The sequence below is a fragment of the Pinus tabuliformis genome, chromosome 9 (genome assembly GCF_031772625.1).
Source record: "Pinus tabuliformis cultivar Carrire ecotype Pingquan chromosome 9, CPIR1, whole genome shotgun sequence".
Lineage (NCBI taxonomy): Eukaryota > Viridiplantae > Streptophyta > Pinopsida > Pinales > Pinaceae > Pinus > Pinus tabuliformis.
The window spans coordinates 1,826,418,514-1,826,490,602 of NC_142307.1; the positions used below are offsets into that span (position 1 = coordinate 1,826,418,514).

Here is a 72,089-nt window from a genome sequence, read left to right on the forward strand (position 1 = left end):
CTCCGCAGACTGATGCCGAAAGGGCCAATAGGTGTAGGGATTTGTTTGGCTAAATAAATCTGAACCTCTGTCAGGTGCCCATAAGAAAACACTAAGATGAATGGCGTGGAACCTAAGATGAATGTTGTGGAAGCTAAGATGGATGGTATAGAAGAAAAGCTTAAAGGAAAAATGGAAGATTTGAAGATAGATTTGACGAATTTGATACAAGAAATGCTTACTAATGGTGAAAGGGTAGTAAAGGAAACTCATGATGAGAACAAAATAAATATTAGTCTTGATTTCATAGAATCTAACGTTGGATTCAAGACCTGCCATGTTCCAAAGATAGATATGAGCAATTTTGATGGCAAGGATCCCATAACATGGATACTATAGATGGAGCAATATTTTAATCTCCATAATGTGCAAAACACACAAAAGGTATGCATTGCAACTTTATATTTGGAACCAAATATGTTTGTATGGTATCGATAGCTTTTCCCTAGTAAAAAAATTGTCACTTGGGTAATTTTTATAGAATAAATGATAGCACATTATGAGGATAAAAAAAAAATTGCTTTTTTTAGCCAATTGATAAATCTCAAACAAAAGCATTCAATGATGGAGCACATTGAAGACTTCCAAAAATTGAATATAAGGGTAAAATATATTCCAGAGGAGCATATGATTCATGTGGTCATGGGGACTTTAAAGGATAACATCCAACATGAGGTTCACCATTGGGAACCTGACTCATTGGAGAAGGCATTCAGGTTGGCAAGAAAAATGGAAAGAAAAATTATGCCAACAAGGAAGCTTACCACTCACAACTATAAAGATGGAAGTTTTTTTGCCCCTAGCCATCCATATCCTACAAGGTTGACACCATAAGAATTGGAAGAAAAAATAGAAAAAGGGCTTTGTTGCAGTTGTGATAGAAAATACACTAAGGGTCATAAGTCTACTGAGAAGAAATTATTTTACATAGGTTGTGAAGAGGAGGGAAAAAAGGAACAAGAAATGTTTAAAAAAGAGGATATACACCAAGAACAAACCCTAGAGAAAGAAGAAATGAATTCGACCATATCTTGTAATGCATTGATGGGAATTACTACTCCTCAAACTATCAAGATGGAATGACATATCGAGAAGAAAATGGTGATAATGTTGATTGGCTCGGTCAAAACCCATAATTTTATGCATTGTAAGATAGCAAAGGAATTGAATTGCTTCCTATATCCAGCAGTAGAGTGTTAGGTGATGGTTGCAAGTGGAGGAACAATATTTTTTTCTAGAAAGTGCCATAATATCAAGCTATCCATGGGAGAATATGTATTGAATAGCCCAATGCTTTCCATTCCAATGGGTGGTGCTGATGTTGTACTAGGAGTTCAATGGATACAATATTTGTGTATGGTAGCTTTTAATTTTCAAGAACTTTTCATCAAATATTTTTTGGAAGGAAAGGAATTTGAATTAATGGGTATCGTAAGGAAACTGGGAAAGATAACTAGGTTTAACGGAATGACAAAGCTTCTAAATAAATAACAACGAGGTGTAATTTCACAATTATGTTTGCTAGATGTTCCCACATCAAAATCATCTATTTCTCTGGATCTGCAAAAAGTCTTGGACAATCATTCCAAGGTATTTGAGACTCCCAAAGGCCTCCCACCTACTCATGATCATGACCATGCTATTCATTTGATTCCATTAAGTTTTCCTCCAAACATCAGACCTTACAGATATCCCTATGCCCGAAAGAGTGAAATTGAACGTATGGTTGTAGAAACGCTAGAGGCTGGCATAATTCAACCTAGTCAAAGTTATTTCTCTGATCTAATAGTATTGGTGCACAAGAAGGATGGATCATGGTTCATGTGCCCAGATTATAGGGAGCTCAACAAGCTCACTGTTAAAGATAAATTTCCCATTCCTGTCATTGATGAATTATTGGATCAATTGCATGGATCAATTTACTTCAACAAGTTGGTTATTCGTTCAGGATATCATGAAATCAGAATGAAGAATGAAGACATTCCAAAAAACAACATGTAGAACTCATGAGGGTCATTATGAATTCTTGGTCATGCCTTTTGGCCTTGCCAATGCACCTTCTACATTTCAAGGTTTGATGAATTCCATTTTCAAACCCTTCCTTAGAAAATTAGTGTTAGTATTTTCTGATGATATACTAATCAAAAAGTATTGGAAGGATCATGTTCAACATGTTGACAGGGTCCTCAAACTATTGGAGGAGAAATAATTGTATGCAAAAAGCTTTAAATGTTTCTTTGGATTAAAAGAGTTGCAATATCTGGGTCATATTGTATCTCATGAAGGTGTTAAGGTAGACCCTAGCAAAATTAAAGCCATTAACGAATGAAAAATCCCTACATCCATAAGGCATATACGAGGATTTATCAAGTTGACAGGGTATTATGCTAAGTTTGTTACGAATTATGGTAGAATAGCAACACCTCTAACAACATTATTGAAGAAAGAAGAAACAAAGACCTTTGAACATCTTAAAGAGGCAATGTGCCAATCACTGGTCTTAGCTATGCAAAACTTCACAAAAACCTTTGTTGTGGAATGTGATGCCTTAGGAAATGGAATTGGTGTTTTTTTAATGCAAGAAGAAAAATCCATTGCTTTCAAAAGTCGTCCAAGAAAAGGAAAGTACTTACCCAAAGCTATTTATGAGAAAGAAATGTTGGCAATACTACATGAACTTAATAAATTTAAACCCTACCTAACTGCAAGACACTTCAAGGTAACAACAGATCATGATTGTCTTAAATAATTTTTAGAACAAAAATTATCTTCAGAAGAGAAGAAAAAATGGGTCACAAAGATGTTGGGTTATGACTTTGAAATCATCTACCAAAAGCGGAAGAAAAATGTTGTGGGAGATGCACTCTCAATAAAGGATGAGGATGTGGAAGCATTGTTTTGTGCCATTTCTATTATCCAACCATATTGGATAAACAAAGAAAGGGATTAATAGAAGAATGCTGAATAAGTGTGGGCACTCATTAAAAAGTTACAACAAAATCCAATACAACAGATACATTTAACTGGAAAAATGATTCGTTATGGTACAAAGATTTCTTATACCTATGTAAGAATTCCCAAATCAGATGAAATATTCTTATGGAATTTCACACCTCTCCCTTAGGAGGGCACCAAAGAGTTTTAAAAACATACCACGGGGTTAAGAAGGAATTTTTTTGGGATGGTCTTAAATCTGATATTCAAAAGTTTGTGGCAGAATTTTGGTTTCCCAACAAAATAATGTTGAAAAAATTAAGACCCCAGGTCTATTACAACCTTAGTACATTCCAATTCAACATTGGGAGGAGGTTTTAATGGATTTTATCACAAGTTTACCCAATTCTGAAGGAAAGAGTGTCATCATGGTGGTAGTTGAAAAAGTTACCTAGTATACACACTTTTGTGCATTATCTCATCCATTTAAAGCCGGTACAATTTGTATTGCATTTATGGAAACAATTCAAAATCTACATGGAAACCCAACGATTATTGTAAGCGATAGAGATCCCATTTTCACTCAAAAATTTTGGACAAAATTATTTTCTTATCTCAGTACTTAGTTAGCTCATAACACATCTTATCATCATCAAACTGATGGGAAAACTGAGATAGTAAACAAATTTTTGGAAGGATATCTTCATTTCTTGGTATATGATAAACAAACACAATGGGTCAAATGGTTGCCTCTAGCTAAGTGGTGGTATAACACTTCCTTCCATACTGTACTAAAAATGACCCCATTTATGGAACTTTACGAATATCATCCATTTTCCATCACATCATATTTAAGAGAAAATTCTAAGGTTGAAGCAGTGGAAGATCACATCAAGCATCAATAAACAAGTTCTCCAACTCTTAAAGGATAACCTCACTTTTGCGCAGAATAGAATGAAACAACAAGCATATCAACATCCCAACGAAATAATTTTTATGTAAGTGACTAGGTATTTCTACGACTATAACCATATAAACAAATGTCCCTCAAGCAAGCCAAGATGGATAATAAATTATCACCAAAGTATTATGGTCCATATAAGGTGTTGCAAAAGATTGGTACTGTGGCATACAAATTCGAGCTTCTTGCAACTTCCCGAGTGCACCCAATTTTCCTTATTTCATGCTTAAAGAAGGTTATAGGTGACAAGCTCCTAGTTCATACAATATTTCCAGAACTTGACGAGGAAGGAAAAATCGTATTCAAACCTCAAGCAGTCACAGAAAGAACAATTGGACAACTACGAAATTGATCAATTTCGAAGTATCTCATCAAGTGGAAGAACTTACCTATGAAAGATTCCACATGGGAGTATGAATTTTATACAGAAGAATCTAGAACTACTCAAGCATTGAAGACAACACTTTTATGAAGAAGAGGGTGATGTTAGGTCCCTATAATACTAGTGATTCCCCCACTACTATTGTCATTGTAGCCCTTATTGTTATTTTTGTGTCCCATAGAAGCCCATTATGGTTATTGTTGTGCCCATATATTACTATTGTTATGTCATCTTTGATTATAATATGACCCCTTACACTCAAATATATATATATATATATATCTATATATATATATATATATATATATATATATATATATATATATATATATATAAAGGAGGTTTTTTCATTTGTATCATCCAAGAATTGTTCATTTGTGTAATGTAAAGGAGGTTTCTCCCTCAAAGAGGTCGATTTTGAAGTCGTTGATCTATCTTTTCTTCTATTTTGTGAGATGGTTGCATAAAAATGGGGTTCTTCCTCTTGATGATGATCCAGTTATGGATGTGTACAATCTTTCATTTGACGATTTTAGAAGAAGATTGTACAAGAGAGTAGGAAATAGTTTCTAGATGATCACATGTCACCTACATTCATGAAGGAAAGGGTGATAGTGCCAGATGTCAGCAAGAATCTTGCTGCCATTATCAATGCCACATTGTACTATGTAGAAGAAACGAGATGAAAAGTTAAGTTCCTGTTGGCCAAGAATGAACAAATAGCAAAGAACTTGCAGGCAATCAGGCAAGAGGCACAACAACTTAGAGAGCAGAGCATAGTTTCCACAATGGAAGGGTTGAGGAAAGTGATACTTGATGAAGTATCAACACTTGAGACTAGAATGCAGAAGCTTTATGAAAGATTCATCACCATACATAACACATTTGTCCATGTGCATGGCTTACAAAAGTCGAGAAAAAGGTTTGTTTAAACTATCAGGAACATGCATGCTAAAAGAGTGGAAAATGCGGTACAAACGGGCCTCACTTCAAATTCCAAAGATGATGAAACCTTAGGCAGAGCTAGAGAAAACAAAGGTCTTAATGTTGATCTAGAACTATGATCATCTTGCCCCATTCATGACCAGAATAGAAGCCTCACATGCAGGTTGTACAAGAGTTTGGATGTCATGGTGAGAATGCATAGGATCTCTTCAATCTTTTCCTTCACTGAGGCTAAAAAAAGAATCAATTATGGCTATAGATTGATAGGCACATAGAGAAACTAAGGGGATAGGACACCAGCGATGACTTGGAGCTCAGTGCACATAACATGCAGAATTACATTGGTCATCCCTTCATGGTCAACACCATGTTGCATATGCTTCAGGATGAGTTGGATACCTCTTCCAAAACCATATACCAAGATGTTATAGAAGCAAGGGTCCACTATCAGAAAGAAACCATCAAGAAAATTGGGGACATCATCGCATAGTACCAAGCTTGACATGAGTATGTAACCGAGAAGCATGAAGTGGAGGTTTCTAAGTTTTTCTTTCCCCAAACTTCAGAGTCATAGTGTTTTGTCTTGTTAGTTTGTCTCTAGCCTATTTTGTCTCACATGGGTACATGTGGAAAATGTAATATTATTTGTAAACATGTTGTAAGTGAACTTCCAAGTTTCATTAGTGGAATATGAAAGGTCATAATATTATGTAATGAGTTATTTGTAAAGAATTTGAAGAATCATGAGGCCCGAGGGTATTCAAAGAGTTACAAAGGGGAATATTAAGGGTCGCCCCACCCCTTATTATAAATAGAACCTCATAACTCATAGAAGTGGATTTTGGGAGCCAAGCTTTTGGCTAGGCTTAGGCTTAGAAAAGGCTTGCGAGTACTGTGATGAGCCTTGGATTATCCATAATGTAGATCAAGTATACTTCTTTGGAGGAGTAGGCATTCTAAACTATAATGTTCCACTATTGGGGCTAGTGGTTGTCGATGGTGTATGCGTGGATGGAAATTTCACTTATAATAATAATAACAAAGCCAACACGCTTACATGCATATGTTGTTATTGTAGTCGGACTATTGTGGTTGCTTTAGCAATGTATGTTGTTTAACTTACACATTTTCTTATGAACTACTTTGTATGTAATTGTATGAATCTTGTTGAATGCCTGTTGTTGGATTAACCAGTCACTTTAATTTGTGGAAAATTCTTCATTTTAGCTTGTGATGTCATTTTTCTCACGTCTTCCTTTCAAGCTACGTACTATTATAGGCTTCTAAGGGGCACTCTTCCCTTTCCCCTCAGTGTGCTAGAACCCCCCATGCATCACACTTGATTCACCACAAGGTCACACAACTACTTTAGCCCAAAGTTATCATACTTATCTCTACACGCTACAGCGGTCGAGGAATTACATTACCACCCATTACTGGTAATCCTACTCCAAACGGGTTGAGGTCTAGTTGGTACTTCTTACCAGGGAGATCCCCTAAATGTTAGCAAGTCTAGCACCATCAACAACATATTAAAATATAAAAAAATAAAATAGGTTTTGGAGAATCAAAACTGATAGTTTTTGTGAAACTAAAGAATTAATTCTAAATTGTTGTATGTTCAATTGAATTTCAGCAGGAAAGTAGGTATCTACTCCTCATCCTCAGAGTCTTCGTAATTGATATCAAGTAGCAGGTCAAGTGCATGTACTTCAATATAATTTGCCCATTGTAAATATAAGTCGTACATTGTAGAGAAACAAATTGGAGGAAACTGATTGATGTTGATCTGAAAGATGGAAATTAATCCTTGTGCCTCTTTCTTCTTCCTCCAATATTTGACCTCAAAGTTGGATATAAGTTTGATTTTCTCAAAAGGAAGTTGCAAAAAAATTTTGAAACTTTGTTTTGTCCAAACTGTAATGTTTTTTATTTCTACCTGGTCCTTGGCAACAAGATCTCATGTTTATTGTTTCAATTCTCCTAGAACTTCTTCCTTTAATGGATTTCTACCCAATAGGTCAAATTATTATATAGAGTATGTTCCTTTTTCCCAAATTGATAAACATTTCTCATAGGCCATTGTATGCATGCTTTAATTTCTTTTTTCTCTCTCCCCCTCCAACTTAGCGAAGAAAACATCAATATTTTGTCTCTCTTATATTTTATTGGAATTTTAGTACATTGAAATTTGTTTTCCCAATCAACTATGTATAGAAACTTTCTTTTAATAGATTTGTCTTCTTCTAGCAATGAATCAATTCTTTCACTTAAATCTTTAATTTCTTGATAAACCATTAAGATTTTATCCATTTTTTAATAGAAATTTGATTGGTTCTTCCTTAAAATTAAATAAATTTGTAAAGCTTGATCTTTAAAAATGTGGAGACTCTGTGTTGCCTCTTGATTCTTGTTCACTTTATATTTAAGAGATTCAATTTCCAGTGGCAAAGTTGTGACAATAATGGAAAAAAAAAATTATGCTTCTTTCTTCGAGATACTAGTTTGATCTTCATGTAATCTTCTCAATCCCTGAATCTCTTGTCCATGTTTTTAATTCACTTGTTCCAACTTTTTTTTTTAAATCTTTCTCCAATTTTTCTTATTCTAAAGTAATCCTTGAATTAAATTAGCAGAATGCTAATTTTTCAACAATTTTTCCTCTAAAACTTTAATTTTCTGTAAACTATTGTCATATGAAGTTGTGAGCTCATTCAAATGATACTAATTGTAAGTAAAAACAACTCCTAAATCTTAGGAATATTCTTGAGATTTTTGCTTTACATCATATTGAGCCTTCTAGCTGAATTCAAATATAGTTTCTAGAGTATCATGTTTTCTTTTCTTTGGTATTTGGAAAATTGATTTTGTTTGACTATTAAAATAAGAATGATTCCCAAGGAATTTTAGTAGAAGCCAGCATTATCGATGTTTGAGGAGATACAGTGGATATAATATCCAGGTTTTTATATGATTCCATTTTTGCTCATTTTCCTTGGTACTAGTTTCGGTAGATACCTATTTTTCTCTCTCCTTAGGTACTTCCATTTCTTTGACTGCTGCACTTTCTTGTTTCTCTTCATCTATTTTCTCAGGAGAATTAATGAGAATAATCTCATGTTCATTTGTTTCTTCTTTTTCTAGAGTCTTTGCTCTTCCTATAGGTTCTTGTTCCCCTTTCAGATTTTGTATTGATGTGGATTCAACTTCCTCACCTATGACAACAAAACATTCTATTTTTTCACTTTATATTGCTTTTCCCTTCTGACAAACAAAAAAAGCCTCTGAAGTGAGTTCATTGAAATTAAATTGCAAAAATTCAGTAGACTTTTACTCTTGGAATGAAATTTTGGGATGTAGAACCTTTTCCTTTAGAAAATTTTCATACATATCCTCCCTATATTATTGCAATTGTCGTATTGATTCAGTATGTAGGACATTGCTCCTTTGGACAACTTACTGAAAATAATCAATGCATATAAAAACCTCATCGAAAGGTGGTTCCTGATGAATCAATTTTTTAATATAAATAATCGTTATATAATTATTTCCAATGAAACCTTAAGAAATGTGGTAGAGTAAATAACCAAATTTCCTCAATCTCTTTGGCTTCTATTTTTTCGTGCCCTTTGTGTCAGATATTAATGTCACATAACTTTATTAGGAAATTAGGCCAGAGCTTCTTTTGTAGCTTACTCAACTTTTTGGCTTGTCCAAACAAAAAAACTTGATAAGACACTTCTCTCAAAGCTAGTCTTTCCAGAATATATCAGGGCATAAGATGGGGACCAACTTCGTTACGAAAAACTGTGACGTAGGAAAATAATTCTTCAAGAAAATGATGACTTATTAATTCTAATCCTTATTTCAGATTATCCATTATTCTGGGAGGTATTGTTCCAAACACGACTTGATGTAAAGGAATCAAAACATAGTGGAAAATATCATATAATTGGTATTTAAAATTAGATTCCCATAAAATAGGAGAATAATTTTAAAATGGTAGTTGTTGGTGAGACAGGTAATTCCATTTCATGACCGAAAAAGGGACCAAGGAAAAATAAACATCTAACAAATATGTAGATATACAAAAAACATAATTGAACCTAAGATGAGATGACACTGACAATTTCACTATATCTGTGATATTGTGTGACAACAGGTCAGCCCGTTTAGGAGTTTCCCCTCATTAAAAATGTTATGGATTATTGGGATCCATTTTATTTTACAATGCTCATGATCTTGTTCTCCATATAATTTTCTTATCATTTTAATAAGAAATATATATCTCTTCTCAAAAATAGCTATTGGATGGTCCTTTTTTCCTTTCAGCTTGAAACCTTTTGCTTATTTTCTCAACCATCTTCTAATTACTATATCATAATTATCTTGAAATTTCTTCAAGATAATACTTCAAAACTTTTGAAGGAACTCAAAATTGAGTGGGATCTGTGGGGGTTGATCTTATATATGGCTAATAACACTTCATATTTCTAGGACACTATCACAATTTCTTGATGATCAGATATTGTTTGGGTTTTAATATTAGTGCGAGAGAGAATCCATGAAAACATGTCATAATAGGGAAACATTCTCCCCCCAGTTTCTAATTTATGTAACTTTGTTGCTCTGATTTCTTCAAACCGTTCATTCTTTTTTTTAGTAGCTCTTGGGATTTTTAACCATTCTCTTTGCTCAAAGAATTCTAATATCTCCTGCTAGGTCATCGTACCTACTTTTTGTGTCTTATGGCTTGAATTTGACATGAGTAATGTGCCAAAGTTCACTTGTTCTATTGGTCCAATATCCATTCTCTTAATTGTTTTATTTAATTTTCTCTATTTGTTGCTTTGTCACTACAGATTTTCCTTTTTTCCCGTTATATAACTTGTAAATAGTAACAGAGGATATATAACTTTTGCTTATTTCAAATTTGAAATTGAATTTAAGAATTTTTAAAAGAAATAATGTTATGCTTACTGAGAATTCTTTGAAAGTGGCTTTGTGTTTCCTTAATACAGCGATTCTTGCGACATGACTTAATAAATGAGCATGCAACTAGAACACCCTAAAATTGTAAATTTGCAGTTGGATATTTTACGTGTTTTGGCATTTTAAGAGCTGTAAAAGTTAAGCAAGCTTATATATTTTTTTACTATTCAAAATTTAGAATTGAATTCAACAATTTGTAAAAAAAATAACATTATACTTACACATAATTTTTTGAAACTCATATCGTGTTGCCTCAATTCAATACTTCTTTGAATAAGAGCTAATTGAACAAAATTTAGGCAAAAGACCTTAAAATATTAAATTTGTGGCTAGATTAAAAAAAATTGGCATTTAATGACTTGTAAATGCCAATATAGTATACATAAGTTTTGCAAATTTAAAATTTGAAATTGCACAGAGGAATTTGTAAGACAAACAAGGTTATGCTTACAAAGAGTTTTTTGGAACTGGAACTCACTTTACTTAATTCAAATTTTCTCTGAGCAATATTTCAGAAGAGAGCATGTAGGCATAATACCCTAAAATCCTAAAATCATGTCTAGAAGAACGCAAAAAACACAAATGAACATGTGCATAAATTCCATGTAAACATGAAAACTGTTTTTGTTTCTAGGAATAAAGAAAGCATTATAACAATTATTATTGATTTAACAAATAAATAATTTAATGTGAAACATGAAATTTCAAAATATATATTAAAAATGTACTCTACACAAATCCACAAAAATAATATTTTATTCACATGATCAGATGGAATAGAGGTGAGGAGGTTGGGCAGTCAGACGTTTTATTATTTTATGATCAATTTGTTATCTCTGGATTCCAACCATACTATAGTCAAAAAATTTCTTTATGTCAACGTTCATACAGTTGGGAAGTCAGATAGTCAACTGTTTTTTCATTTTGTGATTCACCTATTATATCCCTACCTCGACTATAACATAGTTGAGTGGTTTCATTGGTCTAGATAGTTTGGAGGTTGGGCAGTGTTGGGGTGTGGAGGTCACTCAGATTATTTATAATAAAATTACTAGTCATCCCAACTTTCTAGTCGCATGGTTGGAAGTTCGGGTAGTCCAGAGGTTAATTATTTTTACAAAATATTTTTCGATCGATTCCGTGACTTAAGTCTTCAAAAAAAATTGCTTAATTCTTTTGTTTTAGTTTTTTATTTTTTTGTGATGGACAAGAGAAAAAAAGGTTTCTAGTAAACCTGATAATAGGAATGCAAATGATTTCCCAAATTTATAAATTATATCTTGTGTATCAAAAAATTCAAAACATGTGTCATGGAACGAGTGAGCATTGTTTTTTATTTCGAATCACAAAGAACATAAAAGTAATACATAAGGTTTTTATTCTTCTTGAGTTCAATTAATTTATACTCATGTGTTAACTACAATTGAGAATGAAAAATCGCTAACATTTGCAATTATACCTTTAGTTATTATGTGCTATTTACTTAATATTAGCAATAAAGACTCAACTAGTAAATGTCTAAATAAATTTTTGGATTCTAGTTACTTGAAACTAGAGATCAAGGATAGATTTAGTAATTTCTAAATAATTGTTTACATGTGTCATGGTTAAAGTTACTAATGTATACTGTGTTTGGTAACTACGAAGAAAACTATTCAAGCAGTCGAAAGACTTTTACATACTTGTTATACATAGAACTATTCCTTAAACTAAAATATAAGGAAATTTTGATTTTTTCCCCAAAGCATTCAAAATTATTGTTGCAACAAAATGCTTTGGAGACACTTGTATCATGTGTAGTGATATTGCAGTGAAAGAAATGAACAAGAACAATATCAAAATAACAAGGACAAATGAGTAACGAAGTTTTTAGATTCTGAATGTCTAAACAAAGGAAAGTGTATATAATATCACAACTTATATCATAGCTATCATGTTTTTTATTAGTTTCCTCCCCGCTAGCACAAATTTGTGGTTATCTTGCACAATACATAAGTACAAAATCAACAAGAAAAAATATATGAACATGGTTAGGGACATGAAAGCTAATATCACTGATAATATTTTTCTTTATTTTAATCAAAATTGTGGAAAAGGAGCAGGAAAACGGAATATTGCTCAATGATGGGAAGGTATACATTGTGTCCTTCGTTAACAAAAATCTATTAATTAGCACTTTGATTAGGGTTACAAAGAGATACTTTGTATGTCCAAGGATCCTTATATTGACTTAATGCTAATCAATGTTTTTTTTTTAATTCATAGCTCATTTATGAAATACCATTTCTATACCTCTAGTTAAATTCGATGAGAAAATACAAAGAGAGGTATGAAAAAAAAGGAAAACTTGCAAATTTTGCTATGCTAACAATGAGGACAATATAAGAGTATCTAGAACACATCGTGGTTCTAATGTTCAAGAACCATGAAATTTCCTACAAGATTCACAATGGAGACAACATAAGAACAAATCAAACATAACCATGTATTGATTGGTTAATATTTGACAAAGAGCAATCTTTCCTTTGTACATGAAAGCATGTTTTTTCTTTTTTTAAATACAATAACGATAGTTAGATTTCACTAGATATCAATATCAGGCGAAGCACATAGGGAGACCTTCTAGAGGCCTAATTCAAAAATCAATATATCATAATTTGTCTTGTGAAATAAAGACCTTAGTATCAATATAAAGTAAAAAAGTTCAAAATTGAAAAGAGTAAAACTTGGTAATTATGACTTCCTCATTTACCTAGAAATTAGTTTCACATTATTGTTGTTTTTCTATTTTATAGATTCAGAGAACTAGTGTAACAACTTATACCATCTTGCAAGCAAAAGAACAATATAATACAGAATCCATAAGAAAGGCATCACGATGAATTATGTTCGAAAGCACATGATAAAACAAATACTAAGATGGAAAAGCACAAAACTATAGGGAAAATTATGCATTGTGAAATTAATTATAATATTACTATTAAAATATTAAATGTGTAATACATGCAGATTAGTTTCAATTCGAGAAATGAGTGCATTATTAATTATATCATCATTATGTGAATGCATAATACTACTATGCTAAGTACATCAAATGGCAGATTAGTGTACTCAAAGAGTATTTCATAAAACTTTCCAACAATATTAAACAATAATAAGTGCCTGCATATATATATATATATATATATATATATTCTTGATCCGTATGGATATGATTCAACCTATGCAATTTATTCAATTGTGGTTTTGTGTTGTAACATTATGCAACATTTTACATCTCCTCATTCATAAATACTCTTGTTTGTTATCACAAAATATGTAATTCAAACATTATTTCCAATAGTACACATGTTTTCGAAACACTCTATAAGATTGTTGTCCATGTTCACTATGATAGTCAGTTAGTCGTGGCTATCAAGCAAATCAATGTGGAGCAGCCACACCTTTGTAGGAGAGTTAGTACTTTTAGTTTGTCCTAGCCCATAAATAACCAATATATCGCCTTCAAAAGTTTTTTCATATGCTCCTGAGCATATTTCAATGTTTATGAGGATGTTCGTTCCATTTTTTTTGCTATTCTTATATGTAGAGTAAAAAAAAAACAAAATTCTTCAAAAAACAATTACTTTGATTTAATGCAGACATGTCATTTAACTATATAAACATTCAATGCAGTACAAACCTAACCTTTATGGATTCTCATTTTCCACCATTTGTTCTTCCAATATATGTTTCCTAGATCTAGATGTTTCATGATATTTTTCCAAATGACTGGACTAATCTTTTTTAGAAAATGAAAATGCAAGTCGTCAAATAAGAGACAAGTGTATAAAGAACATTTAAACAAAGTATACTTCATAATGATAAATTATATATACATGAATTTTTTTTTTATGGTACCATTATCCATTTTTGGTGGGTATGTAGTAATTGTGCATAAGTTACATTAAATAAAATGTTTTATAGATTTAATTGAAAAATATACATATAGTTCACTTTTGGAAGTGTGCCATTAAGAATTATGATGGGCACCTCTCTCTTTTTTTTTTAATAAAAAACAGTTGTACAAGAAATAATGAAATATGAACTACGAGCTAGAGCAGATAATATTATTTAGTACATGGAGAAAAATGAAACAAAGTTAGAATGAAAATGTGTAAATTGCATACCAAGCATCACATCAAAATTTATAGTTACACAATACAAATACAACAAATCTATGTTCATGGTTCAAAGACTTACCAAAATTTTATATTTGTGTATTTTTGTTGATTTCCTGTTTTTTGTTGTGCAAAATTTCTTTGTTTTTGAATATTTTCAAATCAACGCATATCACAAAGGTGCACATTTGAAAATGTGACAAATATTGTGACAAACCAACAATGTACTTGTATAATATGAACATTATAAAAATGACTCAAGGTGAAAACAAAGATATGGCAAGACAAATTGTATGGTGATTTGTCCAATAAGCATCAAAGACATGGAAAGAGACTATACTAGTTGAAAGATCTGTCCAAAAGTGACCTAGCTTTGAGCTATAGTCAGTTGTTGGTTTTTTTGAATGGAAAATGAAAGCCATTATTTTGCATAAATGAAAGTAGTTTTTTTTGTTAATGGCTAGTTTTCAAAATGTCCAAATTGAAATCACCAACAAGCACAATTGGGTAGCTGTTACATGTGTGCTCTAAAATGAATTTGATGAAATTAATTATTTCTTCAATGTTTCCATTTGGTGCAACATATACATTTGAAACTATAATGGTTTTTTATCAACATGGAATTTTGCAATAGTTGATTCAATTTGGTCATTTGTATAACTGAAATGATTCTCATCCACAATATTTTTTCTATAGTATCTGACAATTCCATGTAAATGGTATAAATGTATGTAGTCATATTTGCTAGAAAATAATGGATTTGATGGAGACAATATTTCTTTTGTTTCTTGGAAACAAAGAATATCAACAGTCATTAGATCATAGTCAATAGCGATATCTTTGAAATACAAGGACAAACTACGAGTGTTCAATGAACATATTGTCAAATCATCAATTGTATTATTTTGAGATATTTTATATTCAAGCTCATAGGAGGCATTTTGTCTAAGTCTATTTAGTTCAATAGCAACTTTGTTATTGAGAGAAAAGTTACTACGTTCCATTTTTTTTAATAAATACAAGGACTTAATATCTTTGACACGAGAAAGTGTAGCGTAAACAAGTCCATGTTGCCTAACCCCTTTTGGGTAAAAAGCCAATTTGTCCATTGTTAATCCTTGTGATCAATATATAGTTTGTGCACATGTCAGTTGAGCAGGAAATTGTTCTCTTGTAAAACTAATTATGTTGTGTGATTCATTATTCCTAAAAACTCTAATAACAGGTGTCTACATAGAGATTATTCCTTATTTGTACAAATGAACCATTTTTTCATGTTGAATAGTGGAAACAACTACATCAACAAATTCGATCCAAAGCACAATTTTCAAATGTTGTTGATGCTCTAAAATTTCCTTCAGCACTGTTCACCAAGCTATCCTGAATATTGTAATTTCCACCAATTAGTTAAACAAGCATATTTTCTTTCAACACAATAGAAGATCACAACTGCAATTTGATCTCTTTATTGGTACTTATATTTGTTGAGTAAATTGTTCTATCATATGAATTTAATATAATTTCTTCTTTGTCAATGAGAGACAACATTCTTACATTATGTTCACGTACATTCCTGCTTAAATAAAACACATATGGAAAAGTTGGATCATTTGGTGCCGCTCTATAACAATGCTTGTTCAAGGATGAAAGATCGTCATCAGAATGTTAACATGTCCTAATTCTATTTAAGATGGATATAGATTGTTTATTGTCCTGTCGCATTACCTATTTTAGTTCATAAGTTTTCACATTTTCTTTCGAAAAATTATAAGGAGCATAGTTCCTTTAAGATGCAGTTGTTCAAATATCCAAAAATCACATACATGATTTGTTTGACATAGGTCACCACCGAATATTATGTCAATATTCCCAAATGGGGAAGCTGGAGTATGCATAATTTCGCGGAGTCGATTGTCAGTATTATAAAGCAATCGAGACCCAATTAATGAAGCCTCATTTATCAAGATAAATTTAATTTTTTTGTATTCTTTTATCAAGAAAATGCAAAGTTGAATGGCCTGTAACACCATGTGCAATATATGCAGCTTTTCCAATAAATGCAAGTATTATACCTTTTTTTTCAAAGGGTCACTTTGTAAATATTTGCTATAAATCCATACAAGTGCATGGTAAAGAACTTGTGCATTGAATGTTTTTCATGTGCCTACACCCGCAGTGATAAAAAAATATAAATTATTAACAAGATTATTCTTTTTCCATGGAACTATTTGCTTTATTATTAATTGTTTCTCTTGATTTAATTGTCTCATAACTTCAACGTATGCTAATGTGTCCAAAACAAAGGGATGCTTAATCAATTTAATGTTTTTTGTATGCTTAGTTTGAGTGTTTTTGAATTGCATTTTCTCTTGCAATTCTTGTTGAATATCATATTTTTCGTTAGAAAAAGCCCATTGTCAGTTTCTAATGGAAAGTGAAGCATAAATATCTCGTCACATTGGGATGCATTTGTAGTGGAAGCAATTTCAATATCACTGCATGGTGCAACTAAATGAGAGAATTATTTTTCTATGAAATAAAAAATATATATTAAGATAAAAATATAAAAATATATATTAAGATAAAAATACAAAAGATTCTTTGAAAATAAGACAGTAGGCAGTGGGCTTCATATGACAACTAATGAAATGAAAAGCATCAAATAGATCTCACACACAACTGTCTGTTGATCGTTGAAAATTAAAACTAATAATGATCTTCATGGAAGGTTACACACATTGGCATCCTTAGAGTGGGATTTGTTCTGTAACAAGGAATATCTCAATTTTTTTTTTTATTAATTGTAATGTAGAAAAAATTGTGATTCACAATGACAACAATCACAAAAAAGGGGGTGTGTAAAGCACACCAATAGTTCGCAGTTCGAGCAAATTTGGGGAATAGTTAAATTTTTTTTTTCAATTGATTTATATTATAAAATTCAATCAAATCTAAAAGAAAATCATTAACAATCAAAACAGATTTAAGAAATAAATCATTCAGTAAATTATTCTTCTAAATCATATCCATATTCAACATCAATTAACCCATCTCATTATATATTTTTATCCATAGTGGGTCATATCAACAACCAGATGGAATAGAAGTTTGGTTGGTTAATTAGTCGAAGCACAACATATTTGAAAGCCATAATCTTTCATGTGATACTTTTTTTGCTTTCTATATCTCTATTCAATGCTTCTACATATGTATATATCAATGTTAGTAAGCCTATAAAATTTACTTCCAATCAAGTTTTCTATGTTCTTTCCCTAGAGCATGATTTTGGCAAACATTGATTACAAACCTCCTATGGAAGTACCCTACAACCCACTTCCAAATTTCTCTAGTAACTAGGACAAAGTGCTCCTCCATTAGGAGGCTACCTACAGCTATTACCAAAATGAAAAAATTACATGTGTTTGTAGAACAGTGTTGAGATCCTCAGAACAAGCACAATTCAGTTTGAAACTTCTTCTATTATATGGGACGTCAGCAATGATGTAACTAGGTATTCTACATTACTAAATAAGTCCCAAAATTTGGTGGTAATGTTGGGAAATTCACTTACGATTCACAAGGGTGTTTTCCATGTCAATATCTCTTTCCATTTTCTTCAAAACCATGATGCCCATATTCCCAAATATTATGGAGCAACAGATCTTATCCTCCTAATTTCAAAACATTCAGCTACCAATGGTGGGCATTGGTTTTTGGTGTAGAATACATATGATATTCAGTTATAGAAATTTCATGTACCATCAAATTTCTATAGGGTTGTTGTTGAAATTTATGTGTCAACCCATACATATGATGAATATTGGTGGTCAAACCTCCCATATGATTACGTAAAGGCTAGCAACCTGACCAATGAAATAGGAAATGGAGCTTTTAGGGAAATACTTTCATTTGTAGATGGGTATGTTGCAAGTGCTATGTGGTATTTTCCAATTTTATATGGAGGGATCCTCCAGTATATGTTATGCCAACCTGTTAAGGGTGTTTGGGATTTGAATCTAACTATATATGACCTTGAGGTAACCCCGTTTCTTTGATAGTTTATGGATGGAAAACATCGTACTTTTTCCCTCGTTGTAGTGGACACTCTTCCCAGTTGGCTTGTGGATGCAAATATGCACCTCTGGTTGGATGAAAATAGTGTTTAGGCAATAGGAAAATCGGGGGATTATTAATTACCTAGTTTTAACCCTTCTCTAGATTCAAGGTTTAAGGGTCCTGATGGTACATTTCATACATGGGGTGAGAGAATGAATTCATATTCTAGGTAGTTTAATTCAACACAATGGAACCTTACAACTCATGTTCTACATAACTTAAATTAATCACTTTATCACAATGTATGATGCAACCCCATCAACGATGTAATGGTTATTTCCATCAATCATCAATCATGACTGTATCAAGGACTTTATCATTCATGGATGTTCACAGTGTCAATTTTGTCATTATCCTTCCATTGATTCCTTTATCAACATATCCATGCACTTTATATAAAGTGGACAGGGCACAATAATGTAAAAAATTAAAAGTTTTAATCTTAAATTTTTTAAAATTATTGTCTATTACAAGAATTCTACTTGCATGTTAGAGATGGTGTGGTGATTGTTGGAAAAAAGTATTGCATTGATGCCATTTTAAATACTCTAGGACACTTCATAGATGGTGTGGTCATTTTTTGAAGAAATTTCCATTTTAGAGACTGTGTGATGGTTGAGGAAAAAATTGTTACATTTTTGTCAAGTTATAGATGATATAATGATCAATATCATCTATTTTATTTTTAATATTACAAATAAAATAAAATATATTGTTTCATACTCTAAATAAAGCATTTTTGGCAAGGTAACTGAGTTCATTAATAAATTGGTGAGAATTTTTTTTTACAACCCATAAAAAAATTATATATAATACATCAATATATGGTTTTTGTAAGAAAGAAAACATTGCAGAAACTAAAGGGATTATTGAACCATTGAGGAATGAAGGTGTTACTCAAAATACTCATCTTTGGAAAATATAAATTGAAAGTATTCTCAAGAAATTGAATACATACATGCCTCCTCAACTAATTGACAGGCATTTTAAGAAAGGAGATATATGACAAGCTTTGAAGCTATGGGATGAAATGGAAGAAAAAGTACATTTTCCTAATGTTGTTGTCTACCCTTATTTCATCAATGGGATTTGCAAGCAAAGCAACATGTAGGAGGCCCATGTACACTTCATGGAAGTGAAAAAAATAAGCACATTTTCCATAACAATTTCACCTGCAATTCGTTGAATGATGGACATTGTAAAGAAGGAAATTCAACCATCATTATCAAGATTGAAAAAGAAATGGTGGAACAAGGAATTGTACTAAGTATTTTCACTAGGAACATGCTAATTAATGGTATTTGTAAGCAACAAAGGGCACATATACCAAATAGGCTCTATTTCCTCATCTTGCTACCTACAACACTTAAATTCATGAATACTACAGGACAACCAACATGAGCAAGTGTGTTAAAATTATGAACACAATGTCCTCAAATGGGTGAATTCCTGATAATTTTACATACAATACATGGATTAATGGTCTTCACATCACTAAGATGATTCATCAAGATTTTAAATTGTTGGATAACCTTACTGCAATAGGAATTATTCCTGACATAGTCACTTATAATACAGTTTTGAATGGTCTCTATAAGGATTGGTTGGATCATGTTGTTATATTGCTAGGAAAATTTCTAAAAACTGGTTTCATTTCTAACATTGTTACTCATAATATGATGCTTACTCGTTTCCATAAGTTTGGTAATGGTGATCAAGCTATGATATGGCTAAATAAACTTTTGAATACATGTTCTATTATGAATGTTGTTACATATAAGATACTAAACAATGCTCATTTTTGTGGTGGCTCGAGCCCGCCAAAATGCTTAAAGAAATGTTAAGGAAAGAATTATGTGGAATAGTGTCATGCAATTGATGATTCATTAGCAACATAATCAAGGATGCATGGAGATGAAAAATGCACTCCACAATGACAAGTTAGAAAATTCTATTAGTTTTTTTAATATATGCTAAAGAAATGCAAGGCACAACCTATACATATAAAATTAATATATATATATATATATATATATATATATATATATATATATATATATATATATATATAACTCAAAAATAAAACTTATCATTTTATATAATTTTTTCATAAAGCACTCTTTCAAAATTACTGGTCTTCATTATATTTCCATAAACATTGCATTCTATATTATAGACATGACTGAATTTTCCCTACCACAAATTCATTTTGATTTGTTTAAAATTTCCCAATTTCTCGAAGAGCCACGTCGATAAAGGTACTTGGAAACGCACAACCACCTTAATGCAAAGGTAGGGCATAGGAATCGGTTTGAGTAGTGAGATAGAGAAGGTGAAAATGGTACATGTTATCTGTTCCGACATCTCCTTCTGGTTAATATATATATATATATATATATATATATATATATATATATATATATATATATATATATATATATATATATATATATATTTACACGCTAAGAGGGAGTGAAACAAGTCTATTGATACATTACATTGCAGTTAAAAGCGAATTTTTTCCTTCTGTAATGGCTTTTAGATTTAGGTTTAGGGCTTTCCTTTTCTTTTCATATGTCTCAAGTTTGTCTACATTAAAAGCAATGAACTACCTCATCACGCTTCTTTGAAATCAGACTGTGACATGAAAATGGATCCAGAATTCTATGTTTCCACAATGTCAAGCCTCTTTACAAGATTATTGCAGGAAAATTCCATATATCTCAGCAAGATGGATCTCAACTTGGGCATTATCGAAGGACAAAAGGTGTTTCAAATAATTTCTCACATACCACGATGAGCATTCAAAGGAAGGAAATTGAGAGCTATTGAGTTCTGAAGATTTCTTGCAGTTGTACGACTAACGTTGGGTGACCTAAGAAAATCATTATCGAATGTTACAGCTAATTATTTCAAATTGAGGTAGGAAGTTGACAATCAGACTTGGCTTGAGACTTTCTATATTGTCTTCTCTTTCTTAGCTTTCTTCAACAAGCTGTAGGGAGAGGAAATGGGTTTGTGAGGACAAGGGGCACCCACTTTAATATGAATTGGAAACCTCTAATTTTCAATAGGTTCAACTCTTATTGGTTAATGATTATGGCAATAGATCTAACACAGATAAATAAGGTTATCTTTGTTTTTCAACAACCTGCAACTCATAGGCTCAATGTTTCCAGGACTTGGGCTCTCAATGATAGCTAGTACAAGGCATTATGGTTTTTTTCCGGTGTATATGATGAACAAATATTTTAGGTTTGTGCATGGTTCTACATTACATGACCTCAATACCTCAACCCATTCTTTTCCTGATCTGAATTGGATCCATGAAGAATAATCAAAAGAACCATGGTTTTACCAAGTTGGGATAGACTTCAAAGAATTGAGATCAGTGATCAAAAGAACATCTAAAACAAGGGCAGTTGGGAGCCAGCATGGAACAACGAGGACCTCGATTAAAGCACGCTGATCGAGGCCCATGGAGACTGCGCAGGAGGCGAAATTAGCCCCTAGGAAGCCCGGATCGGGAAATGGAGGGAGTTTTTGATGTGCGATTAGTGCTAATCGTGCATCGCTAGGCAAAAACCCTCAAGAAGGAGAGGCCCCGAGCACTCGATCGCATGGGAGCTGGGAAAACCATGTGAAAAAAGGCTAAAGGCTCAGGCGGGACTCGCGCTCCAAAAATTGACAGTATTTATCAGGGGCATCCTTGGGCGGTAAGTAGATTTGGTGAAAACGAAGTGATTCCACTCAACGCCTGATGCGTGGCAAGCGAAGGAGAGATAAAACCGCCGCTCATTGCACGACAATAGTCAAGCAAGTCAACCATGCGAAACGGGTGGATGGCGTTGGATCAAGGGGATCCAGATCTAATGGTTGATATCGTGCCTGATGGTAAGACTGGATTTAATGAGGGATCAAGTCATGATTTAGAATAATTTGAGGTCCACTTTAACCGCCAAGGTGGCGGATGACTCATTCCATGATGTAACTGAAGAACCGAACTGACGAAGCAAGCTGGCGCAGTTCACCGGAGGACAAGTGGCTGCTCCTTGTGAGTCTGATGATGACGCTGAGACAGGGAACTCCAAGTGAAGACGTAGTAGATGATCCAATGGAGTTGGAAGGGGAATCGAATATCCATGAGCTCGAATGGCTTTAAATCCATGCATAGACCAGGAAAAAAAACACACTCAGAGAAGACAGAGAGAAAGGAAGAACAAAGAAAGTAGATAGAGAGAGAAAAAGGCAGGAAGAAGACAGAGGGCCAAGTTGACCAGAGGCAGCATCGAGCACTAGAGGGCTTGAGAGAATCGAGCCATCCCTGAAGGGGATCTATCAGGATAGAGCACCACATTGGGCTCCTACCATTGCAGACCCGAGAGATCACAAAGCTAGTAAAGCCAAGAGTCTTTGTACTCTAGTGGCTTGGGGAATCCAAGAACCGCCCTACCAAGCTATCCTGTGACAGGAGACTCATATTGAGCTCCTTCTTTGTAATTCTCTGATTTAAGACACAATAAAAGAAGGCCACCACTGAAAGTTGGACCGGAGATGTGGCCCTGGAGGATAGGGTTAACTCCTTATTAATTTCTTGTGTTCTGATATTTGCTTACTATGTTTCTTTGTCGTCTCCCATTTCAAGTGTCTATGTATTTGCAATCTGATCGATCCGTTGTTTAAATAACCTAGACACACACCAACACATGAGTCTGTAATACCTCCATTTAATAATTCTTAACTGAGATCACTCATAAGGTGATTATCAAATCATTTCCCAAGATTTTTCTTTTGGGTGTTTGGATCTTCTGGCATTATTTTTTTCTTTTTTTCCTTTTTCTTTATTTCTTGACTTTTATTTGGATTCTTTCATGTAACCTTATAGGCAGTCAATCCATTATTATAGTAATTGGTGTTCATTTCTCGATGATAATGTTTACTTTTCACTAACATATTGAACTATGATTTGAACATTAAAGGCTTGTTGAAGCAAATGAGGAGACAAAACTTTCATTTTCAAAAAATTGGATAAAGAGCCATCTGGAAGATGAAAGTAGGATATCGAAAAAACTAGTTTTGTTTGCAGAGATTGGAATATCTTACAATAACCTAGGATTTCGCACAAGTGAGAGAGTTAATTTACTTGGAGCAGTTTATAAACATGTATATCCATCTACTAGATGGGGAGGCGTAGGTAGGGGAGCCATGTTCTGGCAGCCCATAGCAGAAGGAACGAATTCATATGGAGATGGGTGTGGGATTGTTTTGTGTTAGAATCCATCCACAATAGCTCTAGTTTCTAGTCAGTCTCATAAGTTAGCTGAGCTTACTCATATTTTTTTACGAGGATATATGAATATAAGAATAAAAAGCAAGTTCATGCACATAGCCCATGAAATCCACCATAGGTTAAGATTGATGGTCAAATTTGTGTACATATTTAGTGATGTTTTGCATAACTACTAGTGTGTTAGGTAGCGAAATCTCAGGGAATTTGATTGATAATCTATAAGCCCCTTTAATCACATCGAACGGTGAGAACCTAGGGTAACACACTAATGGTTATCGAAATGTGCAAAGTGCTAACCCAAAAATATATACAATAGAGAAAGTTACAATGAAGTCACCCTCACAAGAATCAGTATTCTCTCAATTAATTTCAAATGCTTACCCTCAATTTTATTATGCACGGTAGAGTATCTCTAGCAGGAAAGGGGAATTTAGTGTGATTTTTACCCTAGTACAACACATGAAGCTAGAATATTTCTCTATCCATCTGTGAGAATAAGTAAACATGTTTAAAATATACAATTGGTGTTTATATGATTAGAAGATATGAGGATGATGGCATGTTGCTACATACTTAGTTGTTTGTCAACATTTGGTTGAAGAAGATGATGAGTATGAACATGCAACAAAGCAATGGCTCTTTCATATACTACTGTTATTCTCCATTGAGACGGGATGAAAAAATAAAATACTCCGCTCTGGCAAGGGAAAAATATCAATGCGAAGCCTGCCTTATTATTGTTGGGAATTGTAACAACCTCCAGAATCTGGCTCCCTTACCATTAAGCTTCTTTAATGCTGCAACAATCTAGACTCTAAAAAACCCTCTCAAAACAACCTAGACTATGAGAACAACCTAGCTACAACAATTTGATTTACACTAAGCATAGACTCTAGAGAACAACGCAACGTCAGTCTATAGTCAGCAAGTTGTAACCAAGGTTGGGTAATAGATAAAACCAGAATTTTAATAAATCGTTAGTTGACTCACAAGCCTTCCTAGGGAATTTTATAATATTATTCCTTTTTTTAAAAAAACCTATAAAAATCAAATTTTATTTTTTTTACACGTAAATTTTGTTGTTCACTTCTCCAATGTGTTAGTGGCTTTCTGGGCTCTTATCTCTTCACTCTCTTGTGTTTATCGATATTCTGCGTCCTTGTTTGTTTAGACCTCTCTCTAGTTACACAAAGGATGTTGAGCCTCAATCTCCTATGCAATGCCGCTGTCATAAGACTTTTACAACTAGTTCAATTGATTCCCTCACTGCATCCTTTTGCCTTATTTTTGGAATTCTTGTTGCTTTCATCACTAGAAGATTGTCTTTCTCAGTGACAACATCCATAATTTCCAGATCTACTCACTTTACCATAGGAGGTTTATCTAAGTTTGAGCGCTCTCAGCACCCTTCTTTTTCCATAGTTTCTTACCAACCCCTTCCATTAATCATTCCTGATCAACACATGAGACGAAAACGTAACTCCTCGAGCAAAAGCATAGGGAGCTCAAAGGATCACTCCAGGGCTCAAGCTATTGCACAAAGATTTCATTAGCACACCCATAAAGACATTCAACATGCCATGAACTAGGTTACCATTGAAGCCAAGCATGAAAGAAATGAGTAGACTGATGAGGAAATCATTTCCTTAGTGCTTGAGTGGCTTCTAGATCAGGTCCACACTTGTGGTTGAAAAAACTAGTACCATTTTATTATAGAACTCTATTAGCACATTAAAACTCTTATTAGTAAAGATCACAAAGACAAGGATGACACCAAACAAGAGCTCTCTCTTCAACTCAATGCTACTCAAGAGGAGAACCTAACATTGTCTCTTGAGAATAGACACATGGGTCTCATGGGTCTCTAGCTAACACGAATATATGCCCTCATCTCAAAATGAAAAGACCATTCTTCAACAAGCACACTAAGTTCTACTTAGGTGTTTCATGGCTCTCCATTTTCTACACAACAATGCTCTTAGTTGCACATATAGGCATACTACTTAGGGAATTAAAGCAACCTAACTGTCATTTGATGATCTTATGTTTATATATATTCATGTTAGTACCGGGAAAAATGTAAAGACTTGCTCAGAGAAAAAAATAAATTAATACTCTATGAAATTTTGAACAAAAATCTATTTTTCGGTAATGTACATGTTATGTTATCTCTGGAATGGTAAGCAAATTCCTAACCTTATCCAAAAAAAACCATCATTCCACCACTATCTCTACTCGCTTTCAACAAAACAACTATTTTGTCCAATCTTACCACCCAAAAAAAAGTCATTCCACCATATCTTTTTGTCGAACCTTACCACCCAAAAATACGGTCATTCCACCATATCTATATGCGTGTGATGATTTTGAATGGTTAAATAAATTTTTTATAATTTAGAAAAGAATGGTTAAGTCCCTTCCTTCCTTATCGTCAAATCCAATTTTGATAGAAAAAATGTATATCTTTAACTTAGTCTCAAACCTCACTGAGAAAAACAACTACAACGTTTCGTTTTGGCGCGATTAATAAATAGCCGTTAAGATGGATCTCTGTAACGTGGGATAATATGGCAAAACGCAGAGAAAATGCAATTAGGAGACAGAATAGTTGAATTCTCCCTATTGCAATATAAGGAGTGCAAAAGAACTGAACGCGTACTGCCACTTAAATCTGGCAATTCAATCTACGTAATCTTTAAATCCGGGAATTCAATCTACGTAATCGTTAGAAACTGATCAATATTAGCCGTGTTTACTTCTGGAAATGGGTACCCTGGAATCGATAACAAACGCAGTGTAAAAGGTGGCGGACATCATATTATAGTCATGAGGGGTGTAAGCATAAGTACAATACGTGAGTTTGCTATTGAATAGCCGATTAGCTTTTCTGGTAAATATATTCTGTCGCGGAGCCAAGATACCCTTTGGATCGAACAGTATCTTTCTCTTTACAAATCGCTTCCACCACTGTTCTCCGAAATGCTTCTCCCATTCTGTCTGAGTTTTATGACGACCAAGATATTGTTTCACAGGGATACCATTTGCTCTGCAAGCCTCAAGAAAGGCGTTATTCTGATCGAGGACAACCGGGAGAGGAGTCCCCTCTGGATAAGATTTGTTGAAACGGAGGAGCGATACCCCGTAGAAGATATCCTCGTCGGGAGTAACAGCGGACGTGCGAGAATCCCACCTGGACATGGCAACACAGATGTGCACGTAAGCCTATAACTAGGTTACAACACCACATATGAAAAAAAAATTCATTGACAGAATTTGGGTGGTGTCAAACTCACAATGTTCTGTTGACAGGCTACACGAGCATTAATCCATGCACTCCATTTATGAGTATCTTTTTGAAGACCTTGGAATCAAATTCTACCATTTTGCTCTTAGGCAGGAAGAGATTGAGCCACGCGTGAGGCCCATACCAGATACCGCTTTCTATCTCTGCTATATCTTGGGGGTGTACACGATAGAGAAAATCGAAGTATGGAAGGTCCTTGCTGAATTGTAAGCCCTTAATGAAATCAAGCTTCGAAAGAAAGGATTCGATTATCTGCACGCCGCCGGGCAATTATGATAAGCAATTAACATATGCCTTGAACAGTAGCATGCAATAGATGTAATGAATTTAGAGGATCGGGGAACATCTGAAATAAAAGATTTTCCAAAGGGTAACCCTATCCATGTCCATTCCAGGGTCGTAGTAGCGGGCAACCTCAATAGCGTACAGCAGCGGGCCAGCTGTGGATGGAATGAGAGACGTATCGAAGGATTAAGGTATGCAAGGCCAGCTGTTGATTGAATCAGACGCGTTAACGACAACGACTCCTTCGATGTAACCGAATGTCTGTCCAGGTGGCAGAGAAATGGGGAGCACCTGGACGTGCATGAAGTCTTGGAGTTTCCAGTACACCAATCTTATCCATGTCGCCTGGAGAAACCATATCATATCACTTTACATTAGCGTAGGAAAAAATTCTTACATGTATATATTCTTCGTTATGAAAATTTTCTGCGTAGAAAACTAAGATTCCTGAGTTCGAATCTAATTATAATTAGTATTTCTTTTTATCTGAAGTGTGATAAGAAACACGAAAGATGACTTAGCGGGTTTGATTTGGAAAATGCAAAAGTTCGAGAAAGTGATGAGGGAAAACAATTTTAAGATTGCCAGCGTAGAATAAAAAGGGTCATTTCAAACCCTCTGAGGAGCACGTTCAAGAAGGATTCTTGCTTTAGTAATCACTCCAAACTGACCCAATCCTCCAAGTGCACCAAAATGGAGATCAGGTTGCTTCTGTTCACTGCACGTTATGATATCCCCTTTCCCTGTAACGTCACATAACATCAAAGCGCAGGAAATTTTAGCTGAAGTTAACGAGATAAAATAAATTATATAGCCTTCACCATGTGAATAAGATGGGTGAGTGAATATTGCAAACAAAACTTTGAGGTTGACTTCGTAATAACCCGTAACAATTTCTAGCTGCAAGACATTGCTAATTTGTGTTGAAATGTAATTCCAACTGCAGCGCCAAAATCGTCATGGGATGTGATGCGATCACTATCGCAAATCGCGTCCACAACGCCATGTGTTTTTATGTCGATTGTGATTTTGCGATGCGATCCGATCGCAAATCGCTCCATTTTTCTCTTCCGCCGATGCGACGTTGCGATGCGATGCGATCGCAAATCACATATCTCACCTTATTCAAACCAATCTCAGCCATCCGATTAAATCAATGGTTGACGTAGAGGCTTGCAGCAAAATTATGTGACGTGAATTAGAAGTTTCATTGACCGCAAGTTTTGTCAGTAAAACAATAAATGAAAATTTATTATGGTTGGTAAACGTAGGTAAAAGCCTTTAATTTTATTGTTTTTTTTTTATTTTCTCATGGGAGTATGGCACAGTAAAGCATGTAATGTCCTGTTTATTGTTTATGGAACATGGAAAACGTAATGTAGTAGACACACCAGCGCAAGTTTATTAGTGCAGACACAACAGTATAAAGTTTAAGAGGAGAGACAGAGTATTTTTTTTTTTGTGTGGGACTGAAGCGTTCCTGTTGTAATCCCTCTCGAAGAGAAAGACCCTTTTGTAACAGGCAGTTTTATTAATGAATATAAGTTTCTCTGTGTATATGTAAAACTCCCCAGAAGCAATTTTTTTTGTTTCGCTGTGCTAAAAAACAAAACATTGTTTTCTGTTCAGTTTTCTTTGGAATCATCAGAAATTCCCGACATGGTATCAGAGCTTGTCCAGGCTCTTTGAAGGTGTCAAAAAAAGCTGAAGGAAGGATTTCTTATTGCAGCAGCTTGTCCAACAGAGTGAAGACTCAGTAAAAAAAATCCAAGGTATTTCTCGAGTCAGTTTTTGTGTTACTGTTGAGGATAGTCAGCTATTTTCAATACACAGTCAAGTATTTTTGAAGCATAGTTAAGAGTGCAAGTATGGCTGGAGCCAGCACTAGCATGGGTATCTGTAATACTCAGCTCCCACAATTTAATGGGAAAAACTATGACTATTGGGCAATAACTATGAGAGCTCTGCTTGGTTCCCAAGACTTATGGGAATTTGTTGAGAATGGTTTTGAAGAACCAATAGATGGAAATGAGTTTAATAACTTAACTCAGGGAGAGAAAGATTTGTTGAAGAGCAATAAGAAGAAGGATTCTAAAGCTCTTTACTTTTTGTATCAAGCAGTGCATGAGAGAGTGTTTCCAAGGATAGTAGTAGCCAAGAGATCCAAAGAAGCATGGCAAACTCTCAAGACAACCTATCAAGGCATGGAGAAAGTGAAGACAACAAAGCTACAGTTGTTGAGGACAGATTTTGAGAATCTTTGCATGAAGGAGTCAGATAATATTGACTCATTCTTCACACATGTGATTGGTCTGGTCACACAGATAAGGTCTCATGGAGAGATTCTTGAAGAAAGGAGGATTGTGGAGAAACTATTGATGATCCTACCCTCAAGGTTCGATGTGATTGTCACCACCATAGAAGAGACAAAGGATCTCACAAACTTCTCAGTTGATGAACTACATGCATTGCTGATAACACGAGTAGAGATTGAGTAGAAATGAAACTCATCTGTAGAACATGCCTTTAAGACCCAGATGTTCTTTGGAAGAGAAAGAGGTCAAGGCAGAGGAAACAAGAGAGGAAGAGGCAGAAGCCAAAACAGAGATGGAAGAAACAGTCAGCAAATGTTCAAGGAAGAGGCAGCAATCCAAATCAGAACCAAGGCCAAGGTAGCCACCAACAAAGTGGACAACATCATGCTCAATGACAAAGGTATCATAAATCCAATGTCTAATGTTGCTATTGTAAAAAATATGGGCATTATACAAATGAATGTAGGAAGAAACAACATGATATGAGTAATAGAACTAGTGCAAATTTCACTAGAGAAAATATCAGCCAAAATAATTTGTTTTTAGCTTGTAATATGGCTGAAGAAAAGAGTGAAGATGTATGGTTTCTAGACTCTGGTTGCAGTAACCATATGATAGGAAACATAGCCCTGCTTTCTATGTTATATCAGAATCTGAAGTCACAAGTTACACTAGGGATTGATAATAAAGTTTCTGTTATGGGAAAATGAGAAGTAAAAGTTTTAACAAAGAAAGGTGAAAAGAAAACCATATCAGATATTTATTATGTTCCTCGAATGAAATGTAACCTTTTAAGTATTGGACAACTTGTTCAAATGGGGTACAATGTTTTCTTTGTGAATGACGTATGCACCATCATGGATAAAACAACCAGCAAACGATGTATTGCTGAAGTGAAGATGACAAGGAATAGGATGTTCCCTCTCAAAATGAAAGAAGACTTAAGAAATGGAGAAGGAATAGCAGCAGTGACTCAAGAGGCTTTCCAAAGCGAACCAAAAAATGAAAATTGGTTGTGGCACTTGGATTTGGACATCTCAACTTTGGATGTTTTAACTTGTTGAATAGAAAAGGAATGGTAAGAGGATTACCATTGATAGAGAAACCAAACAGCCTTTGTGAAGGTTGTATCTTGGGGAAACAACACAGAGAAAGTTTTCCATCTGGGAAAAGCATAAGGGCAAAAGAACACTTGGAGATTTTTCACTCAGGTTTATGTGGACCGATGCAAACTCCATCAGTTGCAGGCAGCCACTATATACTAACATTCTTTGATGATTTTACTATAAAAACATGGGTTTATTTCCTGAAGAACAAAAGTGAAGTGTTTGAAAGATTCTATAATTTCAAAGCACTTGTAGAAAACCAAAGCGGGCTGCATATCAAAGTTCTAAGAATCGATAGAGGAGGTGAGTATATCTCCAAGGAATTTCTATGTTTTTGAAGAGAAAATGGAATTCATAAGAAGTTTACCACTAGGTACACTCTGCAGCAAAATGGAGTTGCCAAAAGAAAGAATAGGACAATCATGGATATGGCGAGGAGTATGTTAAAGGCAAAGCATTTGCAAAATGATTATTGGGCTGAAGCTGTACACTGTGCAGCATACATTTTGAATAGATGCCCTACAAAAGCAGTCATGAACAGAGTACCAGAAGAAGCATGGAGTGGGACAAAGCAAGGAGTCACCCACAGGAATGTTTTTGGATGTGTGGCTTATGCGCACATTCCAGATCAATTAAGGAAGATGCTGGACAACAAATGGGAGAAGTGTATTTTCATTGGATACAGTGAGGAATCCAAAGCTTATAGGTTGTATAATCCATCCACCATGAAGCTTGTTGTAAGTAGAGATGTTCAGTTCATTGAGCAGGAAGCTTGGGATGGAAGCATAGAGAAGACAGTGAATGTTAAAAACTCTTTGTCACATGATAAAGATGATGAGGAGATGGCTGAAATACATTCCCAAACAACAGCACCAACACAAGGGCAGCAAGGGACACCCTTGAGGAGAAATGAAAGTGCCTCTCCAAGCACACCACAAGGAGGAAATTCAAGTGCTTCTTCAAGCACTTATACGCCAAATGAAAGAGGTAAGAAGTTCAGAAATTTAAGTGACGTTTATGAACAAGAGGCAGCAAATGAAGGTATGAACTCTTTGTTTGCTTTATATTGTCGTGTTGATGACCCTGTTCATTTCGAAGAAGCAATTAAGGATAGGAAATGGATAGAAGCTATGGATGAGGAGATCAATGGCATAGAAAGAAACGACATGGGATTTAGTTGAACTACCAAAATGAAAGGAAGTCATTGGAGTTAAATGGGTCTACAAGACCAAGAGTAATGCTGAAGGAAAAATAGAAAGACACAAGGCAAGACTGGTTGTCAAAGGATATAAGCAGTACTATGGGAGAGACTATGAGGAAACTTTTGCACTGGTTGTTCGAATGGAAACCGTGAGAGCAGTGTTGTCCATAGTAGCACAAAACAAGTGGAAAGCTTACCAAATAGACGTGAAGTCAGCATTCCTAAATGGAGTGTTAATGGACGAGGTTTACATTAAACAACCTCTAGGATATGAAAAGAAAGGCCAAAAGCACAAAGTGTGCAGATTGAAGAAAACTCTTTATGGACCGAAGCAACCACCAAGAGCGTGGTAGAGTAGGATAGATTCCTATTTACTCGAAAATGGATTTGAAAAATGTGAGGGAGAACCCACCCTCTACATCAAAGAAAAGGATGGTAAATTATTAATTGTTGTATTATATGTTGATGATGTTATTTTCAGAGGTAATGATGATTATCTTATTGAAAATTTCGAAACAGTCATGAAAGAAGAATTTGAAATGACTGACATGGGTTTGCTGAGATACTTCTTAGGAATAGAAGTAGAACAAAAGGGAAATGGGATTTTTATCTCACAAAAGAAATATGTTAATGAAGTGTTGGAAAGATTTAATATGCAGGAGAGCAAGGCAGCAAGCACTCCTACAGTGATGGGATTAAAGCTAAGCAAAGAGGACAATAGCAAGGATTTTCATCCTAGTTTGTACAAGAGCGTAGTTGGCACCCTCATGTATTTGACTGCAACTAGGCCGGATATAATGCATGCTGTTAGCTTGATTTCCATATTCATGGAGAGGCCAAAAGAAGCACATTGGCAGGCAGCAAAAAGGATTCTGAGGTATGTTAAAAGTACTAAAAGGTTTGGAATTTTATATACTATTTTAGAATGTTCAGATTTAATTAGATACACTGATAGTGATTGGGCTGGATGTTTAGATGATCGGAAAAGCACATCCGGTTATGTTTTTCACATGGGTTTAGGATCCATTTCATCGGCTCCTAAAAAACAGCCTATTGTAGCATTATCTACAACAGAAGCAAAATATGTGGCAGCTTGAGCAATAATGTGTCAAGCAATTTGGATGAGAAGGATGTTAAGGAGCTTATGCCAAGAGCAAGCAAAAGGAACTGTGATTTTTTGTAATAATAGCTCAGCTATTGCATTATCCAAGAATGTTGTGTTTCATAAGAGAACGACACACATTGACAAAAAGTCTCATGACATCAGAGAATTGGTATACAATGGTGAAGTTGTTTTACAACACTGTAGAACTCAGGAGCAGGTTGCAGACATTCTGACCAAGCCATTGGGGTAGCAAAGCTTTGTGTTCTTGAGGAAATGTCTGGGTATGACTGATAAACCAACAGTTGAAATTAAATGGGAGTTTTGAAATGTAATTCCAACTACAGCGCCAAAACCGTCATGGGATGCGATGCAATTGCTATCGCAAATTGCGTCCATGCCCTGTTGTCTTCGTTACGCCTTGTGTTTTTTTGCCGATTGCGCTTTTGTGATGCGATCCAGTCGCAAATCGCAAATCACACCCATATGTTTGTGCTCCATTTTTCTCTTCCGCCGATGCAATGTTGCGATGTGATCCGATCGCAAATCGCATATCTCACCTTATTCAAACCAATCTCAGTTATCCGATTAAATCAATGGTTGATGTAAAGGCTTGCAGCAAAATTACGTGACATGAATTAGAAGTTTCATTGACAGCCAGTTTTGTCAGTGAAACAATAAATGAAAATTTACTACGGTTGGTAAATGTAGGTAAAAGCCTTTAATTTTATTGTTTTTTTTTTTTTTTCTCAGGAGAGTATGGCACAGTAAAACATGTAATGTCCTGTTTGTTGTTTGTGGAGCATGGAAAATGCAATGTAGTAGACGCAGAAGCGCAAGTTTATTGGTGCAAACACAACAGTGTAAATTTCAAGAGGAGAGAAAGTAAATTTTTTTTGTGTGTGGGACTAAAGTGCTCCCGCAGTAATCCCTCTGGAAGAGGAAGACCCTTTTGTAACAGGTAGTTTTATTAATAAATATAAGTTTCTCTGTTTATATGTAAAACTCTGTTTTCCATAAACATTTTTTTTTCTGCTGTGCTACAAAACAGAGCATTGTTCTGTGTTCAGTTTTTGTTTGGAATCATCAGAAATTCCCGACAATTTGCGTGCCAAGACGAAATGTTTGCCCACTTATTCCAGCATTAGACAGATTGCCCCCAATGGAAAGATCAATATAATCAGTCCATGAGCGAGGAGCAAGTCCTACACCCTCTGACGCACTCCTCAGCACATCAACCCAAAACTCACCCGCCATTGCCTCTAGATAGGGAATATCTGCGCTACTTTCGTAAATAGTAACGTTTCCTGTGAGTGAAGTCGTGTTCACCACAATTCCATTCAATGCCATAGCCTGCCCACCGATGGAATGGCCATTCCCTCTCTCAGCCACCGTTAAATTGGGAGACGTAGGTGCTACCCTTATCAGCTTACTGATATCGTTCGCTGATGCTGGAGAGAGAACAAAAGCGGGCTTGTTGTGATATATGCCTTCGAAATCCTTAGATGCCTCTTGTATCGAAGGTCCCTTGAATATTATAGGATCCTCGAATTCTTCTGCTTCAAGCCGTTGGCATAATTGCTTATCGAGGTGGCCAGAGATCACACAATCTGCATATATGTCATCCCCTCTTAATCTCCTCAATAACGAAATCAACAAAAAAAGCACCAGCGACCTCATCACAAGGATCACTGATTTTGCTCACGACACAAATAACTGTAGTACACAGCTGCTCATATGTATAGCATAGCTAATAAAATGCTTATATTTTTCTATTTTGGAATTTAAGAAATATGCTATCAAATTTATCCTTAATTGAAAATTTTCATTTGAATTTTTATTCGAATTTGATAACTATAATGTATTGAGATATTCTTCTTCTCGAATCTTTGGTGGAAGTCAACTGAAATGTGGAATTTATAAAATGAATAGCTCAGCAGATCATGGCTGAGATTTACTCCTTCCTAGCGTACACAACTGAATCACATTATTTTTCTTTCTATAAATCCCAACAAAATGTCAGCTGAATTGCTTTTGATAACGCCAGTAACATATTCAAATTGCAGAGTGTTTGTGGAAAGTGCCTGTACCAGTTAAGTCGAATGCTAGCTAGTTTGTCGAATTGCATGTTGAAAGAGTATATTAAATTTGTCTTTTGCTTTTTTTAAGGTCGAGGAGTTAACTCATCAAATTTTACGTCAACCCTGAATCTTGAAAGATTTCCTCAGCATCCATGTCGGTTTGAGTATTTGATTATGAAGTAAATTAATAAACCTGTATTGTCAATTATTCTAAAAGTCCATATTAAGTTTGTATTAATGTTTCCTTTCTTAGGGTTTAAATATCAATTTTTTTGTCGCTTAGACATTTTGATAGATTTTCTGTATATCGAGTGAAGAGATTTAAGATTTTCCAAAATTTGAAATTTTCATAGATGATTACCGAAATTTTATGTATTTTGATCAATTTAAAATTTTGATAGGTTTTATATGTATGTTGATTGTGTTGGAATTTTCTGATAAATTCCATAGCAGACGGACAAAAATTGCTCTGTTTTTGCACAGAAAAACAGAAAATCGCTTGCTGGAAACGGTGTTTCAGCAACACAGTTTTTTTTTTCAGTTGATGTAACTTGTGTTGCAGCAACGCTATTCGTGGTGTTGCAGCAATGTAAATTTTTTACGTCAAGTATTTTTTGAGTTAAGGTGTAACAACAATAGGAAAAATTAACTTGCGTTTATTAAAAGTAAACTAACTGTTACAAATTTGTCTTCCTCATACTGAGGGAATTTCACAACTTCTATTGCTAAACATCTACTTCAGAAATTCATTAAGGAACGCTTCTGTTCCACACAGATAAACATCAAAAACGAATTACATTCAAATTTTTGCACTGCTGTGCATTTTCCCTTTCTGTTGTCTGCTGCGCTGTTGCATCTACTCCTGTTGTGCGCTGCTGTGCATTTCACTATTCTAAAATTATTCTTCTTCCTCACACTGCTGCGTGCTCTCCTCTGCTCTGCGTGATTCTTCAGCTGCTAACCTTAAAACAGAACTGCTGTGTGGTATTTATATGCTAAAACATATCTGATTAAAACAATAAAATATTACAAAATATCTTCTAATGCCTATCTCCGAATTTATTGCAGCAAGGCGGTGATGCTTCCATTAAAGAACAAGTCAGTTGTCTACATGGGAATTCAATTGAAACCTTAATGCATATTAATGTGCAAAAATATCGAGCTTGACTTTAAGGCATCGAACAGGCTGGAGTATTTACTGCAAATCCAGCTGTTCATTGTTGCAATTGGAATTAAATTCCAACACTCCCCCTTAATTTCAACTGCTGCATACCCAGACATTTCCTGAAATGATCAAAACCTTTCTTTGCTAATGGTTTTGTCAAGATGTCAGCAAGCTGATCCTCTGTTCTTCAGTTCTGCAAAAAAATCTCACCATTGTTGACCAATTCACGTATGAAGTGAAATTTGGTGTCTATGTGCTTTGTTCTTTTATGAAAAACAGAGTTTTTAGACAATGCTATTGCTGAGCTATTGTCACAGTAAATGGTTGTGCCCTTTTCTTGTTCATGACACAAATCTTTGAGAACTCTTCTCAGCCATATTGCTTGGCATGCTGCTGTTGTTGCTGCCACATACTCTGCCTCTGCTGTTGACAAAGCCACAACTGGTTGCTTCTTGGAAGCCCATGAGATGGCTCTCGATCCCATATGAAACACATATCCGGATGTGCTTTTCCTATCATCAACACTTACAGCCCAATCACTGTCAGTGTAACCTGTCAACATGAAACTTTCAGAAGAGGAGTATAAAATACCAAACCCCTTCGTTCCATTCACATACCTTAGAATCGTCTTGGCTGCCTGCCAATGAGTCTCTTTCGGTCTTTCCATAAATCTGGAAATTAAACTCAAAGCGTGCATAATGTCCGGCCTAGTTGCAGTCAAGTACATAAGGCTGCCAACTATGCTCTTGTACAATTTTGGATCAAAATATTTGCTGTTGTCTTCTTTGGTTAATTTCAGCCCCACTATTGTTGGAGTCACATCAGCCTTGATGTTCTGCATGTTAAATCTCTTCAACACTGCTTCTACATATTTATCTCGAGAAATGAAAACACCATTTTCACTTTGGTCTACTTCAATTCCAAGAAAATATCTTAAGAAGCCCAAGTCAGTCATTTCAAATTCACTTTTCATGACTGCTTTAAAATCAACAATGAGAGAAGCATCATTGCTAGTAAAAATCAGATCATCTACATATAAAACAACAATAATAATCTTACTGTCATTCTGTTTTATGTAGAGTGTGGGTTCACCATCACACTTATCAAACCCATTCTCAATTAGATAAGCATCAATTCTGTTGTACCATGCTCTTGGAGCTTGCTTCACCCCATAAAGATCCTTCTTCAGTTTGCAAACTTTATGCTCTTGGCCTTCAACTTCATAGCCCGGAGGTTGATCAACATAAACCTCTTCTTTTAACACTCCATTTAGGAATGCAGAGTTAAAATCCATCTGATAAATCTTCCATTTGTGTTGTGCTGCAATAGACGACAGTGTTCTCACTGTTTCCATCCTTGCTACTGGTGCAAAGGTTTCATCATAGTCTCTACCTTGTTGCTGCTTGTAGCCTTTCACAAGAAGTCTTGCTTTGTGCCTGCCAATCTTACCTTCAATATTGCTTTTGGTCTTATAGACCCACTTATCTCCAATGGCATCCTTGCCTTCAGGGAGATCCACTAACTCCCATGTTTTACTCTTCTCAATTGCACCAATTTCTTCATTCATTGCTTCAATCCATTTATCTTCATTTACAGCATTTTCAAAATGGATTGGGTCATCAATATGACAATACAAAGCGAATAATGAATTCAGACCGGTATTGTTACTTACCTCTCCTTGTTCATAAATATCGCTCAGATTTCTGAATCTTGGTCTTCTTGGTGTAGTTGGAGTTCCATCCGAACTTGAGGGTATATCTGATCCCTGTGGTGTTTCAGCAACAGCTGTTTGTGGTGTAACAACAACTGTTCTTCCTTCACTTCTCAAGGCTGTTTGAATTCCAGCTTGTAGTGTGGTTTGTTGTACTTGCTGTGGTGGAGGAGGAGCCACCAAGGAAGGATTATTTGTTGTTGTCCCTTCCTCTTCTTCTTCATGAGACACAATTGTCTTCACATTCACTGTTTTTCCAAGCTTCCATCACAAGCTTCATCTTCAATGAACTGCACATCTCTGCTTACTATTAATTTCTTGGTGGATGGATTATAGAGTTTGTATGCTTTTGACTCGTCATAATAGCCAACAAAAACACACCTCTCCCCCTTACTATCAAGCTTTTCCCTTAGCTGATCCGGTACATGTGCATATGCTACACAACCGAATACTCTCATGTGAGTGACAGTTTGTTTTTGACCACTCCATGTTTCTGCTGGTATTTTGTTCATGACAGCTTTAGTTGGGCATCTATTCAATATGTAAACTGCGCAAGTAACAACTTCTGCCCAATACTCATGCGGAGAGAGTTTTGCCTTCAGCATACTTCTAACCATGTCAAGAATGGTCCTATTCTTTCTTTCAGCAACACCGTTTTGCTGAGGTGTATACCTTGTTGTGAACTGCTTTTGTATGCCATTCTCTCTGCAAAAACGCAGAAAGTCTTGGGAGATGTACTCACCTCCTCTATCTGTTCTGAGTACTTTGATATAATGCCCACACTACTTTTCAACAAGAGTTTTGAAGTGGCAGAATTTCTCAAACACTTCACTCTTTTGTTTCAGCATATACACCCATGTCTTTCTGGTGTAATCATCAATAAAAGTTAAAAACATATTTATTTCCAGCAAATGATTTTATTTGCATCGGTCCACACACATCAGAATGAACAATTTCCAAGGGTGCTTTTGCCCTTATACTCTTTCCTGCTGGAAAGATTTCTTTGTGTTGCTTGCCCAAGATGCAGCCTTCACAAAGGCTGTCTGGTTTATCAATCAACAACAATCCCTTTACCATTCCCTTTCTGTGCAACAAATTCAAGCCTCCGAAATTGAGATGTCCAAATCTCAAATGCCACAACCAATTCACATCTTTCACTTGTTCCTGAAAGACTTCTTGTGTTACAGCCGCAATAGTTCTGCCTTCCTTCAAATCTGCCCTGAGTTTGAGAGGAAACATTCTATTGCTGTTCATCTGCACCTGTGCAATGATCTTCTTACTTGGAGGTATGTCTCTGATAGTACACAAATCATCTTTGAAGAACACATTGTAACCTTTGTTTATGAGTTGTCCAATGCTCAAAAGATTACATTTCAGACCAGGTACATAGTATACCTCTGGCACAATCATCTGTTCTCCATTTCTTGCTCGAATATTGACTATGCCCTTACCCTTGACAGTTATCTTATCATCAATCCCTGTTGTTACCTCAGATTTCACATTTTCATCCAGATTGGAAAGCATTGCAATATTTCCAGTCATGTGATTACTACAACCTGAGTCTAAGAACCAAAAATCTTCTTGTTTGTCTTGTGCTATGTTACATGTTAACAGCACGTTCTTTGTGTTCTTATCTTCTTCATTTGAAAAATTAGCATTCTGCCTATTATTCATGTCATTTTGTTTTTTCTTGCATTCATTGGCGTAGTGCCAAATTTTTTTACAATAATGACATTGGACTTGGGATTTGTCATACCTTTGTCCATGAGCTTGTTGTTTGCTTGAACCTTCAGCTTGGTTCTGATTGCAGCTCCTTCCGCTTGTGCTAGCAGGATCATTTCTGCCTCTGTTTTGGTTTCTTCCACGACCTCTGTTATTTGCTCTGCCTCGACCTCTTCTTTGGCAAAAAGACATTTGAGTCTTGAATGCTTGCTCAAATGAGGAATCTGTTCCTCTACTCAGTTTATGTTCATGGGACAAAAGTGAAGCACTCAGCTCATCTACTGTGAACTGTGAGAGATCTTTTGTTTCTTCTATTGCTACCACAATAGATTCAAACCTTGAGGGTAAACATCTCAAGATTTTCTCTACGATCCTTCTATCTTCAAGAATCTCACCATGAGACCTTATCTGGGTTATCAAGCCAATAACCTGAGTGAAGAATGAATCTATTGTATCAGATTCATTCATGCTGAGATTTTCAAAGCCTCTCCTCAACATCTGCAACTTTGCAGTCTTCACCTTCTCCATGCCTTGATAGGCAGTTTTGAGAATATCCCATGCCTCCTTAGATTTTGTTGTTGCAGCAATCCATGGAAAAACACTTTCATGTACTGATTGGGAGAGGAAAAGGAGGGCTTTGGCATCCTTCTTTCTGTCGCCCTTCAACTGGTCTCTTTTTGCTATTGTCAAAGCAGTCAGTGCGGTTGCATCTGCAGGTTCAGCATAGCCATTTTCAACCAGCTCCCATATTCCTTGAGAAGCAAACAATGCTTTCATTGTTATGGACCAATAACTGTGATTTTTCCCATTAAACTGTGACAGTTGGGAATTTGTCAAACCTGTTCCAGCATCTGCCATCTTAACCAATATTGGTAAAGAAGAGATACTGACTGTAAAATGAAAACAAGCAAACACTTTCTCTGCTGGAAAAAGTCACCTCAACAAACTTCTTACAGCTCCTACAGTGAAAAACAATCTTTGTTTTTGACTCACTGAGTGCCTAGACCAGCTCTGATACCATGTTGGAATTTTCTGATAAATTCCATAACAGACAGACAAAAATTGCTCTATTTTTGCACTCTGTTTTTGCACAGAAAAACAGAAAATCGCTTGCTGGAAACGGTGTTTCAGCAACAAAGTTTTTTTTTCAGTTACTGTAACTTGTGTTGCAGCAACACTGTTCGTGGTGTTGCAGCAACATAAATTTTTAACGTCAAGTATTTTTTGAGTTACGGTGTAACACCAACAAGAAAAATTAACTTGCATTTATTAAAAATAAACTAACTGTTACAGATTTGTCTTCCTCATACTGAGGGAATTTCACAACTTCTATTGCTGAACATCTACTTCAGAAATTCATTAAGGAACGCTTCTGTTCCACATAAATAAACATCAAAAACGAATTACATTCAAATTTCTGCACTGCTGTGCATTTTCCCTTTCTGCTATCTGCTGCGCTGTTGCATCTACTCCTGTTGTGCGCTGCTGTGCATTTCACTGTTCTGAAATTATTCTTCTTCCTCATGTTGTTGCGTGCTCTCCTCTGCTTTGTGTGATTCTTCAGCTGCTAACCTTAAAACAGAACTGCTATGTGGTGTTTATATGCTAAAAAATATCTGATTAAAACAATAAAATATTACAAAATATCTTCTAATGCCTATCTCAGAATTTATTGCAGCAAGGTGGTGATGCTTCCATTAAAGAACAAGTCGGCTGTCTGCAGGGGAATTCAATTGAAACTTTAATGCATATTAATGTGCAAAAATATCGGGCTTGACTTTAAGGCATCGAACAGGCTGGAGTATTTACTGCAAATCCAGTTGTTCATTGTTGCAGTTGGAATTAAATTCCAACAGATTGATTTATGTATCTTTATATTTTTAAAACGAAAACATTTTTAATATATTTTAAATATCTATTCCCACATTTCCCGATGATGGATCCATTTGGTAGTCCGAAACCTTGGGTTCTTAAAACACTATAACAGGTCATTCCTCCTCTCAACAGTTTTAATATTAAAAATTTTCCATCTATGAATTTCAGATAATCTTTTTTTAGTTAAAAATAAATAAAATTCATAAAAAAAAAATTAACCGATTTGAATTGAAATTTATCCTCGCCAAAGGACATTGATTGAGGGTTTCGAGTTTTTTCTCTTTTCAATTTCTTCAAAATTGCAATTTTTTATAAGTACTCCGGGTATTTTAATTATGGTTTTCTTCGAAATTGCAATTTTCTGTAAGTACTCTGGGTATTTTAATTATTGTTTTAGTGGTTTAGAAAGACGATTAAAATATTGTGCATTTGATCGTAAATTTAAGTTTGCTATGGAACTTACGAGTTACCATGCACTATATTCAGAAATTATACTTTTTATTTTAATTGGTTTATTTTGTAGTTGTAGTATCATTTTTGCAGTTGTATAAACAATATTAGTTTGGCAAGGTTTTATAAATTTAGAAGTGATTAAAACTATTTAAGTAGATATACTTGAAAGAAATTAAGTATGTTGGTAGAAAGGTAAACAGGTTTGTAAAAAATTAACCATGTTTACAGAAAAGTAAACAATTTTGCAAGAAATTAAGTATGCTTGTTGCAAAGTAAACACGTTTATAGGAAGTTAAAGACATTTGTAGGAAATAAAATGACTAATTTTTGCTAAGATCATTAATGTTTTTACTCAAACCAACAAATGCAATTATACATTGGGCACATATATTGAAGATCACAAATGAATGCAAACCAATCTAAAATGCACATATGTCAATTTAGAAATAAATATGAATCATCAATTGCATCATTAAATTGATAAATAAAACCATGCACAAAAAAATAATTACATAAATAATTAAAAATCACACAACCATAAATTATTACAATTTTAAATAAAATAAAATCTACTTGAATAACTAAGCAATTGGATTGTAGAATTATATGAGCGAAAGGGAGCGGGGGTGGGCTTTTGTAAACCCTAGTTATGGTGGTAAGGGATTTGGGCGTGTTAATCTTTATTGCTTTTTATCCATGGCGAGGCTTTTGTAAACCCTAGTTATGGTGGTAAGGGATTTCGGTGTGTTAATCTTTATTGTTTTTTCTCCATGGCTAAATTTTTTCTAATTTTTCTATGCGAGGCTCATATCTATCATTTATTTTGGTAACTTTTGGTCTATTATACACATGTGGTTCAATTTTTTCTTTGTTTGGAAAACTAGTGGTTCCCTAACCCTCCATCTCTAGCTGCTAGTGGTTTCACGGTATTTTGATTCATATATGCTACTGAGGTTATATGGAGTTGGACATAGCTGGTTACGAACCCTTGTGTTCCTCGTGTTCATGCATCTTGTAGATTTTGTCGGTGGGTCAAAATATTCTCTCTCTCTCGCTCTTGTGGTTACTTTGCCACTTGCTACATGTGTCTGTGGTTCTCCTGACATTGGCATCGAAAATTTCCTGGATAAGTTGGTTTCCAGTGGTGAAAATGATGGCTTCAACAACCAGTTCCCTTACAGTCTTGAGGTGGACACATGAAAGGTTTCAGAGGGTTGGAGCCTCAGGTATTTAGGGCTGGTTTGGCATTTGGGTCCTTCCTGACAAATATCCCTTTCTAATTTTCTACTCTGTAACCCCAATCTAGTCGATTTAGGTAAGTTTTTTCCCTCTACTCTTCTCGATGTGGTGGGTTTAACCCGAGGGTTTTGTCAAGCAGGATAAAATTAAGCATCAATTCCCCCCATACGTCAATATTTTACACTTCCCAAATATTCCAGGGTTTGGCTCAATTATTATTACCATAGTATATAGCAATGATACTTCGGATCAGCTTCCTCCCTATATGGCTTTTCCATCTAGTTCTTTGCAGGTTCTCTTAAGTAAAAATACCAACCATAATAGCGTTGGTTTGGTTAAGAAGCCCCATTGTGTCAAGAAATCCAAGTGTTTGAGGCTATCACTCGTCTTGGGTGGTGATATTAAAATGGACATGGTCACTGTTATTATGGAAAAATCGTTGGTTGGTCAAGTTCAAGGCCAACGTTCCTTAATACAAAACCTTAGCGACATATCCCCTCATGTGAAGGTTCCTTCGGGTATTAATATTTGACTAAGGGGTGCATTCACCTCAAATTTGATGAAGCTGAAGTTGTTGTGAAGCAAGTTTGGCATATTCACTCTTCTCTAATATTGTTTAAATTCTGGTCACTTCTATTCGACACTTCTATTTGACTCTTCTCTAATCATTGCATGGAATATTATACCTTTGTTCCTTTTGCGTTTTCTATCACATGTTTTGCTTCGGTTCCTCTCTAGGCTACCTCAAGTCTTCTTTACCTCCATCCACTTGTTTAGTGATCATTTTCCTAGGTGATCAGAGACCTCACTTCTCCGGTCATTTCTCCATCCTCCTCTCCCTCCTGCCCTTCTCAGGCTGGATCAAACTCCTATAATTTTTATCCTCATTATAAAGGACAATCCTAGAATCATGCCATTATGGGTTTGGGTTAATTACATATTTCTTGTCCTAAATAGTGGGGGTGGGGGTGAAAATCAAACTTGACCAAATCCATTGAGTGTGCGAAGGAAGACACAACTTCTGGGAGACAAACTTTGATTTAAGGGACCCCTAGATATTTTGTTAGACCTATAGAAGTATTTAAATGAAAATCCTTCCTTTTAATATTTTGGGTCTTACAAGTCTCACCATGGGACATGCTCTCAAACGTATTATGAATATCATCATCCTGAGATCATACTTTTACAGGAAACCCTTGGTCAAAGTTACCCCATTACTAAATGCTTGGAAGATCTCTTAGGTGGTTAGGGTTTTATGTGCTTGGACATCTTCGATCATTTAGGTGGTTCAGTGGTTCGTTGGAACCAAAAAATTATAAATTTTATCAACTCTTCGAGCATAGTATCGGGTTTATCCATTGAAGGTTTTTTTGAGGAAGTGGGAAGGTATTTCTATCTACTAAATTTTGTCATAGTCTAAAAAACCTATTTTTTCCTGAAAATAATAAAAAATATGGCAATAATTTGATAAAATCCATCAGGGATTTTCGTAAATCCAGGTTACAACTGTCAAAATTCAAGATTTTGGGTGCCCTGGAGATTTTAATGGTTTTGAATCCCTTTCCACCATCGGAAACATGATTCAAACATTGTTATTCTAATATTTCTTGAAATGTTTTTGCCCAGATTCAGACCACTTTTGGTTCTCTGGGAAATTCCTCTGCCTTCATAGATGATGCCCTAAACATTTATGGTCCCAAACAAAATCGAAAAGGTTATTGGTCAGTTGTTTTTCTTTTGATAATGCCAATAACATATTCAAATTAGAGAGTGTTTGTCAAAAGTGGTTGTAGAAGTTAAGTCACGTGCTAGATGGTTTGTCAGCTTACATTTCATATATAAACTTTGTCTCACTGTCAGAGATGAAATTTGACAGGAAAACTTCCCATCATGGGGTGATTTTCTCCTAAAATACAAGAAAGAAATTTGTAAAACCATCAAGTTCTTTTGTTGAAATTGTGAATATTGGTGGCGAGATGCAAAAACCATCAAATTTGATGGGTGTGTCTGTTTTGAAATTTGAAATTCCAACCCCTAATCATTATTATCAAATGAATGGAAGTTGGTTGCCTCTCTTCCCAACCACATCAAAGTTAGGATCAACCTACTCTATGTTTGTTTCCACCTTCCATTCTACTAAAGAAGCCTTTATTTCTAAAGGGAAACCCTACAATTCCCCCTCTTTTGATGCCTTTTTTGATTCTTCAATAAGAGAAGAAGAAAAACTCTTATATATTGGTGTTATTAATACTATAAACTCTTCTAAGAAAGCCATAGTAGCCCAATAACAACCAAATTCAAGGAATCCTAAGAAGAAGCATCCTAAAAAAACGTTCCTAAACCAAACAAGGGTCCTCAGCAATTTTAGTCTCAAAATGAAAAATCAATTCAAGAAAATGATAGGGCAAATAAAAACAAAGGGAAGAAGGTTGATAGACATTGCAACTTTTGTAATCGTGATGGTCACTTAGAATCCAAATTCTTTAAGAATATGGAATCCTTGGAAACAACAATGAAGAAGCATAACATCCATTTGGAGCACTCTTCAACTTCAACTTCATCTTCAGAAATAACACTTTCTACACGTGGTTTTGTTAACGGTCATGGACCCGTCAACATGTTAAGGGGATCTCCGCAGTAAGATGTCCCAATTAGACCTCAGACCGTTTGGTGTAGGAGTTCCAGAAGTTGGTCGTAAGGTAATGCCTTGACCGTGACGTCGTGCAAAGGTAGTAAGATAACTCTGTCAGTAGCAAGGGTGTGACCGATGTAGTGTGTCAAGGAAGGTGAATGAGAGGTTCTAACACATGCGGGGTTAGATGACTGTGACCCTTAGCAACCTCTAGCAGTACACAGCTAAGAAGGGAACACACTAGTGAAGATGCAACACAAGCTGGAAAGAAGATCAGTTGATAATCCAAAGTGATGGTTAAACCAACAGCACGTCTCCAACAAGATTCATATAATTGCATACGAAGAAGTTCATACACAAATATGTAAGTTAAAAAAAAAATATTGCTAAGCAACCAGAGCAGTCCAACTGCAAGAACAACATATTCATGAAAATGTGATGGCTCCTATCATATAAAGAAGTGTAAGTCCCAATCATACAATACATCCATGTAAACCTGCTAGCCCCAATAGTGAAGCGTTACAGCCATATACGCCTGCTCCTCCAAAGAGATGAACTAGCTCTATGTAGTGGAGAAGCCAAGGCGCATTTAAATATTGTCCAAGATTTCTTCAAGATAGTCTTAACAGAAGCTTAGCTGACCAAAAGCCTATACAATGAGTTATGATGGAAAATTTATAGCAAAAGGTGGGGTGGCCCTTGACATTCACCTTTATGACTGTTCAACTACCCTCATGAATCTTCACCTACTCTATGAATTTTACATTCACTATTGACACTTGATTTACACTTCACATGACTCAACATTATAATGCACATGTACCCTTGTGAACGCAATCGCTTGAGAAAGTCAAACTAGACATCATTCTGACTTAGACAACTATAGAAGTCCAACTGCCAAACATCCTCATGTTTATCAATGGTAACATATTGATGCCAAGTTCTGTAGTCTCTGATATTGTCCATGTGTTCCGCAGTGACATGTGACTAAAACCTGACCTTCGCTTCCATAGCATCTGGGTACACTTCTCGGGCTCCTCTTTCCAACTCATTTGAAAGCATGTGAATCATTGTCTTTGATGTGGCCGAACCAACAACATACTTGTGCATGATGTCTGCATTTATAAGAAAGTCTGGGCTGGTGGCGATATCCATCAACTTGTTGAAGTATGAGTCAATCTCTAGTCAGACCTACTTCTTGGTCTTCACTAGGATGAGAGTCCCAAGTGACGGGATCACATGCGTGTGCACCACAAAATCCACGCTCTTGAGCACTCATGCATGGGAAGCTTGTATGTTAGTGATGAGCTATGAGAGGTCATCATAGTTCCAAATCTGACTTCGGATACATTCTTTCAGCTTGATCGCATTTGGCCTCATCATCTTTGGCAAGTGAGGTGGGGCTCCCTTATACTTCATTGTCCATGTTTTCATGTCATCAATAGCAGTATGTATGTTTGTTAAGATGTGAGCTCTCCTAGCACATCGCTTCTACCATTCATTGAGAAGGGTGACCACATTATGCATGGTACCAAATTTGGCGTACAATTCTTGCATAACTATGTCAAGGGACAATAACTCATCTAGTATTTCCTTCCTCAATTCAGCTCAGGCAGACATTGTCATCAAGTCTCCTGCTTTCTTGGCCACCTGTAGTTCCTTTTCAATTTGCTCATTCTCAGCTATAAGAAAACAAACACTTGATCTAGTGGCTTAAGCATACACTCTAGTTTCATCAGATAAAGCAACTAGATGCTTGCACACATTAGTAACAATCACTTGTTCTTCAACTTGCGCAAGGGATGTTTGATCCTCAAATTGGCACTCTACGATACTACACAACTCTATGCTAGGATTCATCAAACGTGATGTTGCACATCTCTTCTTCTGGTTGATCACCAAGTATCTTAGTGCCTCCTTGGTCATTTGAGACTTGCTCTTCTTCTAGATGCATTGAGGTAGGTGAGTCGACCTCTTTGTGGTGAGGCATGAGGTCAGTGTCCTGTTCCAACTCCTGTTGCTCCATGTCTAAATCAAAATATTGAAGTGCATGTTCTATTTCATGAGCAAAGTCTTGCCCCTGTGATGGTTCACCCTGTTTTCCTGATGCCAGTTATTCAGATGAATCAACTACTTGTATGGGTGCTACTTTGTCTGTCTGCACATGATGTGCACCCTGTTGTATCTATTGTTGTTGCACTTCCCTCTCCTGTTTTCATAGCTCTTGCTCCTTTCAGAGTTTCTCTCTCATCTCATGCAACTCCATCTCTGCTTCCTCCATTCTCTTCTTATCCTTCTACCTTCACGCGATTCGCTTGTCGCATTGCTCCCTATTTGTCTTTATAGCCATAGCTACTTTATTTACAAGTGGATTTGCTTGAAACTTTCAACTTTATTCCTCCCCCATGCAATCGACAGTCTTCCTCTTTCCTTTCTCGTGCACTGGTATGCTTCACTCTGTTGCCACTACTACTACTACTGGTGCTCTTCGTGATGCGGATTCGCACTGCTTCGCTAACCAGTCCATAGCGAGTCTGACTGGTTCATTGGGTCTGGAGAAACTATAGCATTATTTCCATGGGTCCTCCTCGACCCAATGAAATGCCCCATAGATCGAGTTGAACTAAACTCTCTTGCAATGATCCTTCACAATGCAATGTGGGTAATACAGATTGTAGCTTCAGAGGTTGAATAGGGACTTCTTCATCAGTTCTACTTTGACATCCGCTTACTTGATACTTCAGATCTCATCTAACCCAATATGCAAATGAAGAGTGGCTCATGGTGCCTTCTTCTTTCACTGCAATCTAGGTACCAATCCTGCTGAGATGTGATAGGCTACTTCCTGCATGACAAGAACGTACAAGGAAAACTTTCACAGAACATGCAGAGGCTTCTCAGCACTGAACATTTGAATGAAAGTGTCAGACGGTGAGACATACCAATCTGCAATACCTATCAATGCATCCATTGCTTCCTGTGACATGCAGGGTGTATCTTGTTCAAATACCATCTTGTACAAAGGGACGGCAAAATGATCGAACAATTGTGTGATTACTCGTTTGAAGCTGTATTTGGACAACAAGTTTAAATATGTGTTCACAGCAGTCTCCATTGGTGACCATCCCCACTCCAAGCTATGGAACTCATGTCAAGAATAGACTGCATCTAGGATGTAGGAGGACATGTAAATCTTTGCATGCATACCGTCGGGTGACTGTTGAGCGTTCGTGACCTGCTCCTTCAACTGACAAGCCAGTATGTCGAACCAGTTATACTGTTTTCCTTCTCTAGCCACTTGGTCAATTAAACCAGCCAACTCTGTGGGAAGGTTTTCGTGCTTGCTTGGCCATACAGTCAACAAGAAAATATGATCAAGTATTGGTATGCCTTCCTCAATATATTTGTCTTATAGACCTAGTTGGATGTCATCCTGAAATGAGTTGGCTCCTTTACCCAATCCTTTAGAATGTCTCTAGAGTTAGCATTGTTGTTGGGTTAGCTTAATGGAGTCTCCATGAGAGTCATGGGCTTTGACATCTAATACATCTCATCATGATCCTGTTCCTAGAAGGTCGCAAGCTTCGTCTCACTGAAACTACTCAAGGTCATCATCTTGGGATTAGTGTAAGAGACGATCGAGTGTATCATGTCCGTGCATGGGAACATAGGATATCTGCATCCAATCTAGTACAATCTAGACTTATGAATGTTCATGTAAACCTAATGGTGTTGGAGGTGATCCCCAAAAGTGTCTGCTAATGTTTCACTGACTTCTTGCCACTTTAGTTTGATGTCCCTGTCTAAATACAACTTTGTATCTTCATAGATCGACGAACTAGAGAACATTTCTCAACTGCTGCTCCAAGTGCATTTCCATCAGTGTCCTGAGATCCTGTTCTCTTGCAAGCCATTGAGACAGATGAACACCTGAGAGATCTGGAGACAAGCAACATGCATGGCAAGAAATATGTCAACAAAAACAAGCAAATTCTTTGGAAAGACATAGCACACACCTAGGCAACTAGTGAGCAAGATTGTGCAATTTCTTCTGGGAGGGTGGGTGAATGGCTTCTAGACTAGACTAGTTGTTGGATCTGCACAATGCGCAATCCAGACTCGTTGTTGGCTATTGGGATTTCGTAATGTAGAATTCTAGTTGGGAGGGAGTGTAGGCCTAGGGATAGATTTGCGCAATTTCCTAGGCCAGTAGCCACTGTCCTCCAGAAATGTGCAAAATAGTCCTAGAGGCTAGTGCTTGGGAAAAAATGTACATTTTTAGAGAGGAAGGCAGAGCCTTCCTTCCCCAGATTGCGCAATGCAGTGTCAATGACGCAGAGTCTAGGCCAAGGTTGGTCTGACTCATCGACGGGAAAGTAAAAGGAAATAAGAAAATGAATGCATTGCAACACTAAGTGATAACAGAAGGGATTGACAGTGGATGCAAAACATGAATGAAATATTCAATAAACATATCAACATGCATGTGGGTGAAGTGGCATGCCGGTTGGGTGAACATTCGTGAAAAACAGTTTCATGCATGTAAGAGTAGTGATATAGCAACACAAACTGAAACAGACCTGGGAAAAGCTAGTATACATGTAAATGACAACAAGAGTTCAAATAAATCAAGAAAACAACATTCATACAATTGAATACACAAAAAGCGACAAAAATTCTGAAAAAAGACAACTTGAGGCAACTTACCATGAATATCTAAGCCAGATGTGTTGAAGAGTCCTAAATTTTTTATGGGATGTCATACCTCCAAGATCGATGTGAAAGAATGAGATCTGATACACCGAATAAATAAGTTTGGGCTCAGGATGTGCATGCCAGAAATCAAGGAAAAAGTGACACTTGGAGGGAAACTTCTAAAACAAACTTGCATGTAACCGTAAACTGCTAAAAATAGTTACCTAGATCATGGGATTCCTTTTGGATGTTTCCTGTTGGTATTCTGGGAAGAACTAGTCATGCATGCATGCAAGTCAACTTTCCTTGGTCCTGGGTGGAACTGGTCAGCCTGACTACTTATGCATACAGCTGCTCAACTGCTTGGGAAAAATGTGCACTTTTGGTTGGGAGCTGGGTTGACTACCGAGGAGGTTTGCACAATTTCTGTGTAGAGCAGCTGACTACTTCCTAAAATTTCACAAATTCAAAGCTGAGCAACCTTGCTGGGGAAATTTGTACAAATCCTCCTGGGAATTTTGACTGGCAGGGCGCAATCCTGGAGGCCAGGAGGCTGTGAGAAAGGATTGCATAATTTCTGGAGGGAAGGCTAGTTACCCTCAATAAATGTTCAATTTTTAAGGGGAAGTTGCTTAGCTTGTAGCTAGACCAAGTTCAGGTGAACAACTTATGAGGGGAATGGATCAAGTTGTGCTTGATAGGCTACCTTTGTGCATGAAAAACATAGAATCTTATGTACTTGAAGAAGCAACACGAAGTGCTATGAAAGGTTGGTATGGAGGCTCCAAAACGAGCTAAGGAAAAATTTTGGAGGGTGGTTGTAGCCGCTACAACACTTGGAAACACGCTGGTAGAACTCCAGCTCTCTGAATGGACCTTGTTCATGAAAAAAAAGTCCAACACCTTAGAAATTATTTTTTAGTTTTCATTTCATCTTGGTTTCACACTAGCTTGATTGTAAGATGTGGCATCTACTAAGCTCTTGGTCGATTGACACACATTCCAAGCCAAGGCAACATAATTGTTTCAAGTGGGGTTTAGGGGTATATAGCTGCACAAGCAATATAGTCGTCAGAGTCTTAGTTTCATCTCTAGTGTTTCTTCATTGGCAGCAGGCCTAAACAATACCCCGTTGGAGTCACATAAGAACATAAGAATGGCTCTGCTGCTAGCGAGCATACTCAGTACCTCAGCAAAGTTACTTATATCACTTCCCTATGTAGGAAGCCTTTATCTTCTTTCAACTTATTCATTTTTTTCATTCTGATTTTTTTGACTTTTCATTTATTCATTTTTCATTTTTTCAACTATGCATAGCACTTATTCATTTCAGAGGTGGAAGAGGGATCCTGACTTATTGAGAGTAGAAGATGTTGTTCTAGCAGAGAAGTAGTTTATGTACCCCTAACATGCCTATCAAGGTTTTTCCCCTCACCTTACTCTACTTGACTGAGCTGACAAGGGTTAATCCAAAAACAACCAACTAGAGAAGGTGACACTAGTTAGCAAGTGTTGTGTTTTCAATAAGGTTCACTTCGAACAGTACATATTTTCCTTCAACATATCATGGACTAAAAGTAACAAGTTGTTCATATAGAGGAAAGATGACAGATAAACATGTAGTGATAGCTAGACAAGGCCTTTTATACTTCACCCAACTTCTTTCAAGAGTCATACATGGTTTGATGCGAAACTAGCCTACAAACGAAACAAACGAACTAACAAACATCAAAGCGAAGCAAAAGAACAAGCAAAAGTGAAAGAAAAGTAGGTAAGAAAACAAAGAAAATAAGCAAACAAGCATGCAAGAAAACGGATTGAAAGCAAACATTACTCCTACTCCTACACTAACGATGCATGGGCTTGATCACGTGAAGTGATATTTCCAATGTAGCTACTGGCGCATTGGTAGACCCATGTTAGTGAAGACTTGGTTTGCGAATAACCTAGTTGTGTGAACCATAAAGCAAGAAAGATATAACAATGAAGATAATCACACTTCCTGCTTGACAGTGTCCATAGGACACAAGTGAGTGCAAGTGCATGATGAGCAGTCGGTGGACTTGTCATGGTGTTGTGTGACACTGCATGCAACTTTGAAGCACAAACACATTCTTGACCGAGACATGCAAGAAAATGAAAGAAACAAAGATAACTTGCATCGTACACCTGTGTTTACAATGTAAGATTCCTCCAATGCGTCAGCGATGGGATCATGCAGTTTGAGTGGAGGAGATGTGAATTATGTGCGATATGGACTGTAAATGCATACAAATGAGTGATGAGGAGGCTTAGGTGATTGAACAATTTCTTGATCAGAAGTGAGACTAACCCCAAGAGAGCAAGGACCTGACATAACCATTAGCTTGGGTTGAAGTTCCTCAACAGTCTTGGGTGTTTCAACTTCATCATCAGGTACATCATCATAAACCAGTGGATTCAAAAGATCAACTATGATAGATTCATGATTGTGATCAAATATGGAAACAAATGGATCATGACCTCCATGATTAGAAAATTCAACGAATTCATCGGCATCCTCATGATGAGATGTATCAAACAGAAGGGTAGATGAAAAGCGAACAAACTCATCCTCTATTTTTCTGGAAAAGACAGACGAAAGATCAAGCAAATTTTCAATGAATAGCTTATCCTCTCTATTGTCGAATGATGGGACAACATCCAGCGAGTCCTACGAGTGATCAAAAACGGGTGCATCTATGGATGAAGACACATATTCAAAATCATGGATGGAAATTTCATCAAAGATGTTAGGAAAGAATGAAGGGGGCTCAGATGGAAGAGAGTCATCTTTTGCTGAGTGTTGATGCCCAAGATCCCACTCATACTCTTCATGAATGATAGCACATGTTGGTTTTCCTACACCAACTCTTTCAATGGTTTGTTCCTCGTTCACAATAAGTGAAGAGTCCAGAATGGATGAACACAAGACATCATCATCTAGAGGAACACCTGAGTGCAAAGATGGAGGTCATAAAATAAAATGCATATGAGAACTCGAAGGACTCACAACCTAATCCGCAAAAAAATTGAGTGAAGTGTAGGAATTTATAGGGTAAGTTCCTTAGATAGAACACCAAAGGACACCGCTCACAAACAGATCACAAATCAATACACCAGTATTTTTGATGTGGTTAAAACCCTCAAAGAGGGAAACAGTCCACGACCTGAGCCAACGCGGCCACTTCAGGAAATTTATTAATAAAAGAATGAAAATTTACATAAGCTTCTCTCATGGACGATTACCCTACAAATGACCCTCCATGCTCTTTAAATAGAGATCATGGACCAATCGGGTGTTAAGCCACGGATCAAGTGTCAGTAATACCGAGGAGAGAATGAACCATTGGATCACTACATATCATGACCTTCGGCTTGTAAGTTACAAAATGTACATAGTAAAGAAACACACTTTACCTAACTCTATACTAGACCAAGTTATACTTAACTATTTCCTATGTGTCGGAATATCCTAACATCCCCCCTTCAAAACAACTTGGGATAGGATTGAAGGATTTACAAATATGACACAATAGGAGAAGGAAGGAGGCACTAGAGCCTATCCCCCCTTGGTGACAACTTCCTGAACTCCAACCATAAATCGAAGTTTAGTAAACTTCACCTCTGTGAGAGCCTTTGTAAAGATGTCTGCAACTTGATCATTTATTGAACAATATTGCACTTCAAGGACATGGTCATGAATGAGCTTTCTGATGAAGTGCATGTGCAGTTCAATGTGTTTGCTGCGCTGATGTCGGACTGGATCTTTGCATAGTTTAATGGCACTTTGATTATCACAGCAAAGTGTAGTCGGATGTTGCTGCTGAAAGCCAAACTCTGACAAGATCTGACGAAGCCACAAGGCTTCCTTACTAGCTTCTATGACACCACGATACTCTGCTTCTGCTGAAGAAAGAGAAATGGCACCTTGTTTCTTGCAAGCCCATGTAATAGGTCCTGAACCAAGAGTGAACACATAACCTACAGTAGACTTCCGATCATCAGGGTCACTAGCCCAATCAGAATCAGTGAAACCAACCAATAGAGGAGCTGCTTTGGCACTATAATGAATTTCAAACTGAACTATACCTCGAACATAACAAAGTATTCTTTTAGCTGCTTTCCAATGACTTTCATGTGGGTTTTGCATAAACCGAGCAACAAGGCCAACGACAAAGGAAAGGTCAGGACGAGTATGGGTTAGATACAAAAGTTTTCGTACAAGTTGACGGTATAAGGTAGCATCAACTTTAGGAGAAGTAAAAGTGACTGAAAGTTTGACTCCGGACTGAAAGGGAGAAGAGGCTGGCTTACAGTCTTCCATGTGGAAAGGGCGTAGAATATCACAGGCATACTTGGACTGGAAAAGGGAAATACCTTCCTTGGATTGCAAGACTTGAAGACCAAGAAAATAATGTAAGTGTCCTAATTTTGTCATTTCAAACTTCCTTTTAAGGCTAGACTTCACATGGTTTATAAGGTTGGGATCACTACCAGTCAGGATAAGATCATCAACATAAAGAACAAGAATGATAAGAGGCTTGCCCACTTTCTTGGTGTAGGCAGTATTGTTAGAATGACACCTAGAAAAGCCATTTTCTAAAATAAAGTTATCCATTTTGGCATACCAAGCTGAATAAGCTTGCTTGAGACCATAAAGGGATTTCTTAAGCCAGCATACAAGGCTGGATTTTGTTTTTATAAAGCCAATAGGTTGTTCCATATAGATTTCTTCATGCAAGTCCCCATGTAAGAAGGCAGATTTAACACCCATCTGATGGACTTCCCATTTGAAAGAGGCAACAAGGGAAAGAACAAGGCGGATAGAGTTCATTTTGGCAACAGGGGAGAAGGTTTCAGTGTAGTCAATGCCTTCAACTTGTGAAAAACCCTTAGCAACAAGACAAGTTTTATGTTTATCAACTTTCCCATCTAGTCCATACTTGGTTCTGTAATGATCCAAGTGGATATTGGTGGCCACCTGCCAGGTCCACCTGGACCCCCACCATTGTCTTTCTCAGCATTTTCAGTTTCCTTAATTGTAGCACAGTTTACTATTTTTAGCAGTTTTTCGGGTCCTGAACTTCCGGAGCCGTTTTGAGGCCCTAAACGATGTTTTTTTGGAATTCTCGAGCAATCGAGCCCTATGTTGCCTCCCAAAGTGGTAGTACTCGGATAGATCTTTCTAACGAGCTATCGTACACGTCAAACGGAGATCGTATGCCAAAGTTACGACCCCGGGAAATTGATGTACCAATTTACTCAAACGGGGCCCACAATTTGGCGTTTCATCTTCTAGGGTTAGGTTTCGGTATGTGAAGGGTTTTCCATTGTTTCTCAACAATAAATAGGCCTTCGAGCCTCATTGTAATATAGTTCAGAACAGTTCAGAGGCATGTAGCCATCACATCTCTTCTCAGAGATAAGCTACCATCGCCCTAGCTAGTTTATTGCCATTTCTGTTTGTAAGCATATGTCAGTATTTTCCATTAATGAAATGAAGTATTATTTCTACTGCATCTTTATGTATATGGTTATCTCTGTAATTTGTTGCGTTCCTGTTTAAATCTGGATCAATGGTATCAGAGCGGTCTGCTTTTTCTCTGTTTTTCTTTGCATGTCCCCAACAAGGTCGGGATATAAGGAGTTAGGGCTTGAACTGGTTGAACCTTTACAAGACCAGCCTCGCAAATCCCGACGGCCTCCCATGGCGGACGAGAAGAAAGACGAGGGGGCAGGAGATCCCATCAAAATCTTGCTCGAAGAAGCCCTCGAGCGACAACGGAACGCGATGATGGACAGCTTTGTGCAGATCCTTCAGCGGCTACCAAGAAGCGGCACATCGGCTTCCAGCAGCTCCTCTGGAAACGCCACACCCTTTAAGGTACAAGTTAATTTTGAAATCCCCATATTCGAGGGTCGGATAGACGCCGATGCCGTAGATAAATGGTTAAATCTGCTAGAGGGTTATTTTTCTGTTCATGAATTTTCGAGTCGGGAAAAGATTGTTTTTGCTCTTCTCAAAGCAGCCCCCCACGTCAAGGACTGGTGGGAAACCTACTGCGAGCAGAAGGATGAAAGTACTGGCTCACTATTTTCAGCCGCACCCACCTGGGATTCGTTCCGGGATGCCATCAAGGAGCAGTACTACCCTGTCGGAAGCTATGAGGATGAATACATAAAGTGGACCACGCTGCGGCAAGGAAGGGACCAAGATGTGCCAGAGTTCACCAATCTTTTCCATACCCTTCGCACAAAGTTGGGTATCAAGGATTCGGAGCAACATTTGATACTCAAATACCGTGGCTGCTTGCACAAGTACATCCAGGAAGAAATACAGTTCCTAAACATCCCCTCGCTCGGCGCAGCATACCGGTATGCCATCAAAGTCGAGCAGAAGTTTAAACAAAAGAAGCGAGACTTTGGATCTGCGAATCCAAAGCAGGGGAAAGGTGCCCCTAAACCACAGAACAAAGGACAAAGCCAAGGCGGGACAGCCCAAGACAACCAGCTGAAGCTGCAAGCAAAGAGCAACGCCGCGAAGCCGAGAAAGGACACTGGAAAATGGTGCGAGTTCCATAAGAGCTCCACTCACAACACAAGTGAGTGTCGGGCCAAACAGTCACTGGTGGCTGAGCTAAAGGTTTCAGAATCAGATGCATGTTCCGAATCTGAGTCAGAACCCGATAAGGGGTATGAAAAAGGGAAGCAGATCATTGATGCGGATCCCAGCGCCACTGTTGCTACCGCAAAGATCCAGAAAAATGAACCCGAAGATCCAGAGGAGGAGGAGCGTCTCTTCCACTCCCAGATGTGGGTCAAGGGCTCCCCGATACAGTTAATTGTTGATAGCGGGAGTCAAAAGAACCTCATTTCGGCAGAGGTCGTGAAGCGGTTGGGCTTACCGACCACAGCACATCCACAACCATACACCATTGGGTGGCTTTACCAAGGGCGAGATCTTCGCGTGAGCCAGCAGTGTCGCCTTCCATACAACATCAAGCCCTTCACGGATGAGGTATTGTGGGACATTGCTCCCCTTGAAGTTTGTGATGTATTACTAGGACAACCATACTTGTGGAAGCGACATGCTGTGTATGAATCAAGGCCCCGTGCTGTTATTATTACATTGGGAAATAAGTTGTTCAGGATACCAGAGGTACCACCACCTGCCGCCATCTCTTTGATTACTGCAAAACAATGCAGTAAGATCATTTCCAAAACCAGGAAATTTGTTTTCCTGATGATACGCCCTCAAGGGAAGAAGAAGACAGTGGCCGCGGCCTCCAAACGAGGTCCCTCTGCACGGCAGCTACAAATGGACAAGATTGTGGAGGAGTACAAAGACATCTTCACCTCCCCGGCAGGGGTTCCTCTGCACTGTCAAGTCAAGCACTCCATTGATCTGACCCCAGGTGCGCCGCTACCCAATGGACCAATTTATCGGCGCTCCGTTCTAGAGAACAATGAAATCAAGAGGCAGATTCAGGAGCTCCTACAGAAAGGTCACATTCGTCCGAGTTCTTCACCCTGTGGGAGCCCGATAGTGTTGGTACAGAAGAAGGATGGGACGTGGAGACTCTGTATTGACTATCGGGCGCTGAACAAGATCACTGTCCGTAATAGGTACCCGATCCCGCGAATTGATGACCTCCTAGACCAACTAAAGGGGGTGAAATATTTCAGCAAGATCGATCTGAAGTCAGGATATCACCAGGTACCAATTGAACCCTCAGATGTGTGGAAGACTGCCTTCAAATCCAAGGAGGGCCTCTTCGAATGGTTGGTCATGCCTTTCGGATTGACGAATGCTCCTACAACCTTTATGAGGCTAATGGATGACATCTTGTGGCCATTCACCAACTCCTTTGTAGTAGTATACTTGGATGACATTCTGATCTTCAGCCAGAGTTGGGAAGAGCACCTCCACCACATCCGACAGGTTCTCCAAACACTGCGGCAACACAAGCTATGTGCCAATTTGGAGAAATGCACTTTTGGCATGACCGAGGTCCAGTATCTGGGACACATCATTGATGAACAGGGGGTGCATGTCGATCCAGCCAAGGTCCAAGTCATTCGGGATTGGCCCTCTCCAACCACTCTAACAGAGCTCCACAGCTTTCTAGGTCTTGCCAACTTCTACCGCAGGTTTGTGTTGGGATTTTCTCATATTTCTTGGCCCTTGAGTCAAGTCACCAAGGGCGGGGCGAAAGCAAAATTCTTTTGGTCTGAATCTCAACAGAAGGCATTCAGGGAGTTGAAGGATCGCCTCTGCACGGCACCAGTGCTCGCGTTACCAGATTTACAACAACCATTTGAGGTCGAGACAGATGCCTCTGACTATGCTATTGGGGCAGTCCTTACTCAACATGGACATCCAGTGGCATATCACAGTGAAACACTTTCAGACACAGTCCGGAAGTACCCCACTTATGATAAAGAGATGTATTCCATTGTACAGGCCTGCCGACAATGGAAGCATTACATTTTGGGGAAGGAAACGGTCATCCACACAGACCACCGACCTCTGCAATTCATATAGACCCAAGGGAAATTGCAGAATGATCGCCATCAGAAGTGGTCTACATACCTGCAACAGTTTCACTTGAATATCAAGTATAAAAAGGGCAGCACCAATAATGTTGTAGATTGCCTCAGTCGACCACCGATCATGGCGCTAACCACCGTGCTCAACTCTTGCGGGCACGAGACTTCTGATTGGCCACTTCTCTACAAAAGCGACCCAGAATTCGGCCACACATACCAGACACTCTTGGAGGGTCGGCAGGTTGCAGATTTTCACCTCCAGGATGCCCTATTATGCCACCTCGGTCACCTTTGTGTTCCTTCAAGCGAGCGTGCCAAGATGATTTGGGAAGCACACTACAGTCGGGCTGCTGGGCATTTCGGGGTCGAGAAAACAGTGGCAGTACTGCAAAACTATTTCTATTGGCCGAATCTTCGACAGGATGTTGGGAAGTACATCCGATCATGTACTGCCTGTGCCATTGCCAAACCGACCATTAAGAAGCAAGGCCTCTATACCCCGTTGCCTACCCCTAGTCGACCTTGGGAATCCATCTCCATGGATTACATGTCAGGCCTTCCTTCCACTAAGCATGGAAATGACTGTGTTTTTGTGGTCGTCGACAGGTTCTCAAAGATGGCCATTATGATGGCCTGCAAGAAGAATATCACAGCAGAAGCCACTGCTAAACTCTTCTTTGAACGAGTGTGGGTGCACTTTGGGATCCCACAGTCTATCGTCTCAGATCGGGACAGTCGGTTTCTCAACACATTTTGGTCCAGTCTCTGGTCAATGCTGGACACCAAACTCACGAAGTCCACAGCCTTCCATCCTCAAACTGATGGCCAGACAGAGGTTGTCAACAGGATGATTGTGCACATTCTGTGCATGTAGAACTCAAAGCATCCACGCACATGGGACGAGAGCCTCCCCTATGTTCAGCACAGCTACAACCGAGCTCTTCACAGCTCCACTGGCCATAGCCCTTTTCAGGTGGGTTTAGGATTCCAGCCACTATGCCCCATTGATGTGGCCATGCCACTTGCAGCTACTCACATGAATTCAGCTCATGTCCAGTCCGAAATAGATAAGGCCACCAGCTTCATTGAGCGCATCCAACATATTCGCCAGCAGGTCCATGACATTCTTGAGAAATCAAATGCCAAGTACAAGCAGCGACATGATCAACACCGGGTGCCACACAAGTTTCAGGTGGGCGACAAAGTCTGGTTGCATTTGCAAAAGGAACGCCTTACTGGAGCCTATCAGAAATTGATACCACTTCGATATGGTCCTTACACCATTACTAAGGCTATGGGAGACAATGCATTTGAGCTCAGCATTCCCCCATTCCTTGGCCTGCACCCAGTGTTCAATGTGGACTGCCTTCAGCCATACTTTCCACCATTGCTAGACACATCCGACATTGCAGAACAGCTCAAACCCACAGAATTAAATCCCGATTGCATGGAACAAGCTGCAACTGATCGGATCATGGACACACAGATCAAGAACACTCGCCAACAGCATATCCAACTGTATCGAGTTGTCAAAGCAGGCCAACTCCTTCAGCAGGGCAAGTGGCTCACCAGGGAACAAGTTCAGCAGAGGTTTCCTCATCTCATGGAGGAGCTCAACGCAATGGGGACCATTGCTTCCTAAGGGGGGAGGAATGATCCAGGTGGATATTGGTGGCCACCTGCCAGGTCCACCTGGACCCCCACCATTGTCTTTCTCAGCATTTTCAATTTCCTTAATTGTAGCACAGTTTACTATTTTTAGCAGTCTTTCGGGTCCTGAACTTCCGGAGCCGTTTTGAGGCCCTAAACGACGTTTTTTTGGAATTCTGGGGCGACCAGGCCCTATGTTGCCTCCCAAAGTGGTAGTACTCGGATAGATCTTTCTGACAAGCTATCGCACGCGTCAAACGGAGATCGTATGCCAAAGTTACGACCCCGGGAAATTGATGTACCAATTTACCCAAACGGGGCCCACAATTTGGCGTTTCATCTTCTAGGGTTAGGTTTCGGTATGTGAAGGGTTTTCCATTGTTTCTCAACAATAAATAGGCCTTCGAGCCTCATTGTAATACAGTTCAGAACAGTTCAGAGGCATGTAGCCATCACATCTCTTCTCAGAGATAAGCTACCATCACCCTAGCTAGTTTATTGCCATTTCTGTTTGTAAGCATATGTCAGTATTTTCCATTAATGAAATGAAGTATTATTTCCGCTGCATCTTTGTGTATATAGTTATCTCTGTAATTTGTTGCGTTCCTGTTTAAATCTGGATCATGTAAACCCATTTGCATCTAACAAGTTCTCATTCCTTTGGTAGAGGAACAAGATGCCATGTATCATTTTCCAATAATGAATATTATTCTTCATTCATAGCTGCTTCCCAATCTAGATGGCCTGAAGCTTTTGCAGAGGTGTCAGGATCATAATTCACTGAAGCTTGTGCCAGTAAAGAAGAGGCTCTATCAAACTGAGAACGTGTACGTCGTTGATTTGTAGGATCACCGGCAAGATCACTTGCTGCATCTCGAGTAGCACGGACCCATTTTGGAAGCTGAGGAGCTGAAGGAGGATCCTAAGAAGGTGGGGGAGGATTTTCATCCTCGCTTTCATCATCTGAAGAAGAAATATTTTCAAAAGTAGAAGAGATAGTGAGAGGTGGCACATCCACCGAACTAGGCTCGTAGGCCGATATATTTTCAGCAAACTTTAAATCTCTTCTAATGATAACATTTTTGGACTTAAGTGGAATAAGTCTATATCCTTTGACATCTTCAGGATATCCAGCAAAAATACATTTTTCACTGTTAGGTTCTAAAGCTTTATGTTTCTCATCTGGAATATGGGCCCATGCTTCACTTCCAAAAACACGAAAGTGACTTACATCTGGTTTAATTGAGCTCCATGCTTCTTCTGGAGTGATATTATTTAAAACCTTAGTAGGAGTGCGATTTGTTATGTAATTTGCACAATTAATTGCTTCTTCCCAATAATTAAGATTAAGTCCTTTAGATTGAAGCATACAATTAGCCATTTCCTTTAAGGTGCGATTCTTCCTTTCAGCTACACCATTTTGTTGTGAAGTATATGGAACAGTATGTTGCATTTGAATTCCATTCTCAGTGAAAAATTTGATGAATTTGTTGTTAACATATTCTCCGCCATTATCAGATCTTAGCTTAAGAATTTATGTGCAGATTGTTTTTCAACAAAGGCCTTAAAGGCCAAGAACATGTTAAATACTTAACTCTCGAGTTTTAAGAAGTATACCAAAGTTCCTCCGGGGAAATCATCAATTAAAGTTAAGAAATACTTGTAGCCAGAGAATGAAACAACTGGAAGTGGACCACATAAATCACTATGCACGAGCTGTAAAGCGGCTGAGGCGTGCCAAGAGGCACGTTTTTAAAAACTATCTCGATGATCTTTTCCGAGTACACATTCGGAACAAACACCATCTCTGCAAGATACCATTGGAAGACCTGTCACCATATTTTCTTTACATAGATTCTGAAAGGAGCGATAGTTTAAGTGACCAAATCACTCATGCCAAAGTTTGCTCACTTCATCGTTATGAGCAACAAATACTGAGGGAAGATTTGATGACCCAAAGTTGTGAAACTTATACAAACTTGTAGGATCATCAGCAATGCCAGTAGCTAAAATCTGTCTAGGATCTCTAGGTCCTTAATTACAACATCGTGAGGTCAAAATTCAACGATTTTACCTTCACCTGAATGAGTTATCTGATATACAGATAGGAGGTTGCAGGATAAGGTTGAAACACATAATACATCATTAAATTGACCATTGTCTATATGAACAGTTCCAGTCCCTACAACACAAAGAGATCTATCATCACCAACATATATATTTTTGGTGTTATAATCATTTAAAGAAGAAAACATTGCTTTGTTTTTGGCCATGTGATAAGAAGCTCCAGAATCAATGAGCCACTCATGAGAATGAGAAGAAGAAGATACATTTAGTGCATAATCAAACCGAGATGCTTGACAACCACATGCAGAAAGTGCCATTCCTGAAGATGAAGTTGAAGTTGAAGAGTGCTCCAAATGGATATTATGATTCTTCATGGCTGCTTCCAAGGCTTCCATCTTCTTAAGGCATTTGGATTCTAAGTGGCCACCTCAATTACAAAAGTTGCAATGTCTATCAGTCTTTTTCCCTTTGTTTTTATTTGTCTTATCATTTTGAGACTGAAATTTCTTAGGACCCTTGTTTGGTTTAGGACCATTCCTTTTAGGATATAACTTTTTAGGATTCTTTGAATTTGGTTGCTGCTAGGCGGCTAATGCTTTCTTATAAGAGTTTCCAAGATGAAGAAGACCAAGGTGTAAGAGTTTTTCTTATTCTATTATTAAATAATCACAAAAGGAATCAAAGGAAGGGGACTTGTAAGCTTGTCCTTGAGAAATGAATGCTTCTCTTGTAGAATGGAAGGTGGAAACAAACACAGAATAGGCTGGTCCCAACTTAGTAAGAATGGAGTAGATAAGGCTACTATCTTCTTTCTTAACCTTAACACCTTCCAAGAGAAGTCTAAGGGTCTTGAACTTGGACAAAAAATCTTCAATGCAAGAAAAATTATTCGGGTCCAATGTAAGCAACTTGATGGGCTTTAAGTTCATTTTTAATTCCAAAAACTTTAGTGATTTGTTTCATTGCTTCTTCAGGAGTATCAAGTTCTACAATATGGAATCTAAGATCGGGAGAAATAGACATACCTATCAACCCACATGCTTGATCTTGCCTATTTTCCCATTTAGCTGCCTTATCTTCATCTTTCTGTTTGGTTTCTTGGCCTGAGGCTATTGTGTAGAGACCTTTGCTTCTAAGTAAATCCACAATGTAGGACCAACATTGAAAGTAGTTGGTGCTGTCAAGAATAACTTGGCATGGACTTTCCATTTTAACAGAAACTGAACCTATAGATGCTGAAACTAAGTGTTCCAGTGGAAAGATTTCGAAAAATTACACTGGTTAAAAAAAACGGCTCTGGAAACGGCTTCCGGATGAATAAGTTATGGCTTTTTGAAGAAAATTTGATGAAGATGCCGACGAAGTGCGGGAATGTGCGGAAATGAAAAATCCGCCCCCACAAAAAGGAGACTTGAACTCAAGACCTCTACTCTCATAAATTAGCTTTGGACCAAGTGAGCTAAACAAAAAGTTTGAGAGAGAGAGAGCAAGGGGGGAGGGGGGGTTCTTTTTAGTCACTAAAACTTTGGGTTGCATGCTTACTTTGAGAAAGCTCTTTTTCCCTACAAAAAAAAAACACAAAACCCAACATGGAAATACAAAAAAAAATAAAAATGAACCTCACGGCTCGAATTTAGCTTTAGCCGGAAACTAAATATTTTCCTCAATGTTTCTGATTTTCCGAGATCACACTAAGGCGCAATGGAAAAGAGCATAGGCATGAGAAAAATCCTTCCTTTCCGTTTCTGATTTGCCTAAATCGCATAGAGTCAAGGGGCAAAGAGCATACGTAGAAATGAAAGGTATAGATCCGGTAATAAAAAAAATCTAAATAAACTGAAACCGAAATAAACAGAGAGAAAATAACTGTAAACTACAAATAAACACTGTATACCTCCAGATCTCAAAAATGACGTAGCTAGGGCTACCGGAAACCTTTTTGAGTGAAACGAAAGGGGTTCCTAATTGAAACAGATGCTTCCAACAAAATAGAGTAGTCCTCTCGGCCCGAAAGTAGTCAGAAACAGTGGATCTACGAAACGACGGTCGGATGTTGTTCCACTAGCTTCAGATTTGGATCACCAACGGACGCGGCCATCAAATAGCTCTGATACCATGTAGGAATTTATAGGGTAAGTTCCTCAGACAGAACGCCAAAGGACACCACTCACAAACAGATCACAGATCAATACACAAGTATGTTTGATGTGGTTAAAACCCTCAAAGTGGGAAACAGTCCACGGCCTGAGCCAACGTGGCCACTTCAGGCAATTTATTAATAAAAGAATGAAAATTTACATAAGATTCTCTCATGGACGGTTACCCTACAAATGACCCTCCAGGCTCTTTAAATAGATATCATGGACCAATCGGGTGTTAAGCCACGGATCAAGTGTCAGTAATACCGAGGACAGAATGAACCGTCGGATCACTACATATCGTGACCATCGGATTGTAAGTTACAAAATGTACATAGTAAAGAAACACAGTTTACCTAACTATATACTAGACCAAGTTATACTTAACTATTTCCTATGTGTCGGAATATACTAACATGAAGTGATGTTGGGAGGATGTGAAAACTCAACAGCTGTGTGAGCATGATCTTCAATATCACTAGGAAATGGTGGAGTTGTTCAATGAGAGGGAGGCGGACAATCAGTGGAGATTGTCACAACATCTACACAAGATTGTACAGCTCCATTAGTGGAGAATGTTGAGTGAGGATTGTTCTCAAGATTCTTCTCGTGATGCGTATATTTCTTCAGGCAATACTCAAACTAGTCCCAAAGATAAGAAAATTTCATCCGGCTCTTTGGATCTTGAAACTGCAAGTCACGGAAGTGCTGCCAAAAACTAATAATTGATTCATGTGGAGCACTCTGTTACTGTAAAAGTTTATGGTCAACATGGTTTGGATCAAATGATAGAACGTGTATTCAATGAGATCATAGAAGTGCTCAAGTGAGTGCACGGTGTCAGCTGGTAGGCTGAGCGACCATCTTCATGGAGATTCGTGAAGTGTGCATGCAAGCAACAAGCTGGCCTGTTTTCCAGAACCACTAATATCCCTCATGAAGCATGGAAAGAAAGGCATGTAAGCACTCAGGCTAAGCCACTTCGCCTTCACCATGAAATGTGAAAGTGGAAAAGAGATTGAAAAACTCACCAGTGATGGAGACATCTTCACGATTCCAAAAAACATCACAGGGGGAGAAGAGTGCAAGAATCCATGAAAGGTATGAAAAGGTTCAAAAATGGATGAGAGGACACAACTTGTCATTTGGCCCTCCTTCTAGCACCAGAAATGTTAACAGTGATGGACCCACCAACTTGTCAAGGGGATCTCCTCAGTAAGAAGTCCCAATTAGACCTCAGACCATTTGGTGTAGGAATACTAGTAGTGGGTCATAAGGTAATGCCTTAACCACAATGTCACACAGAGGCAAGTAAGATAACTCTATCAGTAGCAAGGGTGTTACCGCTGCAGTGAGTTAAGGAAGGTGAATGAGAGGTTCTAACACATGGCGGGTGAGATGAGTACGCCCCTTAGAAACCTGTAGCAGTACTCAACTGATAAGGTAACACACGAGCGAAGATGCATCACAAGATGGAAATCAAATCTGTCGACAATCCAAAGTTATGGTTAAACCAACAACACATATGTAACAACATTCATATAATTGCATATGAAGCAGTTCATACACAAATATGTAAGTTAAGCAACATATATTGCTAAGCAATCGTAGTAGTCCAACTACAAGAACAACATATGCATCGAAATGTGCTGGCTCTTATTATATAAAGAAGTATAAGTCCCAATCATACAATACATCCATGTAAACCTGATAACCCCAACAGTGAAGTGTTACAGCCACATCCACCTGCTCCTCCAAAGATATGAACTAGCTTCTTGTAGTGGAGAAGCCAATGCACATTACAATACTATCCAATATTTCTTCAAGATAGTCTTAACATAAGCTTGGCTAACCAAAAGCCTATACAATGAGTTATGAGAGACTATTTATAGCAAAGGGCGGGATGGCCCTTAACATTCCCCTCTATGACTGTTCAACTACCCTCATGACTCTTCGCCTACTCTATGACTATAACATTCACTATTGACACTTGACTTACACTTGACATGACTCAAAATTACAATGCACATGTACACATGTGAGCACAATGACTTGAGCAAGCCCAACTAGACATCACTCTAACTTAGAAAACTATAGAAGTCGAACTACTCAACAGCCTCATGCTGATCAAAAGTAACATATTGATGCCAAGCTTTGTAGTCTCTGATAGTGCCCATGTGTTCCATTGTGACATCGGTCTGAAACCTGACCTTTGCCTCCATAACATCCGGGTACACTGCTCGGGCTCCTTTGTCGAAATCATGTGAAAGCATTCGCATCATTGTCTTCAATGTGGACAGACCTACAACATACTTGTGCATGATGTCTACATTGATAGGCAAGTTTGGGCTGGTGGCAATGCGCATCAACTCGTCGAAGTATAAGTCAAGATCTAGTGGCAATTGGTTCTTGGTCTTCAACTAGGTGAGAGTCCCAAGTGATGGGATCACATGTGTGCACAACACAACATCCATGCTCTTGAATACTCATGCATGGGAAGCATGTATGCTAGTGATGAATTGCAAGAGGTCCTCATAGTTCTGTATCTGACTTCAGATATGTGCTTTCAGCTCGACTGCATTTGGCTGCATCATCTTTGGCAAGTGAGGTGGGGCTCCCTTGTACTTCATCGTCCATGTTTGCATGTCAGCAAAAACATCATGTATGTTCGTCAAGATGCATGCTCTCTTAGCACATCGTTGCTACCATCTGTTGAGAAGGACAATCACCTTGTACATGGTACCAAACTTGAAGTACAATGCTCGCATAAATGTGTCAGAGGACAATACCTCATCTAGTATTTCCTTCTTCGATTCAGCTCAAGTAGACATTGTCACCAAGTCTCCTCATTTTGTGGTCAAGTATATTTCCTTCTCCATTCGCTCATTCTCAGATATAAGAAAATGAACACTTGAGCTAGTGGCTTCGGGATACACTCTGGTTGCATCGACCAAAGTAGCTAGATTTGTGCACACATCAATAATGATCAGTCATTGTTCAAATTGTGCAAGGGATTTTTGATCCTCTTGAGTTCACACTCTACGACACTAGACAAATCTATGTTGGGATTCATCAAATGAGATGTTGTGAATATCTTCTTTAGGCTGATCACCAAGGATCTTAGTGCCTCCTTAGTAATATGAGACTTGCTCTTCTTCTAAATGCATTGAAGTAGGTGAGTTGACCTCTCTGTGGTGAGGAATGAGGTTGGTGTCCTGTTCCAACTCTTGTTGCTCCATGTCTGCATCCAACTGTTGAAGTGCATGTTCTATCTCGTGAGAAACGTCTTTCCCCTGTGATTGTTCACCCTGTTCACCTGATGTTGGTTATTCATATGAATCAACTACTTCTACAAGCATTGCCTCGTCTATCTGCACATGATGCACCCCCTGCTGTATATGCTTCTTATGTGCTTCCCTCTACTATTTGCGTAGCCCTTGTTCCTTTCAGATTTTCTCTCTCAGCTCATGCAACTCCTTTTCTACTTCCTCCATTCTCTTCTTATCCTTTTGCCTTTGGGTGATTCACTTGCCGTGCTGCTACCTCTTTGCCTCTATAGCCATAGTTGCTTTCTCTGCAAGTGGATCTGCTCAAAACTTGCAGCTTTGTTCCTCCTCCATGTGATCAACAATCTTCCTCTTCCCTTTCCCGTGCGCTGGTATGCTTGGCTCTACTGCAACTACTACTACTATTACTATTGTTGGTGCTCTCCATGATGCTACTTCAAGCTTCTTTGCTAACCACTCCATAGTGAATCCAAATGGTTCATTGGGACTGGAGGAACTGTAGCAATATCTCCATGGGTCCTTCTCGGACCAATGAAATGCTCTATAGATCCAGTTGAACTAAACTCTCATGGAGTGATCCTTCACAATGCAATGTGGGTCATACAGATTGTAGCTTCGTAGGTCGAATGGGTGCTTCTTCATCAATTCTGCTTTAACATTGGCTTGCTTGATACTTTGGATTTCATCTAACCCAATCCACAATGGAATGGTGGGTCGAGGTGCCTTCTTATTTCGCTGTAGTCTAGTTGTCAATCCTGTCGAGATGTGATAGGCTACTTCCTACATGACAAGTACGTCCAAGGAAAACTTTGGCAGAACATGCAGAGGCTTCTTCGCACTAAACATTCATATGAATGGTCCGGAGGATGAGGCATACCAATCTGCAATACCTATCAATGCCTCCATTACTTCCTATGACATGTAGGGTGGATATTGTTCGAATATCATCTTATACAAAGGGATGACAAAATGATTAGAAAGGCATGTGATTACTCCTTTGAAGCTGCATTTGGAAAATAACTTGAAATATGAGTTCACAGTAGTCTCCACTGGTGACCATGCCAACTCCAATCTTGGGAACTCATGTCGAGTATAGACTGTATCTAGGATGTAGGTGGACATGTAAATATCTGCATGCATACCTCTAGGTGACTATCGAGGCTTCGTGAGTTTCTCCTTCAGCTGATGAGCGAGCATGTTAGACTAGTTACATGGTTTTCCTTCTCTGGTCACTTGGTCTAGTACAACCACCCAACTTTGTGGGAAGGTTTCTATGCTTTCTCGGGCATACAATTGACAAGAAAATATGATCAAGTATTGGTACACCTTTTTAGGGTCCTATAATAATAGGATTCATAATTTTGAATTCACTATGGTTAGTCTTGTAATATTGTACATAATTTTTCTTTCTACAAAATGTTTTCCATCTTAAATGTTAAAAAATGTAAAGAGGGCATGTCCTAAAAGGATAATCAAAGGACAAAAAGAAAGAAAAAGATCGAAAAAGTGAAAAATATGAACCCCAAAATGAAATAAAACAAATCATGAAAATGTGCAAATTCAAGTGCCATTACGTTTTTACTTTATTATGCAAAATAAGGTTATGTGCAGCTTGTCAGAAATGCCACAATCCATGATGGTCAAATAGCTTAATCTTGACTCATTCATGCTTTAAATTTCATGTTGATAGATAGAGAATAAAAGATCTAACCAAACTGTTTAACCTTGGCAGAGCTGTAGTTAGGTAGTGGATAAAAATGAGCTCATCAGTGTAATTTGAGCCATTGGAAGTTATAAGGTTAGAATTAGATAGTTTTCTTGTCAAAAGAAAAGGAAATAAAGGGTTAGCAAGATCAAATGCACCCAATAAAATGGAGAAAACATGTTAGGATAAATAAAGGGTAGGTAGAATAAATGTTGCAAATGCACAAGTTTGCTAAGTCAAAGAGTTCATTTATCATGATTAATCTTATATTTCATGTGCAGGAGGATTCATGAGAAAGAAAGGATATTCACAAGCTGGTTTAACTAACTTCCCCTCATTTCACTATACCCCATGTGCTTATTTGCTAATTTCCCCATTATCCCTTCATCACTTATAAATCCCCTTTTTCCCCTCATTTTGACCCTTTCCCCTTGGTTTCACACATTCCCCTAGTAATTACCTTTCAAAAATCATCCCTGTAGCCAAAACCCCTTTTCCCTAGTGTGAAACCCATTCCCCATTGCAAATACTACTTCCCCCCTTGTTAATTTCCCTATTTCCCTTCAAAAACCTCAAAAACCCCTTTGTCCTAAGTTTTTATGCCCCCACATTATCTAATTAACCCCCCCATTTCACATTTCACCAATACTCTTTTAACCCACCAACCCTTGGTGTGGTTAAAAAACCCTACCACATAACCCATCATCCTACTTTATTAACACCTTGCTTATGTTAAAAATCCCAACCTTATTAGTTAATTAATTAAATTTTTGTGTAATTAAACCTCGGGCCCCATAAATCCCTTTCCCAATTCCCTTCGTGCATATTAACCACATGATAGCCATCCAATCTCGTACCCCCATATCTGACGGTGTGCATCCATATCGCGCGGGTTCATTATCTGGCCGATAACAACCCGAGAGTACACAAGATTCATGGTTTTTCCTAGGCATTGTTTTGCTACATGGCAGCACCAGGTGAGATCGTGTGCTCGTGAAAAATACTGCATGCCCTCCAAAAGCGGTGCGATGGCCTAGAAAACCACCTTCCTGCCCAAGTCGAAAATTTCCCACTATTCATTCATAATTTCCGTCCCAAAATGTGACTGTTACCCGTTAAAAGGTCAAAAAAGCCTCAAATTGCTCTTTTCTTGCATTTTTTACTGTAAACTATTGTTAACCTATTTGCGACACACTGAACCTGAAGCAACCAAATTGACCACCATTTTCCTCCTGAAGAAGTTCCGGACACCTAATTGAAGCAACCAGTTGACAATTGAAGCCACCGTACCCTATGAAATCACCAATGAACCCAGTTTGTAAGCCAGACCATCCATTCCTAGGTATTCTTGGGAAAACCAGAATGACCCTTCAATTTGAAAATGTACGGCCTAATTGGAAGCTTAATTAATTGAATTGATTAAAGAAAATTCCCTTAATTGAAAAAGAAACCTATTTATACCTAAAATCCCTTCTTTTTTAGACTGTAACTACTCTACCACTATATTATAACTCCTAAACCTCACTTCTAGAACCACTACAAGCCTAATTCATATCTCTACACCCAATTATGGCTTTCCAAACCTCTTTGTATCTAAGACCTCTACAAACCCCTCACCTGGAGATCGACCACCTTGCATTAGCAGACAAAGATTTCCAAATAAAAGACACAGCTTCCCTTACCTACCTTCTAAAGCTCCACTGCTAGAGTAAGGTCAGATTCTTAAACTAAAATGATGACTTTCACCTGTGGGAGTCTAATTTTCCTAATTATTTGTTACAAGAAGTACACCCATTCCCAAACATCATCCACTTCTGTCATGCTTGCTATGTTCCCATCCAAAGAGCCATTGTTAACCCTAACCAGCAAGTGTTTTTTACCATCACTATAAAATCCATTAACCAAATGTTACAGGTCCAACCAAGCCCTAACAAGACCCCACTATATACTGGAGACTTGTTGGCAT

At 37.5% G+C, this 72,089-nt stretch overlaps 1 protein-coding gene across 1 annotated transcript; it reads right to left on the bottom strand.

The window, feature by feature from the left end:
• Nucleotides 1–26,561: 26,561 nt before the first annotated feature.
• LOC149156097 (cytokinin dehydrogenase 11-like) lies at nt 26,562–27,748 on the bottom strand. Its single transcript, XM_089444631.1, has 4 exons — nt 27,700–27,748; nt 27,499–27,563; nt 27,248–27,375; nt 26,562–27,009 (listed from the first exon to the last, which is right to left on the bottom strand). The coding sequence occupies exons 1-4, from the start codon at nt 27,746–27,748 to the stop codon at nt 26,562–26,564; spliced, it is 690 nt and encodes a 229-aa protein (XP_089300757.1).
• Between the last annotated feature and the right edge of the window lie 44,341 nt (nt 27,749–72,089).

Bases quoted from the DNA above. Each gene is read 5' to 3' on its own strand.
- LOC149156097 (XM_089444631.1), bottom strand. From the start codon at position 27,748: ATGGATAAGATTGGTGTACTGGAAACTCCAAGACTTCATGCACGTCCA. The intron at 27,564-27,699 runs GTGCTCCCCATT...TTCCATCCACAG, and splicing joins AAGACTTCATGCACGTCCAG to CTGGCCCGCTGCTGTACGCT. The intron at 27,376-27,498 runs GTTACCCTTTGG...GGCGGCGTGCAG, and splicing joins CTGGAATGGACATGGATAGG to ATAATCGAATCCTTTCTTTC.